Source organism: Puma concolor, chromosome F2, assembly GCF_028749965.1.
Source record: "Puma concolor isolate L17-30 chromosome F2, mPumCon1.1.hap2, whole genome shotgun sequence".
NCBI lineage: Eukaryota > Metazoa > Chordata > Mammalia > Carnivora > Felidae > Puma > Puma concolor.
In genome coordinates this window covers 5667301-5739389 of record NC_141684.1, presented here as the reverse complement: position 1 = coordinate 5739389, position 72089 = coordinate 5667301, and the positions used below count along the sequence as shown (strand labels likewise).

Below are 72089 nucleotides of genomic sequence, written 5' to 3'. Positions count from 1 at the left end.
TAAAGCTTATATAGGTTTTTCCTGTTTTCAGACTCAAACTGAAACATTGGCTTTTCTTGAGTATACTGGTTTTCAAGCTGATGCTACACCATTGGCTCTCCTGGGTCTCCAGCTTGATGACTTACTGTGCAGATCTTGGGGCCTGTTGCTCTGGATAATTGTGTCAGCCAATTTCCTATAATAAATCTCTGTCTCTCTCTGTCTCTCCATACATACATATATATATATATATATATATATATATATAGTATATATATATATACACACTTGTATATGTATATACATACGTCATGTTGTTTCTGTTTCTCTGGAGAATCCTAACAAATACAGTTACCTTGCATTATTTTTATTATGTTTTCTGTGTCTTCATTATCATACTATTTCAAAGATTTACTGTATTTTCTTCAAAAACACTCATTAGTCCCACCCAAATAGCAAACAGAACCACCTTGAGCATCGCCACTCAAACTATGGTCTGTGCACTAGTAGCCATTACCTAGAAACTGGTGATAAATGCATATTTTCAGGTCCTCTTCCAGACCTACTGGATGACAACGTGCATTGTAACAAGATACAGGCAGTTTGTATAAACATTCACTTCTGAGAAACACTCCCGAAAGGCGCCCGAATTTAGCTCAGTTATGTACTCAGTGACATGTGTCGGTTTAGCCATGGGACCTCATTTTCTTCATTTCTAAGGATTTGATCAGTCAAATTCTCAGGACAGGGTGTGGCATGGCATAGAAAACCACTGTGATATAGCTGCTAGTGATACAGAAGACGCAGTATTAGTTGTATGAGAAGTAACAACAACAAAGAGTGAGATTAACAGCACACCAGAGAGTCCCTTAGTCTAACAAGGAAGGGTCCTACGTCTGGGTTCAAGCCCTACACTGGCTGGCTGAATGACTTTCTATTAAGTCACTGTGGCTCTGAAACGCCACGTTCCTCATCTCTAAACCCATGTTGCTGGACTAGTCCTCGTGTATTTCCTTTAGACTCTATTTAGGGAGCAGTGATACTCTCTTCATCACTGACTCATTGTATCCTTCCTAGGTTTAATTTTCCTGCTTTTGACAGCATTCCCTGGGCTAGCCTGTAAGCACTGGAAAATAATGAGGGACATTGCTTAGGCGTGATTGACATCGGTGGGAAGAAAAGCAGTCGTCCATGGACTCCATACCTTCCCATTCATTTCTAACCTGTGACGATGGACAAGTAAGGGATCCTCACTCATCGTAGCCAACGTGCTATAACATTGCACCATTTAAATAAATTTTATCGGATACTTCATTGTCCAAATTCTATTATTGGAATACCCCTGAGGAATTGTCTTACTTGAAAAATGTTATTTCAATTAGTTGAATATCATTCTTTACAGGATTTAGGTCAAACGAGGGCCAGTGCTAAATCCAAACCAAACAATATGTGTCTGCAATAAATTCCTGTTCCTGAATTATTCATACATAATGGCATAGGTGACTCTTCAAGCATTCTGAATTAAGTAGAATTGATTTCCCACTTTTTTTATGCTCTGTTGTACAAGCCTTTTTGTACTTTTACTTCTCCTTAACAAATAAAGTATTGATTCGTCTCCACCGAACATGTTTTATTTAAACTTTGGTCTTTGTCAGCAACTTCGTCCTTGGTACCTACAACTCTCTTCCCTCACTTCCCAATTGTCTTTTGATCTTGAAGGTGAAATCCTTCAACCTGGCTGCTTAGCACGAAACAACCGCGGAGGGGGTTAAGAACGCACCAAGAACAGTAACCCAATACCCTTTTGGCGTTCCTTGGGGGTTTTCACTCCATCGACACCCCCAAAGGTGGCCTATACATTTTTATTCCATATGAATGACTTCGAAATTGACACTGGATTTGAGTTGCATTGTCTCTGTGATTTTTATCCAAAAGTCATCACGACTCTTTCCACTAAATCCATGAGCAAGCGCGTCTATCGGTAGATCGAGAGGGAACCTGGGCACAGAAGTGATCCTGGCATGAAGCACAGGGCCAGAGTCAAAGTTGAGTCTCAATAAGTATTTATTAAGTAAACGAGCGGATCAAACTTTTATCAAGATTTATTCTTACCTCTTCTTTTTTTTTTTAATTTTTTTTTAACGTTTATTTATTTTTGAGACAGAGAGAGACAGAGCATGAACGGGTGAGGGGCAGAGAGAGAGGAAGACTCAGAATCAGAAGCAGGCTCCAGGCTCTGAGCCATCAGCCGAGAGCCCGACGCAGGGCTCGAACTCACGCACCGCGAGATCGTGACCTGAGCTGAAGTTGGACGCTTAACCGACTGAGCTACCCAGGCGCCCCTATTCTTACCTCTTCTAAAAACAGTTGCCAGAAACAGAAAGCAGGGCATAGAACTTCGATTCCTAGCTCACTTGGTACCATCAAGTTTTCTAAAAGGATAATAACAAAATGAAGAATTGAAGGAATTAAGAAATAAATGAGTCACGTGACCAGATTTTGAAGCACAGATCTGCCATTTAATTTCTGGCTAAATTCCTCTACCTACATTAAGAGGAAATTCTTCTAGACCCTGTCTACTTTGCAGGGCTGGCACTGCTTATGATACAGATGTGGCCCAGCCGATTCGCTTGTGTGAACACAACTGTGCTTATTACCTACCCTGATTCCAATAGGTTCTGGAGCCTGGCCGTCTCTCCTCTCCTCCCCCATGTTCTGGGTGGTCTGCAGCACAGCCCCCAGCAGAGATGTCCACAAACTCTTGCCCGTATAGTCCCTTGCGAATTGCCCACAGTATGTGACCCTCACGGCACATCTCCTCTCCTTGTCGAATTGTCTGCCGCAGATGCCCTTTGAGACACACCCACAGTTACCTTGCACCTGTCGAAACTTCAGGCCATTCTTTGTTTTGCGAAGCCTGACCACCAAAATCAATGCTCTGTTCTTCTGTCCTGCTCTGAATATATTTAGCATGGAGCTATAACTTTTCCTGGTAAGCCAGATCCCTGGGTGTTGCACAAGCCTGTGGTTTTTTTTCCCCTGGCTCTTCCCTTCAGCAAAGGATTTGGTGCATATTTACGGAACCCATGCTCTGTGCTCTGTACTGTGATGAGTCTGAAGATGCAGAGAGGAACCGGGCACGGCTCCCACTCTGGAGCAGTTTTTAGTCTGGTGGGGAAGATGTATACATGCAAACGATTTCCATGCAGACAACTGCTATTCCCATGAACGTCTCCCCCGCAAACAAGCCATTTCTCCAGGCATCTGCCTGCTATTAGCTTTAATGCCGAAAGCCAAGGTCCTCTTCTGCTGTGCGTTATGCTCTGAAAGAAATGTTACCGAGGACACATGGCCTTTGCCCGAATCCTTTTAAGGAAACAGCACACTCTTCTCTTCTCAGCTCCCTCCTTCTACGTGGATACCTTAGAGGCTAGACCGATTGTATGCCAAATGATAAGGTCTTTCACACGCCCTCCCTCTGGTCCCCAAGACCGGGCATCGAGAGGAGTCCAGTGGCCCTGATGCTTTCTCGTGGGATGTGTTCTCTCCCTGGTGGGCGCACAGTTTTCTTTCTTGGAAAAATCACTGACTCCTTTTCTTGTCAATGCCCTACTGAGGGATTCTTACAAAGATCCAGCTTTCCCTCTGAAGTTAATCTTGCCCCATCTATGCCCTTGTATATCTTACACTTGGATTACCCCTTTTGCCCATTAGGTTGAATACTTTGGACATGCTCTCTGCTTTTCAAAAATCAGTTTTTTCTCACCGAATAGCCTTTCTAGGGTGACATTCCTTGGTGTCCTCACTCAACCCCTCATGCCCACATACCACTTCTGCACGACAGCGCTTTGGTTCCTGGTAGTCTCAGACCCTTTTTACTACAGGGTTCACTACAGTTCTTGCTTCTTCCAAAGAAACGACAACAACAACAAAAACCAACACCAGCTGTAAAGGGATCTTCAAAACATGTGTTTTCATGATGCCTCCTAAAATCCAGGCAACATATCACCTACACGCAGATAATTCAAACCCCGTATCCAGTGCCATTCCAGAAGAAATTATGTTCAGGTCCACCGTGCTTGGACTTAAATTTTTTGTAGAATGCGTGTGCTAGTCAGGTTTTATGGACTTTCTGTGCATTAGTATTGTGATGCTGAGCATAGCCCCGAAAAAGCTGACCCCAGACTGCCGAAGACTGAGCTGTGGTCCGTGGGCAAATCAATTGCTCCCTCAAGAGGTGAGAGATGTGAATGGGAAAACCAATGAAATAAAGTAAAATAAAATAAAATAAAAATTGGCAGCCCTTCATGATTTACAGTCACTGTCTTTGGTGTAGTAAACCTAATCACATTGGTTACTATTTCACTGCATTCGCCGCCGGAGTCCATTAGAACAGTCTAATTTATACTGCAGTGTAATTCATCTGTTTTATTAAGGTTGTTCTTGTATTTATGTTAGAAGTAAAAGCGGCCTCTGGCTCAATGTTATACAGTCATTCTGAGAAAATGCCACAGGGCACAGCAGTTAATAAACCTGGGAACTAGATTAGAGCTCCCGTATTGTTGACATCTGACAAGTTTACTGTGAACATAGTTAGGCTGATGCAGAATCTTATAAAAATAGGCATTAGCGTCGCCATTACAGGCCCATTGCAAAATAATCGCAGATCCCATTTATGGAGGTAGTTAAAGGTTTTTGCATATACTTTACTGAAAATAATGTTGGCCTTTAATCTTTCCCCCATCTTCTTCCCAAGAAAGCCTACTCAGGGGTAGCTTGCAATGACAGTAAGAAAATTACCTTATCAAAGAATGATGATAAATTTGAGCCTGGGAGATGATTTGGTGAAGGCATGCCCTGATTCCACCAAGATTAGAATTTCCATAAAAATCAGCTTTAGGTACTGAGAAGGCTCTCTCTGTTGTGTGGAGGGCCGGATGGCCAGCTCTTGTCTGTAAATAACCAGCACTGACAGCTGACAAGGCACCGTCCATGTCACTCCCTTAGTGATGCTCACAGACATGATGCTCCTATAGTGAAGGATGCTAGTTACTCCCCAAGTGTCTGCTAGGAACTTTGCTTCCAAGAAGTCATTATTTGCACTGGTATATGGATAAAAAACATCCTCTTTTCTGGAAGGAAAAGAGAAGGAAGTGTGGTAGAGAATAACTTAATGCCAGCTATAATTCATAAGATATGGAAGAGGTGGAAGAAACAGGGGAGCAAGTAATGACTGCAAAAATAAACTGAAGACAGTTCTCAGCCTAGTATTCTCTGCCTGGCAGAAAACACAGACTTTGGCTTAAAATTAACTTGAACTTGAATCCGAGTATTAAAACTCACACCCTATGAGAATAAATAGGGTTTTAAACAATACCTGCTAAGCAGTGGGTACTCGGTGAGAAATTTATCAATATTTTAGAGCCAAAGAGGACAATCCCGGGACCTAACATGATGCCTGCCATATTGGTGATAACCACCAGTATTGGCAGAATAAGTGAACAAATGTTCCCAGCTTTGTTTTATGAGGACATTCAAATGAACTTCAGGCGATGGCACCAAAGAACAGAAAGATGTCAGAAAAAATCTGGTGTATTCTGAAATGTGTAACGACTTAGGTTTCCTCCTAACGTAGGAACTAGGAGAGGATGACTCGGCTTTCAGCATTGATTCCCACCCCCATCTGTTAAGTGACTTCATGTCACTCCCTCTGCCTACCTGGGTCTCTATCTATACATCTTCAAGGATAGAAAATGACAATATTCACATTATCCCTTCTAAAACTAAAATTCTAGGCCTTCGACATTTAGTGAAAAGTCCAGCATTTCAAGGTTCTCATGGTTTGAGAAGAATCAGGAAGAGAATGATATTTCCTCAATCTGCCAAATCTTTTTTAAAAACTCTTTATCATAATCCTTATCACTCGTGTCTTCTAAACCACCAACTCTTATAAGTTCTACCTCCTACACGTTGCTCAAAGTCATTGTCTCCTGCCAACTCCTACAGCTGCTTCCTTAGATCAGTCCCACATCATTTCTTGCCAGAATTACTGCAAAGACTCCTTCAATTGATTCTCTGTCTCTAATTTTCCTTCCAACCCTTACTCTCCATTCCCTACCGTTTGGAGAACTGAACAGCTTGGGTTTTCCGTCATGTGTCTATATTTCCATTCACTGACCAAATACTTTGTACCTGTCTAACCTTGAGACAATTATTAATACTCTCTATGTCTCAGTTTAAACATATGTAAAATGAGACATCTATAGAATGAGAAAAACAATAAAAATACCCATTTCATTAGGTTATTGGGATTTTTAAAGGAGTTCATATATGAAAGAAGCTTAGAAAAGTGTCTGGCTCATAGTAAGCCTTAAGGTGACAGTTGCACGTGATGTTAGTGTGATCATTCATGCAATCCTGCCACGCCGAGTCCCACAGCCTTCTGTATTTGATGCTCTCTCTTTCTGGGCCTTCCTTTTCCCAGAGGTCTCCCTATCACTTTCTCTGGCTACATTAAGGTCTCTGTTCAGACAGCACCTCCCAAAAGGAATTCTTAGGTTTTGGGTTTTTTAATTTTTTTTCCCTGTGTGAAATGGCTTCCTTGTCACTCTCTGTCTTCTTTATCTAGTCTTACATTTCTTCCTGGCACTGACTGCTTAACTGAGATTATATTATGTGCTATCATTTATCATTAATTATTTAGCTTCTGCCTTAGAATACACCTGCAGGGATCATGCTTGTTCATATCCATGTGCCCAGAACATAGAGAAACATCTGACACATAACAGGTACTCAAAATACACTGGACAAATAAATGAATGAATTGCTGAAGCACTCATTATGATTGTGATAAATGCCCTTAAAAAATAAAATAAGCCTCTAGCTTATAATAAAAGCAAAGGCCATGGAAACCTTCTCCTTTGTACTTGTGTCTACCTTCCCTCTACAAGCTGATTGTGTTGGCATCCTTCATAAATGCATTCAGAGAATCTTTACATCTTCCACAATGTTCTCCAAGTATTCCCCCATCTAGAATCTGAGATTCACAGGGGCTCTGCCTGAGTTACGATGTACTACATTTCCATATATACCCAGAAGAGTGTCTGAATTTATGAGAAATTTAACTTTGACCCCCTGGCCTTGTGTAACCTGCAGATTTAATAATTATTGGCTTTCAGTTTCTCCCAAGTTTGCATCTTCTCTATTCCTGGCATGCTTTGGCCTTAGAGCCACAACTACATTGTATATTTATTGAAGGTAGTGGCACAGTCTTCTCCTTATCATGAATCGTTCAAAAAAAAAAAAAAAAAGGAGCTAATCAAAGAGTCAAGGTTGACTTCAACATATTGTGTCTAAACAATTGTGAAGCAGGGTTTGCTTTTTGAAAATAAGAAAGTTCCATTTACAATAGTGTCTTTACCATCATTAAGAGTAAGTGATTAGCAAATAATAATGAAGAGATAATCTGCAATAGATGAGAATTACCGAATGCTTACCACATGCAACACTGAAATGTGATGTAGGGAAGGGGGCGCTGGTTTCGAAGTCTAGAGAACTGGGTTCTCTTCTGAGCTCTGTCACTATACAATTTATCTCACACTTGGACAACATATTTACTCTTTAAAAATTCTGTGTTCTTCGGGGGGCCTCTGTGGCTCAGTCGGTTAAGTGCCTGGCTCTTGATTTCAGCTCAGGTCATGATCTCATGGTTCACGAGTCTGAGCCCGCATCAGGCTCTGTGCTGACAGTGCAGAGCCTGCTGGAGATTCTCTCTCTCCTCTCTTTCTGCCCCTACATCATTAAATCATTAAAAATGATTAAATGGCAAAATCAACCAAAAGAACATTTTTTTAGGTTTAACAAATCAAGATTTCCACATATTTAAGGAAAACACAGAGCTTACATCTCAGAGGGCATGAGGCCAACCCTGCTCCATGATGGTCTGCTTTTTTAAGGCAAATGCACCCTTTCTGGGATTCCCAGCTTGGCACACTGTATCTGAGTCTAATTAAATCCCTTTGTGTGAGCCTTAAATACACTTAATTAAAATAGGTAGACTCGGGATGATTAATTCCAAAAGTAAGTGGGTTAAAGTGCAGGCTTATTTCTTCTGCTAATTAGTTGAGGGATGATCTTCCTTGCCGAGAGGCCAAAAAAGACAGGAGATTCATTTTTTCCAACTCAACTCTGTTTTTAAACATCTTTTCAAAGCCTTTAGGCTTTGGAATTTGAGTTCTATAAAATGTGAATGTCTGGGATTATTTCTCCTTATTTTATACTTAGTTAAACCCAAAGCAGGGCTCACTAGAGATCCAAGGGTTATAGAGTAACCAATGGTGGGTGAATCCAGACACACGGTCAGCAAAACCAGCCACGTGGTAACTTTATTATCACTCCATCACTCTTCAGAGGCTGGCTTAACTTCATCTCTTGTGATAGGTTTTCAGAAACTGTGACTTACTCATTAAATATTTGATTCTTTGAAATACCCGCTTTGGCACAGAGAAGTCAGATTTCCCCAGTACTGCAGCACATCCAACCTTGTGTATTTAAAACTGCTCCCATTAAGTGTTAGCAGTGTGGCCGGGCTAAAATGGCTCAGGGAGGTACAGTCCCTTGATGCCTAGGGACAGAGACGAGAGACATTTTGTGCCAAATAACAGGGCCACTTTCCATGCAGCATTTTCTTACCAAATGAGCAAAGTCAAATGGCCTCACTTTCTTCCAATTTCCTAACTACTACCTTGGGGTGATTTTAATATATCTTCTATAGAAGTGTTTCTAGAACTGGAGTAGCAGGCAGGAATATATGAGGTCTAAAGTGATGTCGAATTTCAATGCACTGATAAGTTTTTAAAAATGCCCAATTCCTTCCTTCATTTCTCAGTTATTGAACACTAGGTGCCAATCACTGTTCCAGGTTCTGAGAAGACAAAGTATCCTAATGGATGCCTGACTTTCACGGATAGAGAAAGAGAGAATATACAAACAGGGTGATCACAGAAGAGAAAAAGCACAAACGACCAACAGCTCAGTGGGCACCCAGCCTGGCCACACATCAACGATGGTCATTCTAATCTCCCCAGTGAAACGTCACTGTTTCTTCCATGAGGAAAATCAAGGTGGAGTGTGGAGAGAGGGAACATAAGCTTCCTCTCTTCCCAACAGAAGTATTGGGCCACATTATCCCAGCTATGGAATCAACCATGTTATCAAAATTTAGCATTGCTAATAAGTGTGCAATCTGAGATTCCATAGAAAAGTCTGCCTTCCATCCACACTGCAAATCTTCTGCTGCCTATTTCCTAACTACATTGCCCCCTGCAGTGACGTATCTTCCAATATTTATTATTAATAACAATTTCAAATCTAGAAATGTTGATTTATAATTGATATCGCAAATACACTATCTGATACATGTCGCTTTAATGAGTTTCAATTTGGCATCCTCATGACTAATTTAGATTTCTGTACAGGAGTTGTTAACATAAGAGTAGACCTTCATGCACGTCCGTGTTGATTTGTGTGTTAGGTCTATAACTTAAGATGCTATGACTTGTCATTGAAAAATGATTATCCATAATTTTTGTAGTCTGGGTTCGATGAGAAAAAACAGACATAACTCTAGCTTTTTTTTGAGCAGCGAGACGTTTCATACATAAATCAGAAGGGGTGGAGAGCAAAGTTCAGTGAAGCCTCCACTGGCCTCAAGACACCAGGAAATTAATTAATTGATTGCAGGACGCAATGGACTTAGTGCCTGGACACTGCATGGGTGACTCCCAGGGGCACATCTGGAGGCTGTTTAGGAAAGCACTGCCCACTGTCTGTCACTGTCCTCTTGTAGATGTGGCCAGAGAATAAGGATTTGCCTTCCTTTTTGCCATTCATGTCTCACTGAAGTACTTTTAGTTAGAAGAATCTAAGCCACACCTGTTTAGCAAAGAAGCCAGGAAAGTGTATTTTCTAAGATTTAGGTCTCCAAAAGAGAGATGTTGCATATAAATTATTCCATTGTAATTGATCCTATATTTATTATAATTGAAAACTGTAAAAAAAATATAAATACATATCTATATAAAACATAAAACATAAAATATATGACATATATTAAGTATATGGATTATTAGATTATAATAGGATCCTATATATCACATATACATAAATGATATCAAAACATATAAATATTGCAAAGAAAAAAAGCCCATAACACATCAATTCTTTTGTGTGGAGATCCAAAAAGAAAAAACACACTGAGCAAAATCTGTAACTAACCCGTGATAAAATTTCTAATGAAGTAGTAACATAAGCAGTTTCCTCAACTTGGTCAAGGGCATCTATGAAATCACACAGCTAGCACCATACTTAATGGTGAAAGCTTGAATGTCCCCCCCCCCCCCCCAAGATCAGGAAAAAGAAAGGATGTTCAGTCTCATTAGTTGTATTCAGATTTGAGCTCTAGGTCTTGGCCAGTGCAGCAATACAGGACAAAAAGATAAAAGGCAGGAAGATAGGAGAGAAAGGAATGAAACTCGTTTCAATTTTAGATGGCATATTTGAGTACATGGAAATCTTAAGAGATCTAGCCTAGAATATTGCTACAAGGAACTAGTGGGTTTTAAAAGGTAGCAGGATACAAATCTGATTCTCCACTGTCAACGGACAACTGGAAAATAAAAATTGTTAAATATCATGTATAATGGCATCAAAATTACATAATAAGGACAATGGACCTACTATAATGTAGCTAACAAAAATAAGTTAAATACTTAAGGAATAAAATAACAAATGATTTTTGAGATCTCTAGCCTGAAATCTGTAAAACTTTGAGGAGACGGATTTGTAACACCTAAGTCAGGAGATACACCATATTTATGGATCAGAAGCCACTGTGTTGTTAAAATGTCAATTTTCTCCAAATCTATCTATAAATTCCATACAATCCTTGATTGTAAAGTCCACGAGACAGAAGGGAATTAAAAGTATATCTACATGTGCTGGGTTAATAAATTTGTGAAAAAGTGGCCAAAGGAACTTATGGAGAAAGAAAAAAGAATTTCTTAAGAAACAGTGCTGAAAAAAAAACAAACACATTATTCCCTATCCCATTTCATACGCAAACATTAATTCAGATGGATCACAGACCTAAACATAAAATTTACAAAATAGGGTTTCTCAACCTGTGTGTTTTGTAACTACATTTAGTTTTAAATTATATTTGCTGTAATGATCTTCAACAATTAGACGGTCACTGTGTGAGACGGGGAAGGGAATGGGAAATGAGGTTATAAATATGGTTGGTGGTCTAGTCTGGGGTCGGGGGCGCAGTGGAGAATTATTAGTCACGTGAGATCAAGGCAGGGGAAGTTCCTGGGAAACCACTGTAAAAATTCTGAGAGAGAATGATGGTGGCTGGGAGTAAGGGTGATGTCTCTAGGGAAGAGACTGAGGGACTCCGATTCAGTGCTGAAAATGTGGAAAGAGGGGTGTAGAGCGGGAGAGAAAAAAGTAAGATTGGGTTAAATAAAAGATAAAAATTAATTTCACCTAGTGCTTTTCACTTTTTTAAAGTGTGGCCACTAGAAAATTTGAAATTACATATGTGGCCTGCCTTGATTTTCTCTTAGCACCGATCTAGAATAGATTTGGGGTCTCGAAATCTTAATTTGTTTTGACTATATCTTAATCAACTACTCAGAGATGCATTTAGAAATCTATGCAAAAGCAGATTCATCATCATAATATTCACAGGGGCAAATAATTATAAATAATATACATATTTAATGATTAGAAAAAGCTTTGTTTTATAGGCTTATCATTTTCTGAAAATAGGGCAATCATTAAAATCGTAATATAACCAAAGACATGAGCAAATGATTAATGTTAAGGGAAAAATAAGGCAGGATTAAAAATATACAATTTGTTCGTGTGTGTGTGTGTATGCATAAAACATGTTGAATATATATCTTGATTATGTATAGACAGATGAAACAAGATAAAAATAATACGTTCACTTGTTAAACATATAACACATACATTGAATATATGCTGCATATATACATATATTTTTTTTGAAAAAATGCATGATGGGAATCTATTTTTCCTTATGTTTATCTATACTTTTTTTTATGTTCTATGAGTGCGTATTTTCATAGTCCATAAACCAGAATATGTTTTTCAGAAATTAAGAAACATTTGTGGTTTAATTCCACCATCGCTTTGCCAAAAGGGGAACTGAGGGCTTTGGAACAACCCATTCAAGGTAAAAAGCTCACCAGTGGGGGCGCCTGGGTGGCGCAGTCGGTTAAGCGTCCGACTTCAGCCAGGTCACGAACTCGCGGTCGGTGAGTTCGAGCCCCGCGTCGGGCTCTGGGCTGATGGCTCAGAGCCTGGAGCCTGTTTCCGATTCTGTGTCTCCCTCTCTCTCTGCCCCTCCCCCGTTCATGCTCTGTCTCTCTCTGTCCCAAAAATAATAAATAAACGTTAAAAAAAAAAAAATTAAAAAAAAAAAAAAAAAAAAGCTCACCAGTGGCCGAACTGAGGCTCACACCTGTGCCTCCTGACCTGGTTCTCTTCCCCAGTACTGCAGTACCACCCATGTGAACTGATTGGGTGCTGAATCAATCAAATTGACTGAACGCAGCTGGGAAAGTGAAAGCACCTAAGAGTATTCAAGAGATTAGTTAAGGGGTACAGGACATTGGTATCGGAATTAGAAATTTTATTGATTGGTTGTGAAAAGAAGTCTACATACATTAGAGCCTGCCAGCAAATGGGGTGATAGTGCCATAAAATGGAGAAGACAGAGGATTAGGGAGGCAAGGACCGCAAATTCAACTACAGACACGACATGTTTGAGGGGCTGGTTGAACAGCCAGGTGGTAAGGTTCATCAGGCAGTCAAAAGCACAGGATGAAAATCTTGGAGTGATCCTGAAGCATAACACAGAGATGTGAGAGTCGGTTTCAGAGGCCAGCTCTGCCATCGCATCTCTGAGGTGGGCAGATCTGAGGGCTGTAATCTGCTCACCTGAGCACGAGACAGTTTTGGAGTGCTGCGGCTAAAATAGCTTCAACATCTTACCAAGCCATTTGTGTTCTGGAAGGAACCAGCGTCTCACCATAATCAGTGCGCGATGAGCAATGATGAAGGCCCCTCAGAAGGAAGGTATCGAGCAGAGCAAATGATTCCCAAAACAACTAATAAAAATGGCGTTTATTTTTCTACATATAGCATTTGCCTGCTGTAACATAACCTGCAGCACTAAGGTCCTCCTGCTGCTCCATTATAGCTAGGTAATTCCTCCCAAGTGAATAGCAAAATAGAGTGTAATGTTTTTCCATATGCTCTAATTAATACATCTTTAGTAGTATGCCACTTATGTTGAAATTCTTGATGTATATAAATTTATATATATATACATGGCTCCAGATTTCCCTCTAGAGCTAAGCCGTTATTAAGCAAGCATTCACACACGTACACTTACATGTGCAATATGTATGAATATTTCATGTAGTTATTTGCATGCACTGATATATATGTATTAGAAATGTGTGTGTATAAATATAAATATACTATAAAATAAATATATATAATGGGTTTATGTAGTTTTAAAAATATTTTAAATATTAAATATTTAAATATTCACAAAATATTTTAAATATCAATATCAATATTTTAAATATCAATATTTTTACATTTATTTCCCCCCAAATAGTTATTTTGAATTTTTTTTAATGTTTATTTATTATTGACACACAGAGACAGAGCATGAGTGTGGGGGGGGGGGGGGCGGGCAGAGAGACAGAGGGAGACACAGGATCTGAAACAGGCTCCAGGCTCTGAGCTGTCAGCACAGAGCCCGACGCGGGGCTCAAACTCACAAACCGCGAGATCATGACCTGAGCCGAAGTCGGCCGCTCAACCGACTGAGCCACGCAGGCACCCCCAAATAATACTTATTTTGAAAGAGAGAGAGTGCCTCCATGAGCAGGGGACGGGCAGAGGGAGAGAGAATCTTTTTCTTTAAAGTTTATTTATTTATCTTGAGAGAGAGAGAGAGAGGTCATGATTTCATGGTTCATGAATTTGAGCCCTGCATCAGGCTGTGCTCTGACATCATGGAGTCTGTTTGGGATTCTCTCCCCCTCTCTGTGCCCCTCCCCCACTTGTATTTTTTCTCTCTCTCTCGAAAATAAATAAACTTGTAAAAAATCGATGGTGTCTTGAGCTTCAATTTGTTCTAACATTACACATGAATTTCCTAACACGTACTTTCTCCACTTCACCCTATATTCCTGCCACTTTGGATACTTTGAAACCGGGGCGCCTGGGTGACTCAAAGCTTCCAACTTCGGCTCAGGTCATGATCTCATGGTTTGAGGGTTTGAGCCCTGCATCACGCTCTGTGTTGACAGCTCAGAGCCAGGAGCCTGCTTCGGATTCTGTGTTTCCCTCTCTTTCTCTGCCCTTCCCTCGCTCATGCTCTCTCTCTCTCGAAATAAATAAACATTAAAATTAGAAAAAACAAAACAGTGGACACAACATGCAGGCTTTGACCAATAAGACAGTAGCCCACTACCACGATTCTGAAGAAAATGGGAACACATTAGATGAACCTCATGTTTTCCTATCTTTTTGCCTGAGGGTACTTTCTGGACAGTAATGTAATTAGGTGTAGCCCAAGCCAGTAATGACAGTTTCACTGAGCTGATGAAGCAGAAACAGTAGTTTAAGGTTCCTGAAGCAACTTTCATATGCTGCACTGAGTACTGGAGGGAAGAGAGCTCGGGTAAGGACGGGCTTGTCCACAGGTGCTTGGCCAAGAGTTGGCCCGTGTTTCCATCCTGTGAACTTTGAAGCGTCTAATGGAGCGCGGATGCTGCAGGGCGGAGCTCTAAACAAAGATGCCGAAGGCCTTGCAGAGCCAGGAGATACCAGATTTCTGGCCTGGCAGTCGAGCAAATTCTCAGTGGGCACCTCAGTGACAGGGTTGAGATTCTCGAAAAGTCAGACTGCGGAGGTAAAGACTACGGTCTAAATTTTTTTAATGTTTTTATTTCTTTTTTAGAGAGAGAGACAGAGCGAGTGGGAGAGGGGGGCAGAGAGAGAGAGGGAGACACAGAATGTGAAGCAGGCTCCAGGCTCCGAGCTGCCAGCACAGAGCCCGACGCAGGGCTGCAACTCACAAGCTGTGAGATCGCGACCTGAGCCAAAGTCGGACACTCAACCAACTGAGACACCCAGACACTCGGGTAAAGACTACATTCTAGAGTAAAAGTCACAATCTAGGACTAAGGACCACACTGACATAAAGAATTGTACCCAACCATATTCAAGAACAAACACCAGTAATTCAATAGCATGCCAGAGCAAAACATAATGCACTTTAAGGGGAGACAACATAATCTAGAGCCCCTACAATTAGTCAATCACAGTGTTCAATATAAACATGGAAAAGACCTAGAAATGCTTGGAATCAGAGATGCTGGTCAAGAGAAACCATGAGTCAGCATACACAAACACAAAGACGACACAGATACTAGACTTCATAAGGCAAGGACTTCATAATAACTATCATAAATATGTTGAAGGACTTAAATGAGAGAATAAACACAAGGAGGAAGTTGTGAACCCTCTCCCCCAAAATACTATGAAAAAGATCCTAAAAAGAAGTCTTACAACTGAACAGTAGTGTATTTAAAATGAAATTTAAAAAAATAGTAATAAATAAAATGAAATTTAAAACGCCGAGTGTAAGCATCAGATTGAAGGCAATAGGAGAAAGAGTCAGTAGATCTGAGGGCAGATCAACACAGATTTTCAAATAGGAAAAATGGACAAAGAGATGACCTGTGGGATAACCTGAAAGTCAACATGCCTATAATTGGAGTTCTAGAAAGAGAAGACAGAAATAATAGGAAAGGAGAAAGATAATAAATCAATTACCAAAACCACACAACATTTGACTTAAAAACTCAATCTACAGGGGCGCCTGGATGGTTCAGTTGGTTAAGCATCCAACTCTAGGTTTCAACTCAGATCATGATGTCATGGGTCGTGAGTCTGAGTCCCGCAACAGGTTCTACGCTGACAGCGTGGCAACTGCCTGGGATTCTTTCTCTGTCCCTCTCTCTTTGCCCCTCCCACACCTCTCCCTCTCTCTTTCAAAATAAGTAAACTTAAAAAAAAAACTCAACCTAAAGATCTAGGAATAATCTAAATTACATAGCAACATGGAAGCACTGAAAACATATTTAGGCATATCCAAATAAAACTGCTGAAAACAATTGAAAAAATAAAAATTTTAAAGCAGTCAGGAAAAGAAAAGATACATAATTTACAAGAAATTATAAAACAAAAAAAGAATTCACATTTTATAAGGAAAAAAAAAACCCTCACAATGGAATGGCATCCTTACAGTAATTATCACACACACACACACACACACACACACACACTCATGCGCACACACACACGCACACACACAACCCACCTAGACTTCATCACATGTCCAGAAAAAATATAATTCAAAAGGTAAAAGAATAATAAAGACACTTGTAACTAAACAAAATCTGAGAGAATTTACCATCAACTGAACAATATTGCATAAAACGATAAAGGAAGTTCTTCATGTTGAATGGAAATGACACTGGGGAGGTATGAAATGGACTACAGATAGATATGTGTATGTATATATAACAGCCCGAGGTATCAGAGGAACTCTCTGAACTATATTTATGACTTTTCTGTAAATCTAAAACTAAATTAAAATGTTTATTATTTTCAAAGCATTCATATGGACAGAGTAGTTCACACCTCTATGCCACTAAGTTACTGGATGTATAATTTTGAGCAATCACAATTGTCCTGAGACTCAATTGTCCCATGCAAAAATAGGAAAAATGACAAGATGAACTTGAGAGGTGCCTGTGTGTGAAAGGAGATGATCCGGGCTGAGTAATGCCAGACATGTATCAAGGAAACTATCTATTGTTTTTTGCTATTCATTTTATTGTCATGATTTTACTCTTATTTTTCTTACCATCATCATTAATCTCTTTCAAAGTTACTTGGATCACTTGGAAGCAGCCGCCCAGAGCGCAGTTGTGACAAAAGCCCCAAGGTGACTTTGGGACCAAGTATTGTGATTGATTCAAGGTTCCTGCTTCATGGTGGTTTGAGGAATGATGGGCGACAGTCCCCACATCAAGGGTATTTCATTTCTGACTTAGAAGAAGTTGGCTGGTCTAAGAGGTGAGGTTTCAAAGAAATTTAAGACACTGCAGGAGCGCATTATCTCTGGGGAAAGCTCCTGATGGACAAGGCAGGATTACATTCCTAGTGGTCATAAACTTCTTGGTGAATCCATGCTTTCGACATCAAATGTCTCTTTCTGTCACAAGATTTGCTTCCAGGGTGAGACATATGGAGCCTATCCTTCTAGTGATCGTGAGCATTGACTTCAGGATCAACCCTTACTGTGGCTCACAAATGCCCCCCTGACCATCCAACTGATTTTTTTTCCCACTGCTGCTCCCTGCTGCAGGCAACATGGCCCTACTTCCTGTCCTGACATTTTCCGACACCCTCCAGGGCTGCCTATGCTTCTGCATGCAGTCCCGCCCACAGCTCACAAATGCAGATGCTCAGTCTGCAACCCTGGGAATTTTACCTCTGACCCAAATATGCCTGTTTATTCATCTATCTATTTCTTATTCTTTTTCCAAACTCCCACTAACACTTCAAGGCTCATTACAGAGTTTCCTTCTCTGTGAATCCAGGGTTACTCCCTTGGACAATGAGTCACTCATGTTTCCCCCCACAGACACACCTTTGGTGGAATGGAACTCCTTGAGGGCAGGACTATGTCTTAAGGATAAGGAGGGGCTTAGCACTAAATACAATGTCAGGTTTAATCTTCTTTTAAATGAGGCAAACCTTACAGTGAAATGCTCAAGTCTTCATAAATTTCGATGAGTTTTAACAAATGCATGTGCTGATGGAACTAACATCCTGCACGATGTGTAGAGCATTCACTTACCCCAGAAATTTCCCTCATGGCTCCTTTCAGTTAATCTGAAAGCCGATAAGCCACACACAGTTTCTATTTCTATCAGTATAGTGTGACTTTCTCTGTTCTTATACTTCACATACGTGGAATCATACAGTATAGATGTTCATGCCTGGCTTCTTTTCTACTTTCTTTTTTTAAAAATTCATCCTTGTCATTGCAAGTATTGGTATTTCATTTCATTTCTTCTTGCGGAATAGAATTCTAGCGTACGAATATGTCACGGTCTGTTCATCTCCTGTTAATGAGTCTGGGGGTTGATTCCAACTCGGGTGTGTTATGAATAAAGCTGCCACAAACCTATGTTTTCATGACTCCTAGATATATACTTAGAGTGTATGGCTTGGGCAAGAGAGTAGGTAAATGGTATATGTTTAATTACAAGTTTAATTATGTATGTGTATATTTAATTATAATATATGTTTAATTATACATTTATATATAGCCATTTTCATCACAGAATGTCTAGGATACATACTAATTACATGACTCATCACTTTGGATGTGAACCTTGATCGCCTGCCTGAGGCAGCTTCTCCGTTTTCTCCACTGTCAGATCACTCATCCACGTGCCCTTTTCATGCGGAATCTTTTGGAGGAAATTTCTTCTGTGCAGCTCACACTGAATAGCCCACGATTTTATACCTACACACCTCCAGTGGTCTGCTGTCACGACACGCCAGTGAGTTCGGGCTGTCCTGAGAATTGCCAACTCTTGCGTGTTTCATTTTGTTTATCTTCTGTTGCCTTGATTACCTTATGCCTCCTCAAACCGCATTTCCATTTTCTCAACTAATGCTTCTGCCATTTGACAGACTCGTTGGAAGCATACTGACGTAGTTAATTTACTGACACCTTCAGAAAGGGAATCTGGGATCCAGGAGTTACTGGGACTCCTCCTTCCTACACCACAGCGCAAACACAGCACACTCCATTCTAATTATGTATTCACATAACACTTCCTTATGCTAAATATAAGCCTTTTTATTGAAAACCACCGTGGCCAAACGGAAGGGACATGACAGTTAACTTGAAGGATCTTTCGATGCCTTAAAATGATGAGTTGAGCATCAAAAATATATATATTGACTGCAGTGAATTAAATCACAACCAATTACAATAAAACCTTGATTCGCGAGCATAATTTGTTCCGGAAACATGCTTGTAATCCAAAGCACTTGTGCATCGAGGCGAATTGCAAGAACCATTGACTCAGTTACGATGATGTGACATTTTGCGTCACCTACTACTCATATTGCAAGGCATCGCTCATTCATCACATTAAAATTTATTAGGAATGTTTGCTCGTCTTGCAGAACACCCTCAGAACAAGTTCCTTGCAATTCAAGTATTACTGTAATTGTTAACCTATTGATTAATAATGGTACCCCAAAAATATCAGGTCAACTTTGGAAGTTGCTAGGGCACAAACTGTATCTTGTGAATTTGTAAAGAGAAAGAATAATAATTTTTGCAACAGAAGAGAGAGGTGTAAAATAAGAGCAGCAAAATAGTCATGATCATTGAAGCTAGGTGGCAGCACATGGGATTCAATAAATGTCCTTTCTAATTTTGCATTTTTGAAGTTTGTGCCACGATGTGTTCAATGCCGTACCCTTAAAGATAAAATGGCATGCATAAAGTGCTGGAGAAATATTTAAAGAACTAAGTGAAACTACCACTGATGGATGTAACCATGTCAAACTCAGCTAATTTAATTCTTTCTTTTCACATGCATACAGCTGATTAAAAATAAATCTGTAGTCTCTACTATGTGCTACTGGTAAACAACCAAGGTACCAAGTATTAAAAGTGAGAACCTGAACATGAAAAGTATGACACTGGCTTTAAAATCAGGTTCTGGAATTTGGCACAAAAGTCCTAGTGATGAGTCCTGATTCTATCTTTGAGGGGATGTGTCATCTCTACTAGTTTAAATAAAGCCCTTCAGGGGCGCCGGGGGGGGGGGGGGCTCAGTCAGTTGAGCACCGGACTTGGGCTCAGGTCATGATCTTGTGGTTCATGAGTTTGAGCCCCGTGTCGGGCTCTGTGCTGACAGCTTAGAGCCTGGAGCCTGCTTTGGGTTCTGTGTTTCCCTCTCTCTCTGCCCCTCCCGTCCCCTCTCCCAAAAATAAACACTAAAAAAATTAAATAAAGCCTTTCAGAGACTCTCGATTCCATGTTAACAATGTGGGAAGAAAACATCTAGGTTATAGTAGGAACGGAAGGGGATACGTGTGAAAAATAATCTGCAGAGTAGAGTGTCGGACAGAAGCTGTTCCTTTAAAAAGGTTACAAATGGGCACTGAGGAATGCCTGCACTGGACCAAATAGAACAACAAATCATGCCAGAAAATGATACAGAGCATTTGATGAGTGCATTGCAGATAATACCAGCGATACACCTTACGATCTGGTTTGACATCCTTCTGGAAAGAGAACTGGAACTCTAATCCCAGACTGACTGCCGGTCATCATTGAGCTTGTTAGAGGGACTAACATCTTTGGTCGTCCTCCCCTTTTTGCCTATAACCCAACTTCAACTATATAATAAATCCAACTTCTTTTGACTTAGTATCTATCAATTACAGTAAAATTATATGTGTTAAAAATAAATGACCCAACTGATGAGAACTCCACTGAAATTTTCCGGAATAGCGTTCAGGGACTTAAAGGCTCTCAAATATTCAATAAGCGATCACAAATGATACGTAATTTATTATGTATAAGAGGAAAACACGCTTGAACTGTTGACAGTGTGGAACAGGGATCTGTGGTAGTCAGTTGCCAATTGTCCCCGTGATTCTGACCTCCTGGTATTTGTGCCTTTGGGCACCTGTCCTCCTCATCACTGGTAGTGCTGACCTGTATAACCAAGATTCTACTGTGGAAATGCTATATGTGATTTCTGAGGCTAGGACCCAGAAGACATTCTGGTTTCCACCTTCTGTCTTTTGGATCACTTGCTCGGAAAAAACAGTTGCCACGTCGTGATAACACTCAAGCATTCCTGTGGAGTGGTCCCTATGGCAGGAGCCTGATGTCCCCACAAATAACCAGAGCTAATGTCAGTATTTCCGGGTAAGTTACTGAACCGCCTAACGAGTGGATCCCTCTGCTCCGGTAGAGCCTTCTGTTGACTATAGTCCCAGCCAACCAGCCGACAGCAGCCTCGTGAGACCCTGATACCAAACCACGTGGCTAAGCTGGTCCCGGATTCTGGACCCAGAGACACCGTGTGAGGTAATAAATGCATATTGTTTCAAGCCACTCATTTCAGGGTTGTTTGTTTTACAGCAAAAGAGAAGCAATGCAAAGTCTAAAATACAGTGCACAGTTTTATTCTGTGGTAAAGCGTGTATCACAGTGCAATGCAGCACATTTTTATTAATCAACTTGGTTGATGTCTAATTTATATATAACAAGAGGCACAGAGTTTAAGTGCACACTTTGATGAGTTGTGACAAATGTATACACCTGTGAAACTGTCACCCATGATCGAGATGCAGAACATTTCCATCACTCAATGATGTCGCCTCTGCCCAACCCCGGTGAATTCTTGCCCCAACATGGGCATCAGGCTGATCTGCCTTCTCTCAGGAGTGAAAGCATTTGAGTCTTCTAGATTTTCATATAAATGGAATCATACAATCTTTTGTATCCAGTGCCCATTTACTGCAAATATTTTTGAGATTCACCCACGTTGCCATGGGCATCATTAGCTCATTCCTTTTATTGACATGTAGTATTCTATTATACGGACATAACATCACTTTATTTTTTTAATCTTTATTGAGGTATAATTGGCATATAAAATTGCAACATAGTGAAAGTGTACAAGTGTACGTTGTGGTGATTTGGTATACATGCATGTCCCACCTTATTTATGCAACCTCGTGGTCTGGACATTTGTGTTGCTTCCGGGTTTTGGCTAGTATGGATGAGGCTGCTATCACCAACCACACCCAATTCCACGAATTGTAGAATAGTATGGTTAGTGGGCATTTAACTTTTAAAGAAAGGCAAACTATTATTCAAAGTCATATCATTTTGCACCCACTCCCGCAATGTATGGGTCGCTCCACAGTGTCACCAACACTTCATAGTGTGTGTGTGGTTTTTTAAGTTTGTTCATTCTACCGAGTGCGTAGTGATATTTCATTGTGGCTTTAATTTGCATTTCCTGGATGACTAATGAAGATACATACCTTCTCGTGGGCTCGTGGCCCTTTGCTTTGCTGACACATAAACTCTCTTCAAATATGTTATATTTGTAGTGGGTTGTTTGTCTTTCTATTATAAAATTGTGAGAGTTCTTCATACAGCGTGGGCATAAGTCCTGTTTTGAGTATTACGTATTGTAAATAGTCTCTCAGTCTGTGACTTGCCAATTCATTTTCCCAATGATGCCTCCTGATAGGACCAAGGATGTGAATTTTGATGTCGTCTAATTTACCCTTGTTTTTTTTTATGTTGATTGCATCCTGTACCCCATCTAAAAATTCTTGCCTACTCCGACTGTGCAAAGATACTGTCCTAAATTTTTGTTCAAAAATTTTATAAGTTTATCCTTTATGCATAGATGACAGAAACTAATGAGTCCTAATAGCTAGGAAAAAAAAAAGTAGCTCGTGTATTAGCTGGATAGCCTGGGGGAAGTCATTTAATATTCTGAGAACAAGATACTTCATCTCTATAACTGAGATTATAATGTTATCCAGACCTGCTTTGAAGGGTTTTTGAGAAACTCAACATGATACAGGACCCACAAGTTTTGGTAACTCACACAGACTATATATGTGGATGATACTACATAAAGCAACATCAATACCCAGAAAATGTTATTGACTAATTACAAAATAAATACCATTTCTCCCTCATGGCATTTCTGTTTTCTCTTCTCTGTTTACTTCTATGCATCGCATTCTTTAATGTTTGGGTCTTCACTAACCAAGCAAGGAGTATGACATAAAAAGCTTTTGGACCACAAGCATACTGTTCTAAGTACTACACCATATAAGAAAGCAGGAATCAATTTTTGAGTAACTCTTGTACATAAGACCCGTTGTTGGTGACATACATTAATGCTTTCTTTTAGTATGCTCTAGAGACAAGTGCACAAAATTATGACTTTACTTCAAACTGATGCAATAATAGACCATTTTAAGTGATACTCAATGTTATTGTTACTTAAAAATAAAAGAAAATGATTTCGTCTCTGAGTAAGACTGGACTTTAGAACTTGAGCTTTGTGACAACATCTTTCTACTCCAGGATTTAAGGCAGTGATTCTTAAACCCTTTCAATTTTCCAATTCTTTGAAAACCTGGAGCTCCTGCAATTGCAAGCAATGTTTCCATTCTCAGGACAAATTTCCCCTATTTTATGGAACGTCTTAAAAAATTTTAATGTTGGCGCCTGGGTGGCGCAGTCGGTTAAGCTACCGACTTCAGCCAGGTCACGATCTCGCGGTCCGTGAGTTCGAGCCCTGCGTCAGGCTCTGGGCTGATGGCTCAGAGCCTGGAGCCTGTTTCCGATTCTGTGTCTCCCTCTCTCTCTGCCCCTCCCCCGTTCATGCTCTGTCTCTCTCTGTCCCAAAAATAAATAAAAACGTGGAAAAAAAAATATTAAAAAAAAATTTTTTAGAGGAGAGGGAAGATGGCGGCGTAGGAGGACGCTGGGCTCACCACGCGTCCTGCTGATCACTTAGATTCCACCTACACCTGCCTAAATAACCCAGAAAACCACCAGAGGATTACCAGAACGGAGTCGCCGGAGCCAAGCGCAGACGAGAGGCCCACGGAAGAGGGTAGGAAGGGCGGCGAGGCGGTGCGCGCTCCACGGACTGGCGGGAGGGAGCCGGGGCGGAGGGGCGGCTCGCCGGCCAAGCAGAGCCCCCGAGTCTGGCTTGCAAAAAGCGGAGGGGCCTGACGGACTGTGTTCCGACAGCAAGCGCGACTTAGCGTCTGGGAGGTCATAAGTTAACAGCTCTGCTCAGAAAGCGGGAAGGCTGGAGGACAAAGGGAAGGAGAGCTGCTGAGCCCCCGGACGACAGAGCTCAGTTTGGTGGGGAACAAAGGCGCTCGCCAGCGCCATCTCACCCGCCCATCCCCCAGCCAAAATCCCAAAGAGAACCAGTTCCTGCCAGGGAACTTGCTCGCTCCGCGCAAACACCCAACTCTGCGCTTCTGCGGAGCCAAACCTCCGGCAGCGGATCTGACTCCCTCCTGCTGCCACAGGGCCCCTCCTGAAGAGGATCACCTAAGGAGAAGCAAGCTAAGCCTGCCCCTCCTGCCCCTGTGCACCTTGCCTACCCACCCCAGCTAAGACGCCAGATCCCCAGCATCACAAGCCTAGCAGTGTGCAAGTAGCCCAGACAGGCCACCCCACCCCACAGTGAATCCCGCCCCTAGGAGAGGGGAAGAGAAGGCACGCACCAGTCTGACTGTGGACACAGCGGTGGGCTGGGGGCAGACATCAGGTCTGACTGCGGCTCCGCCCACCAACTCCACTTATACACCACAGCACAGGGGAAGTGCCCTGCAGGTCCTCACCACGCCAGGGACTATCCAAAATGACCAAGCGGAAGAATTCCCCTCAGAAGAATCTCCAGGAAATAACAACAGCTAATGAGCTGATCAAAAAGGATTTAAATAATATAACAGAAAGTGAATTTAGAATAATAGTCATAAAATTAATCGCTGGGCTTGAAAACAGTATAGCGGACAGCAGAGAATCTCTTGCTACAGAGATCAAGGGACTAAGGAACAGTCACGAGGAGCTGAAAAACGCTTTAAACGAAATGCATAACAAAATGGAAACCACCACGGCTCGGATTGAAGAGGCAGAGGAGAGAATAGGTGAACTAGAAGATAAAGTTATGGAAAAAGAGGAAGCTGAGAAAAAGAGAGATAAAAAAATCCAGGAGTATGAGGGGAAAATTAGAGAACTAAGTGATACACTAAAAAGAAATAATATACGCATAATTGGTATCCCAGAGGAGGAAGAGAGAGGGAAAGGTGCTGAAGGGGTACTTGAAGAAATAATAGCTGAGAACTTCCCTGAACTGGGGAAGGAAAAAGGCATTGAAATCCAAGAGGCACAGAGAACTCCCTTCAGACGTAACTTGAATCGATCTTCTGCACGACATATCATAGTGAAACTGGCAAAATACAAGGATAAAGAGAAAATTCTGAAAGCAGCAAGGGGTAAACGTGCCCTCACATATAAAGGGAGACCTATAAGACTCGTGACTGATCTCTCTTTTGAAACTTGGCAGGCCAGAAAGAATTGGCACGAGATTTTCAGTGTGCTAGACAGAAAAAATATGCAGCCGAGAATCCTTTATCCAGCAAGTCTGTCATTTAGAATAGAAGGAGAGATAAAGGTCTTCCCAAACAAACAAAAACTGAAGGAATTTGTCACCACTAAACCAGCCCTACAAGAGATCCTAAGGGGGACCCTGTGAGACAAAGTACCAGAGACATCACTACAAGCATAAAACATACAGACATCACAATGACTCTAAACCCATACCTTTCTATAATAACACTGAATGTAAATGGATTAAATGCGCCAACCAAAAGACATAGGGTATCAGAATGGATAAAAAAACAAGACCCATCTATTTGCTGTCTACAAGAGACTCATTTTAGACCTGAGGACACCTTTAGATTGAGAGTGAGGGGATGGAGATCTATTTATCATGCTACTGGAAGCCAAAAGAAAGCTGGAGTAGCCATCCTTATATCAGACAAACTAGACTTTAAATTAAAGGCTGTAACAAGAGATGAAGAAGGACATTATATAATAGTGACAGGGTCTATCCATCAGGAAGAGCTAACAATTATAAATGTCTATGCGCCGAATACCGGAGCGCCCAAATATATAAAACAATTACTCATAAACATAAGCAACCTTATTGATAAGAATGTGGTAATTGCAGGGGACTTTAACACCCCACTTACAGAAATGGATAGATCATCTAGACACACGGTCAATAAAGAAACAAGGGCCCTGAATGAGACATTGGATCAGATGGACTTGACAGATATATTCAGAACTCTGCATCCCAAAGCAACAGAATATACTTTCTTCTCGAGTGCACATGGAACATTCTCCAAGATAGATCATATACTGGGTCACAAAACATCCCTTCATAAGTTTACAAGAATTGAAATCATACCATGCATACTTTCAGACCACAATGCTATGAAGCTTGAAATCAACCACAGAAAAAAGTCTGGAAAACCTCCAAAAGCATGGAGGTTAAAGAACACCCTACTAACGAATGAGTGGGTCAACCAGGCAATTAGAGAAGAAATTAAAAAATATATGGAAACAAACGAAAATGAAAATACAACAATCCAAACGCTTTGGGACGCAGCAAAGGCAGTCCTGAGAGGAAAATACATTGCAATCCAGGCCTATCTCAAGAAACAAGAAAAATCCCAAATACAAAATCTAACAGCACACCTAAAGGAAATAGAAGCAGAACAGCAAAGGCAGCCTAAACCCAGCAGAAGAAGAGAAATAATAAAGATCAGAGCAGAAATAAACAATATAGAATCTAAAAAAACTGTAGAGCAGATCAACGAAACCAAGAGTTGGTTTTTTGAAAAAATAAACAAAATTGACAAACCTCTAGCCAGGCTTCTCAAAAAGAAAAGGGAGATGACCCAAATAGATAAAATCATGAATGAAAATGGAATTATTACAACCAATCCCTCAGAGATACAAACAATTATCAGGGAATACTATGAAAAATTATATGCCAACAAATTGGACAACCTGGAAGAAATGGACAAATTCCTGAACACCCACACTCTTCCAAAACTCAATCAGGAGGAAATAGAAAGCTTGAACAGACCCATAACCAGCGAAGAAATTGAATCGGTTATCAAAAATCTCTCAACAAATAAGAGTCCAGGACCAGATGGCTTCCCAGGGGAGTTCTACCAGACGTTTAAAGCAGAGATAATACCTATCCTTCTCAAGCTATTCCAAGAAATAGAAAGGGAAGGAAAACTTCCAGACTCATTCTATGAAGCCAGTATTACTTTGATTCCTAAACCAGACAGAGACCCAGTAAAAAAAGAGAACTACAGGCCAATATCCCTGATGAATATGGATGCAAAAATTCTCAATAAGATACTAGCAAGTCGAATTCAATGGCATATAAAAAGAATTATTCACCATGATCAAGTGGGATTCATTCCTGGGATGCAGGGCTGGTTCAACATTCGCAAATCAATCAACGTGATACATGACATTAACAAACAAAAAGAGAAGAACCATATGATCCTGTCAATCGATGCAGAAAAGGCCTTTGACAGAATCCAGCACCCTTTCTTAATAAAAACCCTTGAGAAAGTCGGGATAGAAGGAACATACTTAAAGATCATAAAAGCCATTTATGAAAAGCCCACAGCTAACATCATCCTCAACGGGGAAAAACTGAGAGCTTTTTCCCTGAGATCAGGAACACGACAGGGATGCCCACTCTCACCGCTGTTGTTTAACATAGTGCTGGAAGTTCTAGCATCAGCAATCAGACAGCAAAAGGAAATCAAAGGCATCAAAATTGGCAAAGATGAAGTCAAGCTTTCGCTCTTTGCAGATGACATGATATTATACATGGAAAATCCAATAGACTCCACCAAAAGTCTGCTAGAACTGATACATGAATTCAGCAAAGTTGCAGGATACAAAATCAATGTACAGAAATTAGTTGCATTCTTATACACTAACAATGAAGCAACAGAAAGACAAATAAAGAAACTGATCCCATTCACAATTGCACCAAGAAGCATAAAATACCTAGGAATAAATCTAACCAAAGATGTAAAGGATCTGTATGCTGAAAACTATAGAAGTTTATGAAGGTAATTGAAGAAGATTTAAAGAAATGGAAAGACATTCCCTGCTCATGGATTGGAAGAATAAATATTATCAAAATGTCAATACTACCCAAAGCTATCTACACATTCAATGCAATCCCAATCAAAATTGCACCAGCATTCTTCTCGAAACTAGAACAAGCAATCCTAAAATTCATATGGAACCACAAAAGACCCCGAATAGCCAAAGTAATTTTGAAGAAGAAGACCAAAGCAGGAGGCATCACAATCCCAGACTTTAGCCTCTACTACAAAGCTGTCATCATCAAGACAGCATGGTATTGGCACAAAAACAGACACATAGACCAATGGAATAGAATAGAAACCCCAGAACTAGACCCACAAACGTATGGCCACCTCATCTTTGACAAAGCAGGAAAGAACATCCAATGGAAAAAAGACAGTCTCTTTAACAAATGGTGCTGGGAGAACTGGACAGCAACATGCAGAAGGTTGAAACTAGACCACTTTCTCACACCATTCACAAAAATAAACTCAAAATGGATAAAGGACCTGAATGTGAGACAGGAAACCATCAAAACCTTAGAGGAGAAAGCAGGAAAAGACCTCTCTGACCTCAGCCGTAGCAATCTCTTACTCGACACATCCCCAAAGGCAAGGGAATTAAAAGCAAAAGTGAATTAATTACTGGGACCTTATGAAGATAAAAAGCTTCTGCACAGCAAAGGAAACAACCAACAAAACTAAAAGGCAACCAACGGAATGGGAAAAGATATTTGCAAATGACATATCGGACAAAGGGCTAGTCTCCAAAATCTATAAAGAGCTCACCAAACTCCACACCCGAAAAGCAAATAACCCAGTGAAGAAATGGGCAGAAAACATGAATAGACACTTCTCTAAAGAAGACATCCGGATGGCCAACAGGCACATGAAAAGATGTTCAGCGTCGCTCCTTATCAGGGAAATACAAATCAAAACCACACTCAGATATCACCTCACGCCAGTCAGAGTGGCCAAAATGAACAAATCAGGAGACTATAGATGCTGGAGAGGATGTGGAGAAACGGGAACCCTCTTGCACTGTTGGTGGGAATGCAAATTGGTGCAGCCGCTCTGGAAAGCAGTGTGGAGGTTCCTCAGAAAATTAAAAATAGACCTACCCTATGACCCAGCAATAGCACTGCTAGGAATTTATCCAAGGGACACAGGAGTACTGATGCATAGGGGCACTTGTACCCCAATGTTCATAGCAGCACTCTCAACAATAGCCAAATTATGGAAAGAGCCTAAATGTCCATCAACTGATGAATGGATAAAGAAATTGTGGTTTATATACACAATGGAGTACTACGTGGCAATGAGAAAAAAATGAAATATGGCCTTTTGTAGCAACGTGGATGGAACTGGAGAGTGTGATGCTAAGTGAAATAAGCCATACAGAGAAAGACAGATACCATATGGTTTCACTCTTATGTGGATCCTGAGAAACTTAAAAGAAACCCATGGGGGAGGGGAACAAAAAAAAAAAAAGAGGTTAGAGTGGGAGAGAGCCAAAGCATAAGAGACTGTTGAGAACTGAGAACAAACTAAGGGTTGATGGGGGGTGGGAGGGAGGAGAGGGTGGGTGATGGGTACTGAGGAGGGCACCTTTTGGGATGAGCACTGGGTGTTGTATGGAAACCAATTTGACAATAAATTTCATATAAAAAAAAAAAAACAATCTCCACATTTTGACTATAAAAACTTCTGCTTTTTCATCAAGTACCATGGCAACATCATCTAAAATGCCCTGAGGTGAATTATGAACCATAACCTTAGAACAAACAAAATAAACTATTGTAGCTTCTTCAAAAAAAAAAAAAAATTTTTAATGTTTATTTATTTATTTTGAGACAGAAAGAGAAAGAGAGAGAGAGAGAGAGAGTAGGGGAGGGGAAGAGAGAAAGGGAGAGAGAGAATCCCAAGCAGGCTTCACGTTATTAGTGCAGAGCCCAATGTGGAACTCGTTCCCACGAACCATGGGATCATGACCTGAGCCGAAATCAAGAGTCAGACACTTAACTGACCGAGTCACTCTGGCACCCTTCACCTTATTAAATTTTATCAGATCTCATCAAGAAAATGAAATTATTCTCCAAAATCTTACCACGGCTTTGTGTTTATCGTTCTACCTTTTTGATATTTATTTGTGTAAATAACAATTACCTTTATAGATATTTGTTATGGGGGAAATTAATATTTAATAGGAAAGTTTAATATTTTCCAATCTGGTTTTCCACTATTTCAAGTAGTCTTTCAGATTCTTTAGGCTATCTAACGGATCTCAATGAAATAGTTTATAAATTCAGTAAACTAAGGATGTTAGTCCCTTTTAGATTCCAAAGGAATCTTTGGTCTATTCACTCATTGGGAATGGGAACAGAAAACTCTGGTTCAGATTAGTACTCAGATATCGAGTCTCTCATGACAACACTAAGTGCACGATTAATAGAAAAATGTCAAAGCTTCAGTCAAAATGCTCTTTGTCTATTTTGTCCTCACCCCTTAATAAACTGTATCTCTTCTATCAGCTCAGTAAAAGGAGGCTTCCTTTGCCCAGACTTCATGGAAATGTATCTCAAGGAACCATAACTCCAGTTTCTTGGCCAGCTCCCTCATTACTGCAACGAACTTAGCCCTCTATCTCCTCTTTTTATGTTCCACTCCATTAGGAAAGGAGATCATATTTTCTGAACTGATGAAATTAAACTTGCCCATATTTTCCCAGTCATCATAATTTTTACAAAGAGCTCATCTAATCAATTTTTGGCAAGAGAACGACAATACTATACTAGATAGCACCATTAAGATGAAATGGTCATGCTGTTGAATTAGAGATACTTAAATTAGGTAGACTAAAATTTAGTTTGGCTTTTATTGTCCTCATTCTTCTAACCCTTAAATACATGTTTTGCAAGGCTGGTCATTTAACTCCCATCAATATTTCTCCCAGTGCAGAAAGGAAATATCATTTTCCAGGCTTTTGCAGAGATATTACGGAGAAACTGAATTTGTAAGCTTAATGTCAGATTGTCAAAGGAGGCACTGAAAACCCTCTGCCTGTCCTAGCATACAGAATGCCAAGCACAACAGTTAAGCAATGTATATCAGTGACATACATCTGATATTGGCATAACCCAAGACATGCCCAAGATAACTTCTGCAGTTGGGACCCCCAATTTCTTCTGGTAACCATGCATGGAGTACTTACTATGCATATGTACCTACTAAGTGTTACAATGTTTCTATAGAGAAAGAGACTTAGTATCTATCTGTAAAGAGTTACAGCTCTGCAAGAAAGACAGGGTTATATACAAATAAACCACAGGGTGATATGAAATTTCATAAAATCCAAAGAGCAATGACTGGAAATAGCATTCTTAGACATGCTCAAGCCAGAAGCACATTGTCTATAAGTGAGCCATCCATCTCACTTATAAAAGAATATGATTGAAGAAATAAACCCAGTAAACCTATAAAAATGATCACCTTTGTAGGAAATAGGACCCGGGTCTGCTGGCCCAATCTGGGTGTAGGATGCAGGGGAGGGCAAGATGTGGGTTTGCATATCATTTATCTGTGGGATGCACTTGCAGGGCCAAAGTGGGTGATCAAGAAGCCAGGCCAGGTATGGAATGAGTTACCCATCCAAAGGAGGTAGGAAGAGAGGGTTTGCCTTGCAGGGGGAAACAAGAATTTAGGAAATCAGCAAGTGAACGCAGATTTACCAAAACCATTACACGATGTTATTTTGGAGAATTGTGAAAATTGTTATGAGGGATAATTACGCAGTATCATGCAAGCATGTTAAGTGGGGAAACCAGAATAATCCAGAAGGCACAGGAAGACTTCTTTGAAGATGTGATTTACAGCCAATGTCCCAGTGCCAGGATGGACATGAGAAGTCAGACAACCTGTGGCTCTAAGGATCATGGCCATATTGACTGAAGACTCTGCAGGGAGTGGTCAGAGATGAATGGAAAGGAGGCAGGAGTGAGATCGTGTGGGTCTGAGAAGCAGGGCTAACATTTGTTATTATTCCACATTTGAGGGGAAGCTGTTAGAGGTTTGGTTTTTTTTCTTAAAAAAAATTTTTTTTAATATTTATTTATTTATTGGAGACAGAGAGACACAGTGCAAGCAGGGGAGGGGCAGAGAGAGACAGAGAGACGCGGAATCCAAAGCAGGCTCCAGACTCCAAGCTGTCAGCACAGAGCCCAACACGGGGCTCGAACCCACGAAGCGCGGGATCATGACCTGGCTGAAGTCAGACGCTTAACTGACTAAGCCACCCAGGTGCCCCTAGAGGTTTTTGAAATGAGGATATGCATGATGCAATGTATGTTTTACTATTATTATTTTGGCCAAAGTCTATATAATGAACTGAAAAGGCTTATAAGTGGTTGGCAATAGACCACTTTGGGGGCTCAGGCAATGTAGAAGAAGGTGACAGAAGCTTGTGTTTGAGGGCTAGCAATGAATACAGGGAGAAATCAATTAATTAAAAAGCAATGTTGGGGGGCACCTGAGTGGCTCAGTCAGTTAAGCATCTGATATCAGCTCAGGTCATGATCTCAAGGTTCATAGGTTCGAATCCCACATCAGGCTCTGTGCTGACAGCCTAGAGCCTGGAGCCTGCTTCGGATTCTGTGTCGCCCTCTCTCTCTTCCCCTCCCCCACTTTCACTCTGTCTCTTTCTCTCAAAAAGAAATACACATTTAAAAAAAATTTTTAAAGCAATGTTGGAGTTAAATTGATTGGAAATGGAGTCTGAGGGAGAGAATCCTGTCCTGGTTTCTGACTGGTGTAAATCTTAATTGCAGCTAATTTGCAAAGTATGGAAGAATATAAAAAAAAATAAAAAACAAAATGAAAATTAACATACATTCCACTAGATAATCACGGTGAACTTTTTTTCTAGTCATACATATGCATTGTTTTCTTCAATCAGGGTCTCATAGTAAATATAATTTTATATCCTGGTTTTTGACTTATGTTGTGAGACTTTTCAAATATCATAAAGAATACTTATTGCAAAATCACAATTATAATGGCTTATATTATCTTATGGAAGTATCCTCATATAAAATACTAGTCACTTTTTATTAGGCATTTTGGTTATTTCTATATTGTTACCCTTATAAATAATGCTACAATGAATATTATTGCTTGCAAACCTAGTGAACATCCCCGTGTGTTTCTTCTGTATTAAATCACAGAGAAGAAATTATGGGACTAAAGGCATTTCCTTTATTAAGACACTCGCTGTGTTGCAAAGCTTTTCTCCAGAAATTTTGTTCCGATGGACAGTTGCACTAGCAGCCTATGAGAGCATGTGTTTTGCAATCTGGGCACCAACAGAGACCTTTAGTTTTTAAATGCAGTAAAACCTTGGTTTGTGAGCATAATTCGTTCTGGAAACATGCTTGTAATCCAAAGCACTTGTATATCAAAGCAAATTTCCCCATAAGAAATAATGGAAATTCAGAGGACTCGTTCTAACAAGCCAAAAATATTCATATAAAAATGATTACAATGCTGTAATATAATACAAAATAATAAAGAAAATACAAAATATAAAGAAAAGTAAACAGATTAACTGCACTTCCCTTTGGCAACCTTTGTGGCTGGTGTGAGGGAGACAAGAGAGAGGAGGGTGATTGTGTAGAATGACTTTCACTATCACTAACCGAATCACTGCCGTCTATTGGCTCAATGGAATCTTTTTCTTTTCATGCAGCTTTAACAAGGAGCCTATCCAAAGACACTTGCTTTTGCCTCCTTTTGAGAATTTTGCGGAAATGTGACACTGCGTTATCGTTAAACAGATTCATCCCTCACACTGCTATAGCTTTATTCGGGTGGTGCTTTTCTACAAAATTTTGCTCTGTTTCCCACATTTGATACACCTCTCTAATCTCATTTGAGGTGAGGGATTCCACTGCTTTTTCTCTCCTCTGCAGACAAGATGCAGACATAGACTTATAAAATCTTGCAATTTCGACCACTTGCTTACCTTATTCGTACTTCTCGATGATTTCCTTCTCCACATCTGCCATAATCATCTCCTTACCACCTTTCTTTTTAACCTGTTTCTGCATGGGGGCCATTGTATCCACTCACATGGATGTTGATTATGGTACCGTGTTAATAAACTCTGGTCATATACTGTATTTAATGTAACTGGCAATAAGGCAGCAGAGGAAAGGGTCTATATCTGCAGGCACCTGACCTAGAATGAAGCAGAGCATTCCTAAGCTCACTCTTGGATGGAAACGCATAGGTGCCTTGAAGTGACAAAAAACACACTAGTGCCAGTTATGGGCACCTTCCAACATTCTGAAAAGTCACTGATTTCTATCAAACACCACAGCCTGAGACCGAGCATCTGAGCGTGGGAGACGATCACCCACAATCCCACAGAGAGAGAGAGGGAAGAACCATTAGTTCAGTTGTGATCATGTGATGTTTGGTGTCACATAAGACTCATATTGTAGGTCATCGCTCGTTTATCAAGTTAAAATTTACCAGAAATGTGTGCTCATCTTGAGGAACACTCACAGAACAAGTTACTCTCCATCCGAGGTTCTACTGTATTCTTCATGAACTCGCAGGTGGAAAGTGTCAACACATCAGGGTCCCAGATTCTAGAGAGGAAGATTCCAGATTCTAGGGAGAAGAGATTCTCAAGACAATCTTGGGTCAGACACCTGGCCCTGCTCCTATTATCAAAGCACAGAAGTTAGATTGTGAAAGTACAGACACAACTATGACATTCACTCCCATGGGTGCAAAAAGCCTTCAAGAACAGAAAAGAAAATTGTGAACTGGGCCAAAACCCCTGAGGAAGTGGATAGCGATGATGAATAGGAATATTCAAAGAAGGAGGGATTTAAGATTTTATAAATATAGAGTCAGGCTGCCAAAATATCCTTCCAAGTGGCCTCATTAAAAGATATTCTTCCATGAGCCTACACTCCTCTCTCCCCATAAGCTCCTCCTACCTCTCCTCAAATCTGGTAAGAACCAACTGAAAGACCTTCCAAATCCTAAAACTGGGCTGATCTGCCTCTATTGCTCTCATATTGCTCCTTAACAATCTATCACCAACTTAACAGCTTGAGACAACATACGTTTAATTGTTCCTTTCCAGTTTGGGAGATCAGAAGCTTGAAACATGTCGTGTAGGACTAAAATCAGGCTGTTGGCAGGAGTACATTCCGTCTGGAAGCTCTGGGGAAGAATCTGTTCTTTGATGTGTCCAGCTTCTAGAAGTTTCCCACATTCCTTGGCTCCTGGCCACATCAGTCCAACGTCTGTTTCCATTGCCACAAAGTTTTCTCGCTGATGCCTCTGCCTCCTCTTAAAGGACTCTTGTGATTACTTTGGACCTAATCCAGAATAATCCCACCATCTCAAGATTGCCAATTTAATCACATCTGCACAATCTCTTTGTACTGTAAGGTATGGTCATGTTCACAGGTTCAGGATTAGGATGTGGGTATCTTTGGGGAAGGGCATCATTCTGTCTTCCACACCAAACAGCCAGAACCCACAAAGGGGCATGGCCTGGGCATGAACTCCCTCACCCACAGTCCCTGCTGAACTAACCACCACAAACCAGGCTTCTCTGTGGGTACTGTGCTCTTGACCATTTAATCTCCTAATTGTACTGTTCTGTGATAGTCATTTGATTTGTTCACTTTGGTCATTAGCTCATCTTTCCAAAATTACCTTTGTACTTCCTCTCAAGGTAAATCCATAGCCTGTACCTTCCCCAGCTGATCCGATAGGAATTCCATGATCAGATTGGCCAGCATGACCAAGAGATAAACATTAGAGCTCATCTCATGTTCCACAAGGGCCGGCCAGGGCTTTGCCATGTGCAGACAGCCCCCAATGTACCCATGTGCCAGAGATACTAGTCTTCTTACAAATGCTACACCTGAAATTCTTCTACTTTGAGTCCACATTTTTACTCCAGTTTTCCCTTTGGAGAATTTGGATTATTTGAAATCCTGAAATGAACATGTCTTTGGCCATCTTCTTATGACATGTCCCTTGTGGTAATTGGTTTGAAGCTGGTTGAAAAACCCAGGGGAACCAGAACTTTATCAGAAACCTCACTTCGAGAATAAGCACTGCCTGGAAATCCCTACCTCTGTTTCCCATCCAAAATATCGGGTCTCTGAGATAGTTACTCTCACTTTAATCCAACTGAAGTGTAGCACATCCCTGGCTTTGGGCACTTTGAGAAACTCTAGTAGATTTATACTCTACTTTCACGTTCTCAAATAATACTGATTATTACAACCATCTTCTGTTGGATTAAGGCAAATGTTACTCCTTTCCTTTAAAGCTGATAAAATGGATTCAGAAAAATTAAGTCACCAGCTCGAAGTAGCAGGGCTAATAAGAACAGCAGGAAATTGGACAAGAATCTTCATGTACTCTCCCACCGTAAATCAAATGCTGGTTTCTTCAAATAGTTCTACCTGAACTCTTATATAAATACTTAGTCATTGTATGATTAGCAATATATATGGGGTGGGGGGCAGGTTTCAAGTCCACTTCTGAATATTCACTTCTGGATATCGAGACACTTTTTATGAAAACACATGCTTTCTGCTTTAGTTGCCATCACCTCTTTAAGAAGAGTGCACGTATTTCTTCTAAACACGAGTGTTTTGGATTTGCATCGAATGCACATTTTTATAAAGTGCTGTGAAAAATCGAATAGTGCTGACGTCCAGCCTAAAGTGAAGAATGTTTTGAAAACAATACCCATTTTTGATCGATGCTGACACACCCCATCTTTATTTTTCTCCACCTCACTTTGGGAATCTTCTCCTCTGTCAGCTATTTCGGTAGCTATTCTAGAAATTCAGATCTATGTGTCAATGGTATTGACCTGATGTTCTGGTTCCCAGAATCTGATGCTTACATAGAAATGTGAGAAGCCAAGCCCTAGAAGGCAGGCCATGGCTTCCCGGCATCCGTTTTGCCACACAGATGAACACCAGGAAATAGGCCAATGCTACTTTATGGCCTCGGCCAAGTACAATCCTCACAAGCAGACCTACCCAAGTGACACATTTATACAGCTCGGATGGGCAAATGACACATTTATATGGCTCGGATGGGAATGGCTTTAGGCTTACCGTCTCAATCACACGGTCAACGTGGGCCAGAAACATCAAAGCCAGACAACAGCACAGGGTTGTCTGAATTCAAGGGGAGGTTCTGTTCACCCTCCAGGCTGCACATCATGGCCAAATTTCTCAAATTCATTTTTCTGTCATTTCAACCTCTACCATGTTTCTTTAGCTTTTAGACTGAAGATGAGCTGGCGAGTTCTCTCCTGTTCCTTTCAAATGTAACTTGATGTTCATTTTATGTCAAGGTTAGCATGGTACATTTGCAAGAATACCAATTTTGTAATTAGGAAAAAAGGAGCTTCTGATCTGCCCTTGCCATGAACCAGAAGTCTGTTCCTCCACCGGTCGCTGCCTCTCTGAGCCTCACAGTTTTTTTCCTGATGTGTCAAATAAGGAAAATAACTGCTCTCCCCAATTTTACAAGTATATCACACAAATCAAGATGATTTAAGTGACAATCATTTATTAGCCACAAGGGCTTTCATATGTAAAGGCTGGTGCATCAGAGGAAAGAACAGCTAATTAGGAAACAACCTGGCTTCTAGGGTTTGATCTGCAACTATTTGGGGTGAGCCCTTCACCAAGTCTCTGAGGGATTATTTTTCCCGTCCCTAAAAAGAGAAGGAAACACATAATAATCCCCTGAGGGGCTTTCAGCTCCAACACTCTAGTGTTCCAGTATTACGTTATTACTGTTTTGTTAACGTGAGTTCCGCATTATCTATTAACATTTCTACTATTTTCCTCTCAATGACTGTTTTCCAATTATTTCACACCTTCACTGTGCATATGTTTTATCTATTTTCCTCCAGCATATTTGTCCATGAGGAATAACTCTTTAGAAGCATCTCGGAGCTTTTCTCCCCCCTCAAAATTCTATTCAATCCTCTATTATTTTTCTCGCTTTGTATTCACAACCCTTCCAAATTAAATACCATTGGCACATTTAATTTAGTAGGGCATTGACTTTACTCTTGGTGATAAGCTACACGAAAGGAGGTAGACTACATGAGATCTCAAAGTGAGAGTAAATAGCATGTTAATGAAATTCACAAATTATACTAAATTGGAAGATGTAGTGAGCGACAGAGTGAATAGAGACGTAATACAAATGGACTTTGAGGGGTGAGAAGCCCAGGCAGATAATAGAAAAAAATTGGATTTGGTTAAAACAAATTCACTAAGAAAAAAAAATGCCCTAAGAATACTTGCTGGAGGGAAAGACAGGGTGAGAGGGTGAGGCACGAAACAGTACTTTAATAACCTGTAAATTGAATGGATAATTCTAAGGAAGAATGTAAATGCATCACCATACTTTTCTCCTTGCATGCAGAAAAGTCAGCTACTGATGCACTGAACAGGCATCCACTGAGTGCCCACCTATGCTCAGCGCTGGGACAACTGTAGGTCTGGGAATAGGAGTTAAATTGGACTGCACCTTCCCTTTCCTAAATAGTGCCGGAGGGACTGTCTGGTGGACAGGTGCCCGGCAATTGTCATACTGGGTTAAGGACAAAACCAGAGGCCCCTCTGACCTGCAAAGGAGTGAGCGCTTTCGAATTCACATCATTCTGGAAACATGAAGCTCGACAGGTGGACAGATTGTAGAAGAAGGTGGAAAGCACCTCAGTTGGAACAAATACTTAATGCAAAGAGTGAGGCACAAATCAGCCCAGTCCTCTCCCAAGCTCAGTCTCTGTCTCACTGCCCACCTTCATCAGAACTCTGATCTAATAACTGATCTCCACTAACATAAACCACCATTTCCCACCAGCGGTATCCCTCTGTCCTCTGTGAAGGGCCAGTCTCATTCTGAGAACCTTCCCATTCCCACACATCTGGAAGGCTCTGTTTATTTAAGGTATGGCTTCAGAATCACTTCCACAGAGAAGGCCTATTGCTTCTACTGCATCCGTAAGTTGGACTGGGTTAACTCTCACTCCTTTCGCCTCCCATCGTATCTGACCCTTGTTTTTACTAAAACACCTCTCACACTATGGCAAAGAATGATTTCCTTTTCTGGATTTCATGCTAGTTTGTGAGAATTTGCAGTGAAGAGCTTTTTTTCTTTTTTTTCCTGTGCTCCTCGAGGTAGGTAGCCTCATGCGTAATAACCCCTGTTAGCCCTCAATCAGTATTTGTGGAATAAGTTAGGGAAGAAATAGCCACGTTCCTCCTAGTAGTCAGAGGCAAATCGGAGGCACGCTGGCCGGAGAAGCGTGGTTACTGCTTGGACATTGGGCAGAGCGTGTGTGTGTGAGGGTGTGTGCGAATCAAGTGAGACTAAAATCCAGATCTGCCATTCACTCACCATGTGACATTAGGCAACTCACTTCACGTAACCTCAGTAATGGAAAATAGAGAGTTTAGTTAAAGACTCAAGAGGAAATTGTAAAAGGACACTGAAAGCTATTTGGGAAACCGAAGAGGTTAATTTCGTTTATATTTCCTGTGATAATACTGTGTTTTGTTCACTCTTAGCATTTCTTTTTGAAAATGCTGCTATGTCGGGGCAGCTGGGTGGCTTAGTCTGTGAAGCATCCCACTTCAGCTCAGGTCACAATCTCGCTGTTGGTGATGTAGAGCCCTGCACTGGGCTCTCTGCTGTCAGCACAGAACCCGCTTCAGATCCTCCGTCTCCCTCTCTCTGTCTCTGTCCCTCCCCCTCTCATGCTCTCTCAAAAATAAATTAAGAATTAAAATTTAAAAAAAGGAAGAAGAAAATGCTGCTCTGTCCTAGCTGCCGGAAGCAGGATTGAGAGAAGGGTCATCTGTAACCACTCAGAGGCACAGGTTCCCAATTTTCTGATCTGCTGGTCTCACGGATGAAGGCAGTAGAATCTGAGTGCTCCCCAAGAAAGGAGTTTGGTGGGGGGATCAAAACCCAGGGCACTCGGTCAGTTTTATGTGCCTGTAAGAAGAGTCAGTCTCCAGAACATAACCTGTGGAGTTGTCATTGGAATCTGTTCTCACTTAATTATCAGCAGAGTAAGAAAATACCATCAAATGTTCCCGGTATAACATCAAGTAAATTCAATTTTGAAATTAAAAAAAAGGGGGGGGTAGGGGAATGAAAGCATTTTGTAGGGCTATTCTAATGGATTCAGTATCTTCACTTAGGAAGTATGTGATTAAAATAATAAAAATAATATATTTTATGGCTCCTTTTATTATGACGGTTTTATTAGAAAAGGCATTAGCTGTTCATCTGTGAGTGATAGATGCCAAATAAACTGAATTAAGGTTATTATTAAGGCTTCATTAAGTCAAGCCATTTCAATCACTCATTTATGCTCTCTTTTAACTTAGCATGCTAATTAAACTAAAAGAGTGTTAATATTTGAAAACTCATCTGACTTTTGGGACCCAGCCCACGCCCTACCTCTTCCAAGAAGACTTCCTTGCCTACCTGGACCTTTCCAGACTGGGTAAGTACCTGGACTGTATACTCCCTGCCCCGACCCAGGGGGCTTAGCCTCTAGGGAGACATTACAGGTACTGTCTCATAATAAGTTCATAATGTTAGTGGATTTTTGCTTCTGTCCATGAGGGAGTAAGACAGTCCAGGATTATACTCCTATCAAACACAACCAGAAAACAGGACAAGACACTGTGAGGAACAAATACAGCCACATACTGGACAACCGCAGCAGAGGAATGCAATCCCTTAGAAAGGAAACAATCAAGGAGAACCCAACCATCACCCAAGTTTTCTACCCTACGAGGTAATGCAAGAACCTTGGCACATAAACTCCAGCCATCTTGCTGAGTTGAGGAGACAGACAAAAGTTTGAGGAGGCCAGGACAACTCAAATCTGTGCATTCAACAACAACCCCTTTAGATCTCTGGTGAACACCAGGTGTGTGCATATGTGGAGATACCCCATAAAGCTAAACAAGAATGATTTCCAAGAATAATCAATTATTGAGCATATGATTATACAATTTACATAGAACACAGGGATCTATAAGAGTAGACAATTCCTATTGTTTACACAGATTGGAAATGATTGGCATTCCCTCCAGCTGGACTACAAAGACCTTGTTGAATATATGGGACTTTCCACAGAGACCCCAGAATGACCTCATGAATGTGGCTTAAATCACTCTAGAACAAGGGTGGATCTTCACCTGTCTTGAAACAGCCTAAAAGCAGAACTCAACCGACCAAATGTGTCCACAAATAACTCAACTTCCTGGTAGTCAAAGTCCAACACTCTTTAATGCAATGCATCAAAATGCTTCACAACATAAATGGGCAATGTCTGCATCCAATTAAAAGTCACTAGACAGTAAATGAATTAGGAAAATGTAACCTGGACAGCAGAGATGATAGGATTTTCAGGAAGCAGCTATTATAAATATTCCCCATATGCTCATGTATAATGGAGAACATGAATATGATGAAGAAAAATGGAAGGCATTAAAAAAATACCCAACTGTAATCCTAAGGATGGAAAACAACATTTTTAATACCAGTGACTATTGTTATCACTTACTATTTGCCATTCTCCACAAATTCCTCCAAAAGGATGTTGAGAAGCTGGGCTCAGGGATCAGATGTTCAAGTTTGGGAATTGAATCCACCACATGGTGACTCTATGGCCTTGAGCAAGAAACTTAAGATCTCTGTTTTCAAATTTATTATATGTAGATAGAAATAAAGTGCTGTCTACTTCATAGGTTTGTCACGAAGTTTAAATAAGAAAACCCACAAATGGTTTTAAAAAGTGATCCCACAGTTAGGTAAACACCAGTTCCCAAATTGGACTGGAAGTGAGGTTTAGAGAGCATAATTCCCATTAAAGGGACACAACAAGATCTTTGAGAGGCAGAGGACAGCCTTGCACCTGCTCTGCCTTACCCCAGATCGCATGCGCATACAAGAGGGTTCATCTCCTCATGCCATTTGTCAGCCTCTTTCTGGGCTTGAGTTCTTGGCTTTTGAGTTGCCAGATCCTTCCAGATTTTTCTTTCTGCCCAGCTTCTTTGCTTTGGCAGTTTATTTTCAAAGATCAGATGCTTTCATCAAATATCCAAACGTGATCTCCAGGATTGCTTTCTTTGGCCTCAGGGTTTTCATTTCATAGGACGTATAGAAGGCAATACTCTGTCCTACTCCAGACTTCACCCTGATCGGCTCAAACCTCAGCAACTCAGAGCAGGAGATGCTGGCAGGGGAAGGGGTCGTGATGATGATGGTCTTATCTCTTGGACTATCTACTGTACTGGAACAGAACTTGATCATATAATTGAAATAGAGTAAACCGTATTATCCGGTATTATCCCCAGAGTCATGGTGACAACCACAGGCTGGCTCATAGTTGTTATGTCCTGTGGAGGGGGTGGGGGACAATTAACCAACTTCCACAGCTAACTTCACTTGGTAGAGCGACTGCTGAATGGATCCATCCTCTTCCCTAAGAAAGGAAGAGCGGCTGTCATTGAGGGATGGAGTTACCTGCTATGAAACACGCTCCTGCAAATACTAAGTAAATCAAGTCCTCCGAGCGATCCCTGGGTCAAGTCTTCTTGATTTTACCTGGACATAACCCTATCGCTGTATAGTCCAGACATCAGGGAGTTTGCAGTCGGGCTTTGGGCTAGAAAAGTGAACTGCAGAAGATTCGTAAACTTGTATTTGGGAAAACTAACCTTTTTAATAGTCTTTTTAAAAAAATTGAATAAGCAAACACACACACACATCCATTACCTTTTACGTTCTAAAAGGTCTAACCCAATGGCATCCTCTGAGTTTCTAAACTCTATACTGGAATTAGGAAAAATGAACTATGGCTTTCTTTGCAGAAATGCCCTTAAAGTATATGTAGTCCTGCTATACTGTCTCCCTCCCCACCTTCATGTTACAACTTTCCTGAATAATGTTGTCTTTCTCCATACAGATAGTGGCGGGGTGGGGGGGGGGGTGGGGAGTTCCTTCTACCTAGCCATGAATCTCCCCAAGGCCATCACCTGTCCAAGGGCACGGACAAATCTTTTCTAATCCACAGAATCTATTAAGTGAAGCAAGACATGTATCTTTCATTATATTAATAATCTTGGAATCCCTAAACAAAAATATAATTCCAAATAAGATTTGCAGCCCTGCATTGTATGTCATTTATTTTCATAAAAACCTCCGATGAGTTTCTCTTCAGTTGAGAACACATTTCGTGGCATTCCTATTACCTGCAGGCTACGTTCGTCTACACTGGAGCGTTACTATCCCCTTTTGCAGTCCTTCCAGACTGCTATTTTCTTGCTTGTTTCAAAGCATCCACATTTCTGCCTGAAATCCTCATTTCATGCTCTCCACAGGACAGACTCTGGCCCATTTTTGAGGCGAAGTTCAGCCTCAGACAGGCCTCTGACAACAGCATGCAGGGAAGGCCCTCCTCTGTGCACATTACTCTGCATCACTACATGTGCCGGAGAGCAATCATCACAATTCATACCGTTGTGTGTGTACTTCTTTTCTTGTTAATTTCCTGCTTGTCACACTAGAGGAAGGCTCTGCAAGAGGAAACGTGTCAATAGTTCTTGCCTGTGCTCACACACCATTGTCCCAGGAAAGGGTATCGGTGATGTCTGTCACATGAAACACTGAAAAGGAAGCCCCAGGGAGGAGACATTGACTTTGGAGGCCAGCAGAAATGGGCTCTAATACTCATTCCTTAGTTATTTTTAATGTATACTTATTTTTGAGAGAAAGAAAGAGCGTGAGTGGGGGAGGAGCAGAGAGAAAGTGGGAGACACAGAATCCGAAGCAGGCTCCAGGCTCTGAGCTGTCAGCACAGAGAGCGGCGTGGGGCTCAAACTCACAAACGGCAAGATCATGACCTGAGCCAAAGTCTGGTGCTTAATTGACTAAGCCACCCAGGTGCCCCTGATACTCATTCTTTTATGAGTGACTTCATTTTACTTATCTGTAAAATAGAGACACTTTATAGCTTGGGGGTTATAGTAGACACTCAATGAAGGGTAGCTATTATTGTTATTAATTGTTTCCCCCAGTTATTTTAAGGATGAAACTAATTAGAATCTGATTCACTTTTTACAATGAACTTAGGCAAAAATTCTGAAATATAATTAATTAGACTCTGAAATGTGATTACTTTGTCAGGCTTCACAAATAACAGAAACATCAGATAGTGAAGAATGGTGTAGTCTTTGGCAAATCCAATAAAATATCTCCTGATCTCAACCCATGAAAGGAAATTTAGACTGATATTGACCAATGTATTATTTTTTTTAAATATAATTTATTGTCAAGTTGGCTAACATACAGTGTATACAGTGTGCTCTTGGTTTTGGGGGTAGATTCCCATGATTCATTGCTTACATACAACACCCGGTGTTCATCCCAACAAGTGCCCTCCTCAATGCCCATCACCCATTTTCTCTTCTCTCCCATCCCCACATCAACCCTCAGTTTGTTCTCTGTATTTAAGAGTCTCTTATGGTTTGCCTCCCTCCCTCTCTGTAACTATTTTTTTTCCCCTTCCCTTCCCTATGGTCTTCTGTTAAGTTTCTCATGTTCCACTTATGAGTGAAAACATATGATATCTGCCTTTTCTCTGACTGACTTATTTCACTTAGCCTAATACGCTCCAGTTCCATCCATGTTGTTTCAAATGGCAGGATTTCATTCTTTCTCATTGCCAAGTAGTATTCCATTGTATATATAAACCACATCTTCTTTATGGAGTCATCACTTGATGGACATTTGGGCTCTTTCCATAATTTGGCTATTGTTGAAAGCACTGCTAAAAACATTGGGGTCCATGTGTCCCTATGAATAACCACTCCTGTATCTTTTAGATAAATCCCTAGTAGTCCTATTGCTTGGTTGTAGGGTAGTTCTATTTTTAATTTTTGGAGGAACCTCCACACTGTTTTCCAGAGCGGCTGCACCAATTTGCATTCCCACCAACAGTGAAAGAGGGTTCCCATTTCTCCACATCTTCACAAGCATCTGTTGTTTCCTGAGTTGTTAATTTTAGCCACTCTGACTGGTCTGAAATGGTATCTCACTGTGGTTTTGATTTGTATTTTCCTGATGACGAGTGATGTTAAGCATCTTTTCATGTGTCTGTTGACCATCTGGATGTCTTCTTTGGAAAAGTGTCTATTCATGTCTTCTGCCCATTTCTTCACTGGGTTATTTGTATTTTGGGTGTTGAGTTGGTAAGTTTTTTATAGATTTTGGACACTAACCCCTTATCCGCTATGTCTGACCAACGTATTATTTTGATGCCCAAATGAGATGATGGTCATGTGACTGCCTTCCACATGGAAAAGCACTCGTCAGAAGCAATATAGCGTTGTTTTTAAATATAACAAGGTGGGGTGAGGGATGAGTATGATTCCTCCAAACCCAGATCTCCTGTGAGAAGTGAGATAACCCCGACCAGCTTTTCTTCACTTGATTCAAAATTCCTTAGGAAAACTAGAAACAAGGTCCACACTTCTATCAGTCCCTGACTTTGAGAGCACCAGGCACATCTTAACTGCGAGACTGTGTGTTCCGTAGGAGAAATCTCTCCACTTTGGGAAATGACTGTATTGGATTTATTGGCTGAACAGCTCATCTGGACCGTGCACGGTAAAAACTCAACGCTGGAATGGATAAGATTACGGTTCAAATTAATGAACCGAGAAGGAAATAAGAAGGTTGCATATTAAGTGCTTTCCCGTGAAGGTTCTGAAGATCAGAGCTGAGTGCAGTGAGATTAATGAGCAGCTGCTGCCAGCCTGCAGTCTTCAGCCTTGGTCACCGCCAATTTTCCTCTGACAACCATGCCCTAATCGGACCTTAGACCCCAAACACCCTCTCAGAGAAAAACAGGTTTGTAATGGGCAGGTTCCATGATACAGTTAGATTTAGAACACAGAAAAAATACAGAGAAACATAATAAATTTGTGAAGCCAGCATTACACATACATACATACATACATACATATGTGTGTGAGTTATAATTGTATACATATACTAATTACAATAAAAAGTTAAAAAAACAGCTACACGTATGTGATCAAATAAATAGATGCATAAATAAATATTAAGGTGGAGAGAGACAGATGGACCTGATGCCTGGGATGATTAAATTTCTAAGCGAGTGTATTACATTTAACTCTGGGTTTTTCATTGGCTCAGGGAAAGACATAGCTATGGTGAACCACTTAGTCCGTTGTTTTGTGCTTAGAGGACTCCTGCAAATGAAGCCAAAAATAATATTATTATCTGTTTTTCTGACCTTCCAATTTTTGAAAAAGCCTCATAAAAGACATGTTCCTGCATACAGAGAGATTTATCCTGATTTTTAGATGCCTCTTTGCTTTTATGATGCACTCTGCATCCCACAATGTGGTGCCCATGTCCATTACTCCACCTCTCCCACAAAGGTGACTTTTGCTGTTCTTGTCACTTAACCTTCCAGAATACTCCTGAAACATACAGGAGACTCCACAAATACACATTTCTAAAAATTGTATGTGTTTTAGAGAGAGAGAGAGAAAGAGAGAGAGAGAGAGAGAGACAGCAGGGGGGGGTGGGAGGGACAGAGGGAGAGAGAGAAAGAATCTCAGGTCGACTCCATGCTTGGCATGGGGCTCAATCCCACAACCCTGAGACGTGACCTGAGCCAAAATCAGGAGTTGGATGCTCAACTGACTGAGCCACCCAGGTGTCCTCCCCAAATATATTTTGAATGAAAGAGTCAGAGTTGTAGATTCTAAGAAGGTTCCTTACTCAGAACTACCTGCATGGAAAAACTGAAGTCTAAAATCTCACTGCAGGAGATAAGTTTCTTTGGATGATGGATGTGGTATTTTGCTTTGTAAAGAGATGAGTGTTCTTTTGGAACTTATTCTATTGTCCATTGACTAAGCGATTATCTTAGGAATTCCAATGACACGTCCAGATACAAGGTTCTGCTCCTTTTATTATTTTCCATTCATGTAATTCAGAATCTGCTACAAGAAGCTTCTATGATTCAGGTTTTTGTTTTAATCTTCATAACATCTTTTTTCAAAATGTGCATCATGACACATCATTTTGATGGTTCAGGGCCAGAGCATTTTTTTTCTTTTAATCAAATAAAATAGTAAATAAAAAATCAATGCACATCAAAGTCTAGAAGGACTGAAGTATTTTCTGAGAACCTTGGTTCTCTTAATAATAAATAATACAGATGCATATAAGTAATATCCTATGGTAGCTCTGGGCTGTGCCAGAAATAGTTTGAGAAACGCTGTCTTGAAATATTTCCACCTTATGTTGCATAGGCAAAATCCAGCCTGTTGTCTGTTCTTGCAAATAAAGTTTTATTGGAACATGGCCCACCTCACTACTTTACATAGAGTCTGTGGCAGCTTTCATGGAGAGTTGAGTAGCTGCAATCAGAGGCTGTACAGCCCGAAAAACCTATGAATACTTGGAACCAGCAATCTATCGTAGAAAATATTACCATCAGAGGCCCTCAAACCTATGGGTAAGAACACAGACTAAAATCAGACCTAAGTGACTACAGTTCTGAATCTTTGACTTAATGTATAACTTCAGAAGGATGATGAGCATTTCTGAGTGATCATTTCCTTCCCTCTAAATGGAGGAGATAAAATTAAAGAAATAATGGATGTAATGACTTAAGTTACTGGCCCAAAGTAGGTGTTGATACACGGGAAACATTATTCAGGGTGGCTTATTGAAGGAGCTTAGCTCTGTTGGTTCATTCACATATAAGATAATTCCATGTTGGATGCTATCTTGGAGACACAATTCTTTTTGCTTGATGCCCAGTGCTTTGCTCTTTCTCACTGCCTGTGGGCTTCTTCACCCTGCGCTCTGTGCCTGGTCCCCTGACTCAGCTGGATGTGCGCACAGCTTTGCCTTGTCACCGTGCCAGCTCAAACCCATGGTGTATTTTCACTTTTGCCTCCTCTATTCTTTATTCGAATCATCTGTATTTATTTTTTAAGACGCAGTAGTTAATCAAATGTAGCACAAAGGCAATGCACCCCTGGAAAATGAATGAGTATTTTTAAATCTAACGTGCCTTCAATATTATACAGTTTTGAGATAAGAATGCTTCACAGCTCAAGAGTAAGTGTAATAATCAAAGGTCATCTTTAATTTTACGCTATCAGATCACTGAAAATTACATCTGATGTAAAGTATATTTTAAAGTCCTAGAGAAAATATATGATTGGCATCTCTTATCATTTCCCGTCACACCATGTGTCATAGGTCAAGGGTACGTAGAAGGAAGAACAGAGTAACCCTCACGCAAGATGGTTCCTACCCCCTTCTAAGGCAGAGTTGGAAGGGAATATGTAAGACTTTTCCAAACGTTTCATTCGTTGGATTATTTAGTATAAACTACCTCCAACACTTATTCTTTTGATATTCATCTCACGGCAATCCAGTAAAGCAAAGCAAAAATAATGTTCTTTTTTGTAAAGGAGATGTCCTCCAAGCCAAAATCTGTTGTGAGTTGCTCTACTTGATACAGTGATTAGTGTTCCTGGATCCAGGTAGTAGATAGATGAGGCATGACTCATTCTGTAGACATTTTAGCTGGGGATCTCAGCTCTGTCTCTTTCTGAGGAACTATGGCTATGAATCCCAGAAGTCAAATATTAATTCCACTGTTTAAGGAGTCCAAACACGTCCTGGGAGAAAACGGAAGATGGACTTGTTTATCCAATCAACCAACAACAAAAAAATATTTATTATATACTGTTTGCCAGTGTCTCTGGCAGGCAATGAACATTAGTAGAATAGGTGAGACATAGCATTCACATTTAAGAAAATCACAGCTAAGAAGCACAGTATTAAAATATAGCGACATAAATCCCAAAATAAAGGTAATCCGAGAGCATGTCTGGAGCACACAGAATGTGTGCCTGTTTAAAATAAGCTGAGGGAAGGGCACCTGGGTGGCTCAGTCGGTTAAAGCGTCCGACTTCGGCTCAGGTCATGATCTCGCGGTTCGTGGGTTCGAGCCCCACGTGGGGCTCTGTGCTGACAGCTCGGAGCCTGGAGCCTGCCTCGGATTCTGTGTCTCCCTCTCTGTCTGCTCCTCCCCAGCTCATGCTCTCTTTCTGTCTCTCAAAAATAAATAAATGTGAAATTAATTAATTAATAACTAATGAATTAAAATAAGCTTAAACCTTTACTTATCCACTTACTCTCCAATAATGTGACCTGCAACAGCATAAGCGCCAAGGAGGACTTCCCAGAGAAGGTGGCCTATAAATTGAAACCTGAGAGGTGAGTGAACCAAAGAACAGATGACAGTGCCTTCTATTCAGAGGGAGCAGCACTCAAAAAAGCTAAAAGTCATAGCACTGCAAAACAAAGAGCGAACCTTAATGTAAACTATGGACGTCTGTTATTCATGGTGTATGAATACTTGTTCATCAGTTGTAACATAGCACTCTACCGCCAAATCTTAATAATAGGGGGAACTGTGAGGGTTGGGGCCATGTGAAGAAGAGTATAAGGGGCTCTCTGTATTCTGCTCAAGTTTTCTACAAACCTCAAACCACTCTAAAAGAAGTGTTAATTCTTTTCAAAGGCTAAAATTAGAGATAGCATGGGTTAGAGAACACAGAGTAATAAGTCATGATTAGATGTGTAATGTTGGGGCACCTGATGGCTCAGTCGGTTGAGCGTTCAACTCTTGATTTTAGCTCAGGTCATGATCCCAGGGTCCTGGGCTCAAGCCCTATGTCAGGCTCTGCACTGAGCATAGAGCCTGCTTGAGATTCTCTCTCTCTCTCTCTCTCTCTCTCTCCTTCCCTTTACCCCTCCACCCAGTCATATGCTCTTTCTCTCTCTTTAAAAAAAGCTTTTTTTTAAAAAATGTGTAATGTTGACAGAGAGGTTGGAGTAAAAGGAGCCTTGGAGATAAGCAGGAGCTGGATCATGGAAGACTTTCAGGACAATCAGACGATTTAGGCCTTCACCCTGGAGACACTAAATTATTTCAGCAGCAAAGTAATACCATCAAATATCATTGTGTGTGTGTGTGTGTGTGTGTGTGTGTGTGCGTGATGAGATCCTTCAAGGAACTCTTGGGAGAATAGATTGAAGATCTTCAAGGCTCAATAATGGAACATCACTTCAAAGGATTTGGATGCCCTTTGATGGACAAAAACAAGATTGATATCAAGCCCTGAGAACTTGGGTGCATTGGAGCATAAAGAGCAGAAGTGGGCACTTTGCCATCTGAAGGCTATACAGACATAGTGGGCAAACAGAGCTCCTCCCTGGTTTTGGAACAAGGAGACCCATATTCGCTACAGGTGGTTGCAAACCACAGGCTTATGGTCTGAGTAATAACTTCCTCATGCTCTTCTGTTTATAGTCAGGAAGAACTGGCCTCTTCCTGTTTCCTATTTGGGGAGTGAGGGCACTGGGAGTATCAACTGCATGCAGTTTGGTGTCAGACCTTTTCTATTTTATTTATACATTCAATGGAAATATGTCCCTTTGCCTTACGCCGGGGGTGCCAGTTTAGAAATCTACCATTTGGTAAAAGCACAGCATGTAAACAAGTAGCTGTACTCCATGAGTAGAGAAATGGACCAAACACAAACCTGGGAGATTTTGCCTTTTTTCACTGACAAAAGGAAGGATTCACGGAGGTGACACCTTAACCCAATATTGAGGGATCGGTTGAGATTGCCCTAACGTGACGGAAAGGCATTCAAGCCAGACAGAATGACAGAGACAGGGACAGGGACACACTTGTAAAGCTAGCACCAGTAGACTTGTTCTGGAGTAACAGTGTGAAGATCAGGAAAGGTCCAAATCATCGTGGACCCTGAATGGGGAAAGTTAGGCTCCCATTTCAGGATCATGGGACCACCGCTGGAATAAAGGTACTGGGTAGACCAGAAGGATGCGCGGGGAGGTAGCCACAGAAGCCACTGACGATGAAGAATGTCCATGAGGTGCCTAGAGTAAAAGCAGATATCTGGGGGTGTCAGCATGACAGTTAGGAGATCTAATCAAGACTGAGTGGTGATTTCCTAGAGTACAGCTTCTGAAGCTGAGAAGAAGAAGTAAGAGCCCAATCTCTGCACACAAGTCTGTTTACATATAATATATATGTATATATAATAATTAATTATATTTATATTATATATTTATAATTAATTATATAAAATATAGTAATATATAATATATACTAATTATAACATTATATATATTATATATTATATATATATAGCAAAACCTGACTCTTAAAGACATTGAATGGGACACTTGTGAAAGTGTGTGACCCAAAATAGTACCTCAGTCTCTCATGTTACACATCTCCTTATCAAGAACCATGTCTCCTTTATGTTTAAGTCCTCACTTTCAAGAACACGCGGGCAGCATAGGGGGCAGGTGTCTCACTGAGACACAACTGACATATTACGCTGTGCAAGTTTAAGGTATATAGACTACGATATGGTACACACAGGTATTACAAAAGGACCACCAGGGTGGGTGTTGAGTGTACATCTGTTGAAGAAACGAACGGGTGAACCCAAGAGGAATCTTGCAAGGGTTGACTTTTGCACGAGAGGACCTTGGTTTTCCCCAGTTTGAATGTCCTTCTCTTGACATTCCAAGAGTTTTGTTTTGTTTTCTTTCGGTTCCTCAGCTGTGCACTCAGTTCACACTGTCACTTCATTAGCACCATATCTGTTTGTGAGGAAATCTGGCAAAGTCGATTCCTCTAGGCAACTGGTTCGTACTTTTGTCCTTTGATTGCAATTAATGAGATTAATTGTTTATCTACTTCCCCATTATGCTTTGATGAGGCCCACGTGAGTACATTTTCCAGGAATATAAGTATTTAGTATTAGTGTGTTGTCTTATTGGGAGAGCAGTGTTATTATACGGCTTCATTAATGCCTGTACATGTGGTTCAATTAAGATTTACAAATTAGGTTTAATTAAGGTTTATAAGTAGTGAGGTGAACTCCTGGCTGTGTTCACACTGTGGATTCCTCTCCTTATTCTGCTTGCTTTCTTTTTCTTTCTTTCTTTCTTTCTTTCTTTCTTTCTTTCTTTCTTTCCACAGTCTTCATTGTTATTAGAAAAATCAAGTGGGTACTGGAGCTGGACAATGAAGTAGACCCTGAGAAGTCTCCTCCGAGCATCTGATTGCACTTACTGTCCCTATTTCTTTCTATAAGCTAGATCCAGAAGTAGGTACCAGATAACCCATTACATCTGGATTACAACCCACTCACATTACCAAGGAAAGTGCAGGGGCAATGGAATTAGACTACTGGCACCTGCTGTGTGACTTTGGGACAGTTACTGACACACTGTGACCCTCACTCTTCTCACCTGAAAACACAGAGATAATCGCACCTTCCTTGATATAAGAGACATTACATGAAATAATTCTGGTAAGGTATCTGACATGGGAGTTTAATAAATGATAGCTGTTAATATTCCACTAGCAATCCTGATGTATGGGATTTTTTTCCCCAAACCCCGAACAGTACTCCCAAACCAGCTAGATGTTGTGCAATTCAACTCAATCCTGATGCTATCTACCCAGAGTTGGCATAAGGGCTCACAGGTCAAGGGCTCAGTCCCTCAAGACTGTCCCCACTTCAGATTCCAGTCACAAGCCCAGCTTGTCAACTGCTATGACCAGTTGGCTCAAAGTTCAAGGTTCCTACAACCCCCTCCTAATGTTTAATTAATTTGCTACAGCGGCTCATAGAACTCCGGAACCAATTTAGTCACTAGAATACCAGTTTATCACAAGGGATGTTACAGGACAGAATCAACAGCCAGATGTAGAAGATGAAAGCTCTTTGTTAAGGGCCTGGTGGAGTTTGGTCCCAAGAACAGTGGCATGGAGAAACTTTCTGGTTCACCAACCTGGAAGATTTTCAGATCCTGTCCTTGTGGGTTTTTATGGAGGCTTCATTACCTAGGCATGATTGATGAACTGATTGGCCATTGGTGATTGAGTCAACCTCCAGCCCCTCTCCTTTCCCCAGACATCAAGGGGTAAGACTGAAAGTTCCCACCCTCTAAAGACATGGTTGGTTCCCTTGACCACCAGCCCCCATCCTTAGGGGCTTTCCAAAAGCCACCTCATGAACATGACAGAAGACACCTGTCTGTTCTCATCACAGGAAATGCCAAGGGTTCTAGGAGCCTCCTTCCAGGAAAGGGGCCAAAGACCAAATACACATTTCTTATAAAACACAGTATCACAGCTATCTTAACAAAACACATACAACTAATATATAAATACAGGAAGGCAAATGGAACCGTGGCCGACATTTACCACTCACATGATGTGATGGTACTGCTTCAGGATGTCAGCCAAGCCTCTCCTTTTCTTAACGTCTCTTTCTCTCACTTTCCCTACCATTCTGGTTCTCGGTTCTAGTCAAACCCAACAAGTACAAGTATATAACGAATAACTAAAAAGTGTCAGACACGAAGTAGAGCAGAATTCAACACAAACAAGACAAAAATCACAACTCCCCACTCAGGAGGAGGAGAAGGGCAGGTGTGGGAATGAAAGTGAGTGTGATCCATGATGGAATTAGACACATGTTTCAGGGACACTTCCACCCCTGTGCTTCAGATCTCAATTTACTTACTGTTTCTCTTTGAATGCAAGCTCATCCCTTGCTCTTTGTTGGGAGAATTCAGGCTTCATGTTTGTGAGCCCAGACTAGATGTATAAGCTTCTCCTTCTCCTTCTTCTTTTTGAACTATCAATCATGCCTGTTCTTAGAACTACACTGCCCTACCTGGTCCATGTATTAACCCGAGGTGACCTCTCTAGTGTGGGACACCTGCTCTATTCTGTCCTGAGATGTGAAAACACAGCAAAGAGACAAAGTCATGGTGAAAGCGGACCTAAGAGAAATTCAGTCAGTGCTGGCTGTCCCACTTTGGTGATGGTGCTCCCAAAGTGGCACAGCAGCTCCAGACATTTCCAAGATGATACAGATATAGGGTCAGAGGATGAGGAAAGCTACAGTGGGGAGACCGATAGCCATTTGTCTCGGCACACTTAACTACACATTATCATTTGAGATAATTGGATTGTTCTTTGAGGGACAAAAAATAATAATAACAATAATCCTATAATAGTCATATTTAATTAAACTTTGCTGTGTGCTGAACTGACTTACTGAATGTAGCCCTTCACAACCAGATAGTAAAGTGGTTTCTTTGACTCCTTTTTTTTTTTTTATCAATACTGTCTGTTCAAGGAAATTGTATACATTCAATTTGACAAGTAAAGGCAAAAGTAGGGTCCCTAACCATGCCCATCTGATTCCTTGCTCTTCCTAATAATTTCTGCTTACAAAATAGTCTACACAATATAAGCTAGTGACTCCTAGAGCCTGGAAGGGATCTCAAATCTCTAGTTATTTAAATGACACTGGGGACACCTGGGTGGCTTAGTCGGTTAAGCGTCCAACTTCAGCTCAGGTCATGAGCTCAGGGTTCATGAGTTCGAGTCCCGCATTGGGCTCTGTGCTGACAGCTCAGAGCCTGGAGCCTGCTTCAGATTCTGTGTCTCCCTCTTTCTCTTCCCCTCCCCTGCTCACACTCTGTCTTTCTCTCTCTCTCTCAAAATAAATAAACTTTAGACAATTAAAAATAAATAAATGACACTAGCTATGTCTAGAGACATCAGCTATGTCTCTAGAAAGCCTCTGTCAGTGTGCAGACAGTTTTCGTAGGAGGGAATCACACAAAGGAATTACACACATTTTTGGTTTAAGTAACGTGGCTGACGTTGGGCTGTCTTTCAAGTTATACCATCGTCTTATCTCTTCATGAAATAGTAGGAAAGGAAAGCAGTGAAGTTGCTTTATGTGTAGTTGCATTAAACAACACATAGAACAGCATTGAGAATGAGGTGTTTTTGAGGGAAATGACCTTCATGTGGCTTTGTCTAACTCAAAAGTTAGGAGACTAGGGACCTAACCCAAGACCCAACTGGGTCCCTCTCTGAACCTTTGTTTCCCTCTCTTAAAAAAAAAATGTGGAGGCATCCCTGTCTGTCCTGCCTTCCCCTAGGAACCATTAACAAAATCCAGAGAGATGGTGGCTATAACATTATAAAGGATGGGGAAACGTTTGGTAAATTGTATATGGCTATATAAACATAAGGGGTTATTATGATGTTGATTATCATTGATGACAGCACCAACAAATGTGCTAATTATACTCATAAAACGAAGATGCAAATGCTTTACTCTGGACTTTCAAGAGAGGCTTATTCTTCTCCTAGAAAGAGAGATTATAAGCACAAAATATTCCTTTTTATTAGTACTGCAATAACTGTTCCATGTAATATTAATAACAATAATAAAATGTAAGCCACTTCTACAGTATTTTCAGGGAGAAAAGAACACAAGAGCTAAAAAGTGGAGTGCGCGGGAATGCGTCCCTTTTAATGGTATCTGTAAAAAAGCAATGGACGCTTCCACAAATCTATGTCTCGCTCTGACACCCTCTATTTTGCATTTACCCCGATTCATATTTGCATCCCTTTCTTGTTTGGCATCATTTGTGACCTCAGCTAATGTATTAATAAAAATGACCATGATGAGCCCTATAGCTGATTTCCTCTCTTCTCAATAGACACTTCTTTCCTAAATTGTCCCAGACCTGTCCACAGGTATTTATCAATACCTTTGGCCAGAATCCTTGGATAAATGTTGATTGCATATGACAAGGTTCACTTCAGGGGCTCCTCTTTAATTTGGGTTGCACATGCATGCTACCCAGAGAAGCTATGACAAGTCAGTTTTTCTACATCATTTGGCACAAGCTGTGCTTTTGTAGCTGGTTAAAGTTTGCCTAAGAAAACAGATCTGCCTTGGTTTCCTAGGACAACTTCTGAGGACCAGGCTGCACATTACACCTTTTGGTTGCTTTTGGAATGAGGGTCAAGTTCGGGCCATGTAATATTCTAGGTGCCATGAAAGATAGGGATAAATATCTTGGATATTGACCAGATAACTTCTACTTTAGCTGAGTGAGTGTATGGTCCCTTATTGTTGTAACAAATTCCTACAAAATGAGGGCTTTAAACAACACAAACTTATCTTCCACTTCTGGTGAGCAGAACCTGAAAGAGGTGTCCCTGGGCTAACCTCAAGATGTCCCCAGGGTTATGTTCCTTCTGCAGCCCGTAGGAAAGAATATTTTCTCTGTATCTTTTTCCATTTCTGGAAGCTTCCTGTATTCCCTGGCATGTGGCCCCTCTCTCCATCTTCAAAGCAGGAAGTGTAGCTACTTCAAGAATCTCTGTGACCCTGACTCTGTCTTTCCTGCCTTCTCTCCTTAGGACCCTTCATAAGGACCCTTGGGGTTACATTGGGTCCACACAGTAACCCAGGATAATCCCCCCATCCCAAGATCAGCTGATGAGCAATTAACTGCATCTGACTGTAATTTCCCCTTCTCATGTAACATGACATATTCATAAAACACTGAGATTCAGATGTGGATATGTTTGGGGCTGAGCATTTCGCCAACAGTGATATCACTTAAATCACAGAGCTAGTGTATATCACTTGAAATTATAGAATGCTATTCAATATTATGTGATTCATACCATTTACATCAATGGAAAATCATGGACAAAGCACAACCCAAAAAGGAATAAGAAGGGTCACCATGATCACAAAAGGATCAGAGCACAGAAGATGAAAAAAGAAGAAAAGACACACCGATTAACTTTTCCTTCTGTCATATAGCCTAGACCTGGTACTCACATTAGCAAGAGCCCTTCAGGAATTTCATTTGTTTCCATTGTGTATTGCTAATAACCTCCCCTCCAACCTTGCTCACTGTGTCCAGCCAATGGAGGGTGGAAAGAGACTTTGGAGGATGCACCCTCATGTTAAAAGCCTTAGTCCCAAACCAGCACATACAATCTCTTCTCATATTCTGCTGAATAGATATTAGGAACCTATAGCTACACAAAACTGCGAGGAAGGATATGGAACAAAGTTCACCAGACTTGCCATGGTGTTATATGATGAAGAAAGACAGGATGGATTTTAGTAGAGGGCTCACAGTCTCCACCATAGATTAGAGAACTCGAACCCTATGGTTCCATTTCGTTAGCATTCTGACCCTCTTTCTGACTTCTGAGCTGACTTCCCCTATTATGTGTTATTATGTGAACAGCATAACAAGTTTGTTATTTCTATTTTTACTTGTATAAAGCCCATTGACATCTCATGGGGTCACACCTTGGCACACACACCAATCTTGTCACAACAGACACTTGCAGGAGAGAGTAAGGGGAACACAAAGAGAATAATATATGGAAAGGATCATGACATAAACCACAAGTAACAATGGAAAGAGAAAATGCACTGGGGTCTGACCAACCTCCACTTTGTCACTTTTTCAAAAACAAGATAGAAAATTTAAAGAGCTCCATTCTCTGTCATTTTCCACCTGTAAAGTAGGCATAATCCAGCCAGCCTGGAGGAATACATTGGATGGATTGTGATAGGATGTCTAAAAATGTCTGGTCTACACTTAACACATAGTAAGTCCTAAATAAAGCATGCCTTAATACCATCAATATTTCTACTGTTTTGCTAAAATGGCACTCCATTCCTTATAACTGCCATTTGAAAGAAATTTGGAGATTAAATTTGAGAGATTAGCCAGATCTAGCTAAATATGTTTTTTTTTTCCTCGAATTAAACCATAAATTTTATCTGTGACTTTATTGCTTATATTTCTGGATGGATTTTGTTGTTGTTGCTTGGGCTATGAGAAAAAAAAATCAACACAGCATCAATAATTAAGCAAACAATATTCATTCTGCAACCATCTTCTTGGCAAAGTGAGAGATTGAGAAATAGCTCCTAACCCAATTCTTTAAGCAGTGGACATGAACACATAAATTTCTACATGTATATACCATAGTGTATAAATAAACTTCTTGCTAATTTGATCTCCAAGTGTAAATTATATCAGTATTATACTGTTTTATTAATTCATAGACATATAGAATCACATCTTTGAAAGAATCTTAGATGATACTGAATTTAATTTGCAGCTCATAGACTCCCAGACATGAAGGTCTGGGCAGGATTGAATCTGTATTTTCACAGGCTGTTGTCTTATAACACACCTGTCCTGTGTGCTTCTAATGTGTTCCTCATGAATGAAAAGAAGTCTACTATTTCATGGGAAGTGGTTTTATTTATGGATAACTCTGGACTCATCAACCTGGTACCAATTGATCAATTAATTTAAAATTAATAGTTTTGTGTTTCAGGCTAGTTGTCGGTTGGTGTTCTACAGATATACAGACAGTAATAGTCTCCATATTTTGGGTTCCTTCTGTAAGCCATGTACCATATGCCATCTCATTTAGCCATCCCAAGAAACCTATAATTTTACTTTATTATTAGCCCCATCTTAATGTGATAAAAGCGATGTTTTAAAAGGTAAAGTAATTTACCTTTAGCCACACCACTACCTTTTTTGAGGGTGGGGACAGAGTCTTAATCCCCATGGTATGCTAACCCCTAAAATGAGTGGTGCTCACAGTTCCTGAGAACTGTAGAGTCAAGAGTAGAACATGAAAACAAATGAATTGACATGTAAATTAGGAATGGTCATAAACGGTGTATGGACACAGTATTACGGGAGCACAGGAGCACACGCTATCTTTATGTTTATTTGTTTTTCAAACTCAGTTTCTTAAAAAAAAATAAGGATCAAATGTATTACTTAGGACCAGATAAAATGCCATAAATTGCTTGAAAACAAACCTACATCTCCCTGAACTTTGGATTTTCGGGTGAGCATAGCGATGATAGCCAAATGGACATTCACTCAGTTGGAGACCATATGAATGTAATCTTTTCACCAATTCCTTGTTACACCGTGTCAGGTCAGCTCAAGTACCTCCCCTTAGGATTCTTTCTCTGATCGCAGTTTCTTCAATGATTCCTCTCTCACATGCTGACCTAAATAAAATAATTACAGAAGGCCAACTGGTCAACCAGAGGCATGGCGATGCACACTGATCAAGGGAAGTTGCCTAGATAGTCTCTGAGACAGAACAGCCTGTGTTTAAGGAGGTGGCCTCTGCAGTGAACAAGATCTGGTGTCATCACTCATGACCTTTATGACCTTGAGCAAGGAACTTAGCCTCCTCGATCTTCATATTCTCTTTGGTGAAGTGAGCATTAAGATAGCTTCCTCAAAAATATGTATTATAAGGATTACATAAAATAATCTATCTAAAGTGTTTAACAAAGTGCCCAGAACACAGGATTATTTAATAAGAGTTGACTATTTGTGATTTGTAATTTGTTTTATTTTTTTGAGAGAGCAAGAGAGACAGAGGTGAGCAGAGAGAGAGGGAGACACAGAATCGGAAGCAGGCGCCAGGCTCCGAGCTGTCAGTGCAGAGCCCCATGCGGGGTTCAAATTCACAAACCATGAGTTCACGACCTGAGCCAAAGTCAGCACTTAACCGACTGAGCCACCCAGGGGCTCCGTGAATATTTGTGATCTTTGCTGTAACTATGATTACTGTTTTGGAAATGCAAAGTGAGGGGTGTACCCCCTTCCAGCCAAGCCCATCTTGCCTATAGGACTAGTAAGTGATGCTTCACAGGTGTAAGGTATTTATTTATAAATGTTTTCCCATTAATGATCTCATGTAATCCAGACACTAACATAGGAGGTAGGCCATATCATTCTCGGTTTGATGATGGAAACTGAGATTGAGGAAAATTAAAAGACATTCCTGGAATTCTCTAGTGATTTTCATGGCATAATGTGATGTAAAATAGAAGCACTAAATTATATTAATGGTGTCTTCTTAAACTACAAAACTTTCTTTACTTTGTATGCTTAAACGTTTTTAAACAATAAATTTTGCTATCACCTATTTTATTGAGATTGATTTTACTAATTAATATTTCAAAGCCTTTGCTTCATTTAATAAGACAAAGTCAGCCCTGCTGCATTTCAATGTTAGCTATAATTAATGATGATATTATGAAAATTAATGCTTTTCCATTATCCATTATGACATCATCAGTGCTAATGATCTGTTTATTGCTTCTCTGCTGACGGCGGTTAAAAGAAGCCACATTTTAAAGAGGAGGGAGAAGCCTAAATCATGTTAAAAGCAGTAAAATCCTTTACATTTAGAGAATATTTTATTCTGAAGTCACCCAGCATGGTATAAGAAACAACCAGGATCCCAAAAACACAAGGCATATTCAGGCAACTGACATGAAATAATTGATTGATACAAACAATACTGGTTAAGTCCCCAAACCATTCTTCCAGTGTGATATCATTTCTGACATCTAAAAGACTCTTTTGTGGAATTTGAAGAGGGAAAATGGGAAAGATAAAAGTTACTACTTGGGGCGCCTGGGTGGCTCAGTCAGCTGAGCATCTGACTTTGGCTCAGGTCATGATCTCGTGGTCTGTGAGTTTGAGCCCCGCATTGGGCTCTGTGCTGATGGCTCAGAGCCTGGAGCCTGCTTCGGATTCTGTGTCTCCCTCTCTCTCTGTCCCTCCCCTACTCATGCCACATCTCTGTCTCTCAAAAATAAATAAACATTAAAAATCTTTAAAAAAAAGTTACTAGAGATGATTGGTTTTGCATATATTCACTATTTAATACTCATTAAACCCACAACAGATAAAATGCAACACCCTCACTGAAAATCCTTGAAACCAGAACTCCAGGCCTCAGTTATATAGCTAACAAAAGGTGGAATCTGAACTCTTAAATGTAAACATCGCTGGGATATTAATAATTCATGCCTTGCCAGAAACAACTAAATAGGAAACTTTCCTGAGGGGGTGGTTAGAAATATCACTCAATTCCACCTGTGGCGTAGAGAAGAGAATTGAAAGATTTTTATTTATAGTAGTATTGATTCAAAATATTTTCTATTAATAATTGATGGATAAGACAATGATGAGTTCGCAAACAAAGCAGATGGAATCAGGTTAGAACTGGAGAGTGTCTCATAAACCCTCTTTCTCTACAGAGAGAAAACTGGAAACATGAATATTTCAGGGACACGGTGAGTAAGTTGTGAGTCAGGACTAACACTTGGATGTCCTGACTCCTCAGATCAGCCCCCATCATCCCACCACCTCTCATGGGCACAAAGGTGAGTGTTCAATGGGAGGTCGATAAAACAAAAAGAGTGGCTAAGCCAAGGGCTTTAACTTCTTTGCAAAAATAAATGAGAATGGTATTATTTTTTTTTCTCCAGGAAGATTATGGCCTTTGTAGCTTCCACTTTGTGGGTTCTAGGGTTGATTTGTCTCATCTGGTTGACCTGTTGTGTGTCCCCTCCCAATTCACTGCTTTTAGTGAGTCACCCTCAAAGGTGAAATGCCAACCCAACATGGCCTGTCAGAGAAAAGATATCTGCTCTTTCATCACAGATATTGATTTGCTGGTCTCTCATCTTGTAGCATGCAGACAGAGTCTCTTTGTTGGAAAGTATAAACTATTAAAACACCCAAGCTTCCAGTCTTACTGTAAATAATGCCCACAAGAGGGCTAAAGCCTTTTGTTTAACTTGGGGGTATATTTTGCTGACCATTAGTACAATAATCTAAAATGTCTATTATCTCAAATTCTTAATGACAGAATTTTCAGTTTCCTAAAAGATCTCATGCATAACAAATATAATAGGACTAAATAAAGACATCTAGCTAAGAAATTCAGCTAGCTAAGCTGAATATAACCCAGGGGTCTGAGCCATGGATTGGATTTAAAGTGACACATATCCAATTAAGCAGTGAATCATGGAGAAGAATTTGCCAATGGAAATGTTTAGAATAGTTCTCTGCTCTACCCAGACACCCAGGGTGTCCTGTGCTCCGTAGGGGCAGAACTTTGTCTTACTCATCATTATAGCATCAGACATGTAGTAAAATACTCATAAATACTTGCTAAATAAACCAGAAACTTCTATAGAGAGTAAAAATACAGATGTGGGCCACTCACCCAAGACCAACTCAAAGAGAATATCATTAGGAATGTATTTATTTTAATTAGTTCCATAGATAACATGACACTCAAGTATCTCAGAGCTAAGAGCCACGATTTTAGGGATATGCCATCTTGAACAGAGCAACTTATTTTCCTTATTTCAGAAACCAGATGGCATACAATTTGGTTCATGAGCATCAGGATTCTAGGGGAAAGGACAAAGAAGATGACTGGTCAGCCTTCCTCCCTTTCCACAGTCCTTTTATTTGGTAAATAATACAGGAAAAGTTTAACCAGATGCCTTATTTTTTTTAAATCAACATGAGATCTATACATCTAATAAGTCAGTCTGCCCCAAGCCCTAATTAACAAAAATGACAATTCCATGTAACAGATATCTAGGATTTTATATTTCATCAATATTTTCATGAGATTGTTTTAAATTTTCAGCCTAACAATAATCCTTGAGGTAGGTATTGTTATTATCCTAAACTGTGAGGAAAAATAATCTCACGTTACTGCATCATTCAGTACTATTTAGTAACAAGTGACATAATGCCAACTACATCTCATGAAAGAAAAGAGAGCAATTCATTGGCCTCAAGACTCCATACTTTGGATAGACAGGGGCAGAGTAATAATGTGTCTCCTGGTTCCAGAACTAAAGGGCATTTTGTAATCTTCCTCCTCTTCCACCTCCTCCTGTCTTCCTCTGCCTATCCTGGGTCAATGAACAGGGGTGAGATGGGGTTTTCTCAATGACAGACTCTCCAGAATCCAATGCAATGAGAGTATAATATAGCAGCTCTCCAGTGGACAGAGGCAAAATACATACAGATCACTGCAGAGACAAATATAGGAAATATTCATTAAGTTAAAAAGCTTATGTACTGGGGTGCCTGGGTGGCTCAGTCGGTTGGGCATCCAACTTCAACTCAGGTCATAACCTCACTGTTCCTGAGTTTGAACCCCACGTCAGGCTCTGTGCTGACAGCTCAGAGCCTGGAGCCTGCTTTGGATTCTGTGTTTCCCTCTCTCTGTGCCCCTCCCCTGGTCTCTCTCTCTTTCTCTCTCTCTCTCTCTCAAAAATAAAAGATTAAAAATAATTTAAAAAAAAGCTTATGTACTTAGGGTCTTCTGGGTTCTTTGGGGCCAGAATTATCTTGAAATTGTAGAGCACCCACACAGGCTTTGATACATGCTTTAGATATTTTTGTTTTGTTTGTTTTCTGGAAGTCTCACAACTATCCTCAAATTTGAAAGTATTGTTAGAACGGATCTATGGTCAATGATGAAAGTATCTAGACGGAACTTTGCTTCATGGTGTACTGGGGGGGAAGAAACTCTGCCAACGTGGCCATACTATTTGATATGGCTGTACAGATCATTATGCCTCCGAATACACTGGTGGTACTGTTATGTACTGGACCATCAGTGGAGCCTTCCATACAAAATTAAGATATTGTCTTTGCAGAAAATCTTAATCAACATTTTCCTGGTGTCCAAAGAGGTGACACTGTGATTGCAAAAAGCTCTAGTGTTATTTGTAAGACTATTTGGTTTGGAAGGAAACAAAATCCTCACCAACAGTCCATCAGATTTATTTAAAAGCCATGATGACAGGCCAACAAGTCATGTTTGGTTAGAAGGTTACAATCTACAAGGTTCTACAGATTCCAGGAATTATGGAACTACTCCATATGGATTACTAGGAGGATCTGTCCTCTTAAGATTTGGCTTCTGAGCAACTTTGGATTTCCATGTGATGGCCCTCATGGCCACAGATTTTGTGATGATTAAAAAAAGCATCTATTTGTCTGATCTGATACTGTCTCCCCTTCATGTGATTTTATTGTTGCCACTGAAACCATGTACTTATGTACTTACAATAAATGATTCACTATACAAAAACAAAACAAAAAAAAGCTTATATCCATCTGATTACCAAACACTGCCATATTGCCATACTGAACACTTAACTACTCTACAGATGTCAACCATACTAACCAAATAACTTTAGCACAGAAAATAAGACCCCAGACAAAGCTTACTAGACCCAGAATGGAAATTTCTGCTTGAATGGTTCAGGGATACAGGTGTGAAAGGTCACTGTGATTCAGGTTGGTGAGTGAGAGCCTGGGCTAGTTGGGGATGGAATCAGAAGGGGACAAGATTAAGCCAGGAGTAAACTAAGGATTGTAGGAGGAACTTGAATTCACCTGGGGCTTGTAGTGCCAGAAAGTAGTAGAGACAACTGCAGGGCAGTGTTTTAGTGTCCTGGGAAGGTCTGGAAAAGACCCACAGAGCAGGTGCCTCCTGAGCTCAGAATTGATGGAGAGGAGGAAGTGGTCATTGCATATATCTAGAAGAGGAGGGTGTCAGGCAGAGGGAACAGAATGTGGAAACCCTACACTAAAAGCATGCCTGGAAGCTTCCAGGAAACGTAAAATGAAGCCAGTGTGACTGGGGCAATGTGAGATGAAGAAGGCATTTAGAACGTGAGACAAGAGGCATCATGGGAGGTTGCAAAGGTCATATAGGGCATGGTGACAATGTACTGGATGGGAAACTTGTGCAGGGCTCCAACGGTGGAGTTACCTGATCGGACCTGCACTTCATAATTTTTCTAATTTTTTAAAAAATCCAAATTAGTTAACATATACTTGGTAATGATTTCAGGAGAATTTAGTGATTCATAACTTATATATGATACCCAGTGCTTATCCCAACAACTGCTCTCCTTAATGCCCATCACCCATTTAGCCCATCCCCCCACCCACCTCCCCTCCAGCAGCCCTCAGTTTGTTCTCTGTATTTAAGTCTCTTATGGTTTGCCTCCCTCTCTGTTTTTATCTTATTTTTCTTTCCCTTCCCCTATGTTCATCATTCATTCAGAGAAAGATAAATATCATGATTGCACTCATATGTGTAATTTAAGAAACATGCCCTACACTTTTAAACAATCCGTCTGGGGGCCCCTGGGTGGCTCAGTGGGTTGAGCACCCAACTCTTGATTTCAGTTCAGGTCATGGTCCCAGGGTCATGGGACTGAGCCCCACATCAGGTATGCTAAGTATGGAGCCTGCTTAAGATACTCTCTCTCTCTCTCTCTCTCTCTCTCTCTCTCTGCCCCTCTTTCCTGTTCACACACTCTCTCTCTCAATAAATAAATAAGAATAAATAGATAGATAGATGGATAGGTCCTTCTGGTTTTGCTTTAATTTTGTCCTAGATCCACTAAAAAGGTGGCAATGATTTTTTTTTTTTTTAATCTCGGACACTTCCCATTTCCTAAACGGCTATGTCTGCGTTTTCAATGAAGCCTCATCCATCTCTAATTTTGTTACATGGCGATTACATGGGCTGTGTGAAGAAAATGAAGCAGAGAATTCCTGTCATGTAATTATATTTTAAAAGCCGAGTAATAGCAGCTCCTTTTATTAGCATTAACAATTAGCAGACCTCTTTCGCTCTGGCTGTGATAAAGAAATCCCTTGTAAGGATTCTGTAGAGCCAGTTTTACGTGTCACACTCACATGAATAATGGAGCTAATGTCACGGCGAGCTGATGCAGGCATCCTTCATTAAAAAATACACAGGAGAGGAAAAAAAAATAATTTGGCAGATAATCATGAAAACACCACCCGTGATTAGGTGCTTCGTATGCCCAATCATTTTCTCGATTGACTGAAAACTCATTCTTGAGAGTAGAGGTCATGTCTCATGCCTAGAATCATACAATGTTAAAGTTGAAAGGATCCTAGAAATGATCTCAGCATCCGGAAATTCAGAAGCTTCAGGGGCTAGGTAGATGATATAAAGTGAGGGATAATGCCACACGGGGGACAGGTGAGCCAGGAAAACACAAACCAGGTCAAAAGCAAACAGGTAAGATGATCCAGGAAGGAAGGCAGGCCCGCTATTGCCAGGGCCTCTGGTCAGGATGCTGCCTCTTAAAAAGAACTTCTATAAATATTTACAAATAGTTTACCTTAACAATATTTGGTATTTGAATGCCCCCCCCCCCCATACACACACAAGTACGTTGACACACACATATGGAGACAGGACTAAATAAAACACAGATATCTTCCAAACTAAATAGGGTGCCTAGGTGGCTCTGTCTGTTAAGCGTCTGACTTGGGCTAAGGTCATGATCTCACAGTTCATGGGTTTGAGCCCCACGTCGGGCTCTGTGCTGACAGCTTGGAGACTGGTGCCTGCTTCGGATTCTGTGTCTCCCTCTTTCTCTGCCTCTCACCTGCTCATGCTCTCTCTCTCTCAAGAATAAATAAATAAATGTTAAAAAAGAAGTTAAAGAAAAAAAAGACTAAATAAGACACATATATTTAGAGGACTGGGGGCCCCAGGCTCCCACTTTGCACCTGACTGCAGTCCAGCTGAGCTGAGTCCTAGAGAAAGGACATAACTGACTTCTCCAATAGCATTCCAACAAGTTAGTGACGAAGTGACTTATATTTTGGGGTCTCTCGTAACTCTCAACATAAGGCTTTATTCTACACTAGAAAAATCACCTCCAGATCACTGTTAAAGACATTTGGATGAATTATTCTAGCTTAAGTTTTTATTTTTCCTAGATTTAATGACTGAGTCCTCGAGAATGGAAGTGACTTTAGCAAGGATGCACAAGCACTGAGAAGCAGAGATAAATCTAGAAGGTGGTCTGATATTCTTTCTGTTTTCTAATTGCGTGTGTTGTGCATGCCAGAAAATGACGCCTGATTATCAACAGTCAAGGCCTTGGAATGTACTTTAGGTTCTTTTCACATTGCAGCTCCAGCCCTGAGAGCAATCATTATGCACCACATGCGCATGTGGGTGAAGTTGGGACCAGGTGTACCTGTGCCCGCGCAGAGGAAGCCCTGGAGATGCCTGGCCTTTCTTGCTCCTAGAGAGTTAGTGACTTCATATTAGCAGGTGACAGCTTATTATCCTGAGCCCTTACCTGTGGTCAAGTTCATTTTTAAAGCCAGTGCCAAACAACTCTATGCTGCAGCAAACCCGTCTCACCCTTGAAGTTAACTATCCTAAGACATGTTCATGGACCGGTGAAAATGAAAACATAATACGAGCTTAAAATACGTTAAAGGAAGATGCAGGAGATAAGGGTAGATTTTTTTTTTCTCCAAAGCAAATTGTGAAAAGTCTTCACAGTCAAGCTAGCAAGTAAGCAGCAAATGTCTCATGAGCTGCAGAATGGGATGGCCGGGTGGCCTTTAAGAGGATGCATCCAGAAGACACGTGAGTGATAAAACAGAGGAGGACTGTGCTGGGGACAAGGCCGTCACTAGCTGGTAACTGCAGAATGACAGCGATGACCAGAATTAGAGCTACGGCAATGAGATCGGGAAGGACAGGACTGTTTGCATTTGATTGTTTCCATCCGTCCCGCCGCTTCTGGGATCCCTTTCCAACACAGCCACTCTGCATTCGGCAATTTTCAGAGCCCCTTGGATCACAATGTGACTCTGATTTCCTCTATCCATGTTTGTGACATGCACTTAACCTGCACGTGCTCCAATCCTGTCTTGTAATGTGTCCCTTGTTTTTTCTTGATTAATGCACGTCCCTGGGACAAAGAGCTTGGCCTTCTCTAGGAGGCAGCCTGGGGAGCCCAGGGCAACCTTCTCAAAAGGCTGCTGATTCAACCTGACATCAAGCTACCACTGGAAAACAGGGACTGTATCTCAAACTTGCTTGAATAAGTTAGGTGCCCACCTCCCTAAATCAGAGTGATGCAACACTAGGAGACCATGATTTGCTTTGGAGACATTCCCACACTGGGTCAATCAACTTGGCAAATTTAATTTGTTCTCGAGCAAGACAACTTGCGGTCTTGACAAACAGAGCCTTGGGTCCACAGCCCTCTATCAGAGGCCCCCTGTCTCCATCCTTCATCCCTTCTAACAACCATCCCCTACCCACTCTGCACACTCCTATCACTGTGCTTGACAGAGTGGAAAAGACATGATCTTTAGAGACATACAGACCCGGGATGGATTTCCAGCTTAACCACCAACTATGTGGCTTTGGGCAGTAGTTTCAACCTTAATAAATGGAGAGAAAACAGTAGATGCATTGCATGCTCTTTCGGCGAATGACGTGAGCCCAAGTTTGCAAGATGTCTAGCTCGTTGCAGTTAATTGAATTAAATGTTATGTTTAATCACATTTTCCTGGTTTTCCCTATACTTTCTCTCATCCCCCTTTTCTTGGGCGGGATCTCCATTCTCTCTGCCTCTGCATTTGGCTTAGATTCTGTCTCTTCCTGGCAGTCTTAGCCCACCAAGAATGTGTCCTCTGTTTCCTGTTCTCTTTCTCCTGCTAAAGCTCTTTATATTTGGTTAGTCCTGTTCTCTCCCCACACATCTCTCCGAGTGCCGCCCTCCTGCTCTCCTTATGTATTGCTGCCTGCTCTGCTATATGCCTCTCTTTTCACTTAGTGCCCTTCCTTCTCTATCTTTTGTCAGTTTCTCTCCCTCACTGCTAGTGTTTGGACCTGGACTGTCCATGCCTCTTTCCTTGGATGTCCTTGCATCCCTCAATATCTGATGTTTGCACCCTGCATCCTGTTCTCTCCTGCTCATTTGGTTCTTACCCTCTCTCACTGTTTGCCTCTCTTCCTCTGTCTTCTTCATCTGTCTCCCCTTCAAATGGAGCGCCAACCCCTTAGTATGTGCTATATTCTCAATTTACCAGGGTTGAGTTGTTTGGGAATGACACACGATGATTTCTGTGGTTTGTTGTGACCTTGACTTCCCCTTGGATGATCTATGAGCTGCTGTTCCATTTGCATGAGTCAAGTCTCTGTTGGTTTTTGAGGCCTGGGCTCCAGAACATTGCTCATCAGTGTGGGTTTCATATTTTACGCACTATGATTATCATGCCCAGAAGCTCACAATCTTTCACCACAATGTAGCAGGTGACACAAATAGAATTTGTGACAAAAAAGAAAACAAACCTAAAAACATGTCACTGTTGAATGAATAATAAAAGGTCAAAAATTTTGTGGGAGAAAGATGAAAAGTTGTAGGTTGGAAATATAAAACATTATAGTGTGCCTTCTAGACGGAGGTCACACATTTAATGCAATCTCAACCCCACTTTCTACAGGAAAAGACTGACAGTCAGAGACAAGTGTCTCGTCCAGAATGGCACTCGATGCTGGCAAGTGCATGAGTTGGGATTCAAATCCAGGTTTTCACCCTTCCATTTCTGACTGGGTAGACTAACCGTGGCTGGCCATCACTCTCACTGCAACAACCAGACATAGATAAATTATTAAATCCACATGTTTACAATTATCGGATACTTGTGGAGACAGAACTATATGAACTATAATTCCAGAGTAAGAAGGAGCTCTCCTAGGTGAGCAAAGACCGCCTACTTTTTTCTTTCTTGGGGGCACATGCAGACTCTGACTGTGGGCTTACAGAGCCAGGGGATTCTACATGGGAAAGGTCAGCTGGTGGGGGTCCTGAGGGCCACACTTGCTGCACTTGCTTCCGTGACCAGGGAGAGCTGATGCCCCCCCCCCCCAGAAAGTTCTGCACCGCCAGCAGGCTGGAGGCTGGGCTGGGAACAAGGTGTGAGATCACAGATGACCTAGGAGAAGAATAAGCCTCCAGAAGGCGGGACCTCCCGTAAGCACAGGCAGACCCTGCAGTGGAGAACTTTGTCAGAATTTGAAGGTGCGTGGGGCAGAGGAATAAGAACGTCACTTCTAAGCCACTGAACTGCAAAGTTATCAGGACTGAGGACAGAGGCAGACAAAGCTCTCAAACAAAAGCCCACAGTAATGGCACTTGAAGAAGGAGATGGTTTAAAAGACACACTTGAGACTACCAAACACTGAGATTCAATCTTGACCCAGCTCGGTTCCTGTCCAGCCCCTGGCCTATCTGAGAGGAGGGCAAAGCGTGACTGTAGGCGAATAACATTAACTCTGCCCCCATATATTTCTTGTGTATATAATGCCAGGGAAAACTTACATTTATATTTGTGTGGAAGTAAAAAAAATATAACTGATGACCAGGGAAAAACAAAAAATAAGGCAGATCCACTTTTTGGCAACCGAGTGGCACAAATGGACTTTAAGACAACTATTTAAAGTGAGACAATAACAGAAAAAATAAGATTTTAAAAGAAAATTCAAATAAATACCCTAGACCATAAAACTATGAAACCAACAATAAAAAGCTCATTAGATGAAAAGACAAAGAAAGATCAGCTGAAACGATCCAAACCGAAACACAAAAAGGAAAACAAAAATTTAAAAAGGAGAACATAGCAGAATTTAAGAGATGGATGGGACATAGTTCTCATGTTCATGTGGAACATGGGTAGAAGGAAACGCTGAAGAAATAATGTCCGGGGATGTTCAAACGTGATGAAAAATAACCCACAAATTCAAGAAGCTTAATAAACTCTGTGCTCAAAAACACAAAGAAAAACCCCATCAAGGCACATCCCAAACTGCTCAAATTAAAGATAATGAGCAAAATCATTAAATCGGCTGGAGGAAAAACACATTATCTTTATTAGAGTAGCAATAATGCTGATGTCTGACCTTGCAACAAACAGCGAGGAAAATGGAAGCCAGGAAAGAATGAAATGGTGTCTTCAAGCATGAAGAAACATCCAAGATTCCGAAACACAGACATTATATTTATTTGACTGCTTAAAGATTGTGAGCTGAAAAATTTCTTTTCCTTTCTTTTATTGAAGGATATCCAAAAGGGGCTTGGTCTTGTGACTTCTATAGCATAACGCCTGGGTTTTTGTTCACAGCAGGGAAAGGTCTCTAAGAAGATACAAACTCCTCTTCGCATCTTCATTTGGTATTTCCCATGAGAAACAAATACAAGTGTGGTCCTGGGAGACTAAAGGGTCTTACTGGGTCACATTTAGAGTAACTGGGGCTTCAGTGATTGAAAAGGGGATGCACACAAGTGAGTCTTTTACTTCTTTCTCTTCCGAGATTATTTCCTTTCCTTCATCCAAGCTTAAAAATAGGTACTTCCCCAACCTACCTCTGGACAGCTAAGCACCTGTTGCTTCTTTGCTTCTTCTTTGTTTCATTCATATTGTCACAGGAGACCAAATTCTCAAAACATTGGTTTGGTTTTCCTAGGCTTAAGATATGTGTTCCTGGATCCCTTGCAAGATATTTTCAAAAACAAGGAAAGTAGAGGGAAGAAAAATTAGGGGGTGGCATTGCAATCACATGTAAATGGGCATAGAAGTTTATTATCGTTTTTTTCCTTCGTAAAAAGACTCAGAGATATTAGAATGAAGGCATCAATGTCAATCTCAGAGAAACTGTCTGAGCAGAGCACAGAGCTGAGAGCAGGAGTGCTGGGCATCCAAGGCATATCTCTCAGCAGGAGTGCTGGGCATCCAAGGCATATCTCTCAGCAGGAGTGCTGGGCATCCAAGGCATATCTCTCAGCAGGAGTGCTGGGCATCCAAGGCATATCTCTCAGCATGAGTGCTGGGCATATCTCTCTATGTCTGTGACAGGGCAGAAGCCGTTAAAAGGCTGGATGTGTTTCTTTCTTTTTGGCCTCTAGGGATTTTGTTTGATCGCTTGCTTGTTCATTTTGGGGAAATGTACAAGATGGAATTTATCACTTGAGGGTTTCTTATATTTTGTTATTTAGACCTCTTCATTTATCGTCATGTTAAAACTTCCTGACAGTGGAGAGCCATGGAGTGTTATTAGTCCAATACGGGACACAGTCTCAAGAAAGCAATATGGGTCTATGCAAAATGATGTAGAATTGTCATCATATTAATAATGTGGATCTTTGGCAGAGTTTAGTTTTCATGTGTGAAAAATTCTGGATCTAATCCCCAATGTGTGCGTGTGTGTGTGTGTGTGTGTGTGTGTGTGTTGGAGTGGGAGATTCCCCACACCACCAGGCAATTCTCTG

The 72089-nt window shown here is 40.9% G+C and overlaps 1 pseudogene; it reads left to right on the top strand.

Annotated features, from left to right (window-relative positions):
- Positions 1-13114: 13114 nt before the first annotated feature.
- On the top strand, positions 13115-63934 carry LOC112859721 (mitochondrial inner membrane protease subunit 1 pseudogene; annotated as a pseudogene).
- Positions 63935-72089: the final 8155 nt, after the last annotated feature.